Source organism: Oncorhynchus mykiss, chromosome 13 (assembly GCF_013265735.2).
Source record: "Oncorhynchus mykiss isolate Arlee chromosome 13, USDA_OmykA_1.1, whole genome shotgun sequence".
NCBI lineage: Eukaryota > Metazoa > Chordata > Actinopteri > Salmoniformes > Salmonidae > Oncorhynchus > Oncorhynchus mykiss.
Genome location: NC_048577.1, coordinates 6,948,627 through 7,020,715, shown reverse-complemented (window position 1 = coordinate 7,020,715; position 72,089 = coordinate 6,948,627). Strand labels below are relative to the sequence as shown.

Genomic DNA, 72,089 nt, shown 5'->3' with positions numbered 1-72,089 from the left:
TAAAGAAGAACATAATTCCCGCCATGCACCTTTCTTTGCGTTCTTAATGACTTTCCTAGCCAACAATCTCTTTCTCCGAAAGACTATCATACTGTCAAATGTAAAATTATTCTTCAAAGTTGTAGAATAGAAGGTGTTGAATAGAAGGTGTAGAACAGAAGGTGTAGAATACCTATTCAACTCCTATTCAACTCCTATTCAACTCCTTCTATTCATCCCCTTCTATTCAACACCTTCTATTCAACTCCTTCTATTCAACACCTTCTATTCAACACGTTCTATTCAACTCCTTCTGTTCAACACCTTCTATTCAACACCTTCTATTCAACTCCTTCTATTCAACTCCTTCTATTCAACTCATTCTATTCAACTCCTTCTATTCAACTCCTTCTATTCAACTCCTTCTGTTCAACACCTTCTATTCAACACCTTCTATTCAACTCCTTCTGTTCAACTCCTTCTATTCAACACCTTCTATTCAACACGTTCTATTCAACTCCTTCTGTTCAACACCTTCTATTCAACACCTTCTATTCAACTCCTTCTATTCAACTCCTTCTGTTCAACTCCTTCTATTCAACTCCTTCTATTCAACTCCTTCTGTTCAACTCCTTCTGTTCAACTCCTTCTGTTCAACTCCTTCTATTCAACACCTTCTATTCAACTCATTCTGTTCAACTCCTTCTGTTCAACACCTTCTGTTCAACTCCTTCTGTTCAACTCCTTCTATTCAACTCATTCTATTCAACTCCTTCTATTCAACTCATTCTATTCAACTCCTTCTATTCAACACCTTCTGTTCAACTCCTTCTGTTCAACTCCTTCTATTCAACTCCTTCTATTCAACTCATTCTATTCAACTCATTCTATTCAACTCCTTCTATTCAACTCCTTCTATTCAACTCCTTCTGTTCAACACCTTCTATTCAACACCTTCTATTCAACTCCTTCTGTTCAACTCCTTCTATTCAACTCCTTCTATTCAACACCTTCTGTTCAACTCCTTCTGTTCAACTCCTTCTATTCAACTCATTCTATTCAACTCCTTCTATTCAACTCCTTCTATTCAACTCCTTCTATTCAACTCATTCTATTCAACTCCTTCTATTCAACTCCTTCTATTCAACTCCTTCTGTTCAACACCTTCTATTCAACACCTTCTGTTCAACTCCTTCTATTCAACTCCTTCTATTCAACTCCTTCTGTTCAACTCCTTCTGTTCAACTCCTTCTATTCAACTCCTTCTATTCAACACCTTCTATTCAACTCATTCTATTCAACTCCTTCTGTTCAACACCTTCTGTTCAACTCCTTCTGTTCAACTCCTTCTATTCAACACCTTCTATTCAACTCCTTCTATTCAACTCATTCTATTCAACTCCTTCTATTCAACACCTTCTATTCAACTCCTTCTATTCAACTCATTCTATTCAACACCTTCTATTCAACTCCTTCTATTCAACTCCATCACCGGCAGACAGGGACACTTCCCATTTCCCCCATGATTTAAATCAGTCTTCCAATTGTGCGACTGGATGTGAAGGGTTTAACTTCTAAACAGTGATCCTTGGTGGGGTCACCTAGTGAATTGGGCTGTCCCTTGTCCTTTCTGTTCCAAAAGTCTTGGCTAGGAAGAGTCCCCTGCTCCCCCAGAGACACTTGTGTTCCAACAGCTGCAGCTGAAAGGAGGTTGTGGGATTCCAAGTTTATTTATGTTCTCTGTTATGGACTTTACTTTTCTTGTCCTTGACTGTGTCTTCCTGTAATCTCTGTTGTTTTTACATTTGAAAGTCTAAAAATAAAGCTGTCCAAAAGAAGCAGGTTGTTTGGTCTGTTTGGACTGGTCTGTTTAATGGCCATATCAGTTATAAGTCTGTTCCATATATGGTCACATCCTCTGGTGCACAGCTCAAATGGCAGCAGATCTACCAATAAACCAATGACAAATTACCTGAGGTATATTGCTGTGGAAGCTGGATGTATTTCTGACACACTCGTTTCTGAACCCGGCCATATTGGGCTTGTAAATGATCTGTTGCTTTAAGTACACTTCTTGTAACTCTGTCATCAACTGTACGGGATCAAATTTGAGTTTCTCGAACAGCTCAGCGATGTGGTCCGCTACCATCTTTATGACGGGTCGTGTAGCAATCCTAAACGACTTCAGGCGGCATTTATTTCTGACAGCCAGTTTGGATGGTTGGAGAAGGTCACTAACAGGGGGGTAATCATTTGGACTACTTGTTAGTCCAGATATAAAGCTTGCTGACAAACACAACAGCTCCCCTGATACAAGATTTGAATCGCTGTACAGTTTAAAAAAGATAGAATAATATTACCTTTAACCCTCCATTGACGTCACACTGCATGCTGAAAGGTGAAGACCTCATACCTTTACTGTGAACCACAGAGAGATCTGATACAGGCCAGCACATTATTTTGACCTTATTAGTCTACCATGAGGTCCTCACATTGCTGACACCATAATAGATTTACAGAGAGACATGTGACCTGGAAAATAAGTTCTGAATTCACCTAGCCAATGTTGGTTGTTTTGTGGATCCATACCACAGCATGTGACATTTCAAATCCAGTTCTAGATTTTTATTGGCTTTGACATTTACATGGATTGAATAATGTAAAAAAAAGGCTAACGTGAGCCAAGGTGCTGGGGTGTCTCAGGCAAATTACTTTTTACACAACAAAATATATTGGATCAGGAGTTACTATCGGATCCTCCCAAGGCCCCTTAAAATACGTCAAATATGTACAATATCAGTTTTATAATGACAGTTTTGAACGATTAAACAGCATGATAATTACGCAGGTGCACCTTGTGCTGGGGGACAATAAAAGGCCACACTAAAATGTGCTGTTTCGTCACACAACACAATGCCACAGATGTATCAGATGTATCAAGTTTTGATGGTGTGCAATTGGCATGCTGACTGCAGGAATGTCCACCAGAGCTGTTTCCAGATAATCGAATGTTCCTTTCTCTACCATAAGCCGCCTCCAACATTGTTTTAGAGAATCTGGCAGAATGTCCAACCTGCCAGACCACATGTATGGCGTTGTATGTGTGAGCGGTTAGCTGCTGTCAATGTTGTGAACAGAGTGCCCTATGGTTGAGGTGGGGTTATGGTATGGGCAGGCATAAGCTACGGACAACACATACAATTTAAATGTATTGATGGCAATTTTAATGCACAGAGATACCGTGACGAGATCCTGAGGCCCGTTGTCGTGCCTTTAATACACCGCCATCACCTCACAAGACATGTCACTCTTTGAGCATGTTTGGGATGCTCCGGATCAACCTGTACGACAGTATGTTCCAGTTCCCACCAATATACAACAACTTCGCACAGCCATTGAAGACCACATTCCACAGGCCACAATTAACAGCCTGATCAACTCTATGTGAAGGAGATGTGTCGCGTTGTGAGGCAAATGGAGGTCACACCAGATATCGACTGGTTTCCTGATCCACGCCCCCTACCTTTTTTATAAAGGGATCTGTTACCCACCAACCGACCGACCAGTCCATAGATTAAGGCCTAAGGAATTTATTTCAATTGACTGATATTCCTTATATGAACTGTAACTCAGTAAAATCTTTGAAATTGTTGCATGTTGCGTTTACATTTTTGTTCAGCATACAAACAAATTACAAAGAACAGTGGCTGGCGTTTAAATCTACAACAAAAACATACGCCGAGAGAGATTTTCTGGTTGTAAACTGGTTTTCTAGTTGTATGTATATCAACTAACCAGATTACAACCAGGTAAAGGTGATAAAACAAGGAGCAGTATACAATGTCCAAGTCGTGGTCTGGTAAACAATCAGAAACATTGTGGAGACGGGATAAAGTCAGCAGGATGAGGATTCATTAGCAGATCTCTGGTCATAAAAGGTACATAGGGATTATTTTTCCATGATGTTGCACAACTTTCAGATATTCTATTGCCAAGGGCCAACCTTACATTTGAGTTTTTTCCTTTGCAAAATGTTTGAAGATGTTTTTCATTGGTTGCTCTAATGCAGGGTTTCCCAACCCTCTCCTCAGGGACCACCTGACGTGTCAGATATTTGTTGTAACCTCAAACTGGTACAGCTGATTCCAATAGCCAACTGTCTCCAGTTCTTGTCCTTGACTAATAGAATCAGATGTGCCAGTTCAGGGCTATAACACATCTGTGAAACATCAGGTTGTCCCCGAGGAGGCAGTTGGGAGGTATTAATGAACATGACCCACCTCAAGGGCCTTGATATTTATTACAGATCTCCAAACAACACCCTTGGATGTAAAACAAGGAGACGCCTTTTCACCGACTTTGTTTGCTTTGTTTCTAAAGGATTTGGCAAAAGAAATGAACGAGTTAAATATTGGAGTGAGATATGCTGATGAAATGCCAAGTATTCTTTTATATGCTTTATGATATTATTTTGATGGCAGAAACTGAACAAGACCTGCAGAACATGTTATTATGTGCAGTCACTTGGTGTAGAAGATGGGGACTCACGATCAACCAGACAAAAACACAGATAATGACTTTTAGAAAACCAGCTACTAAGAAAAGTGCTTTTCAGTTTTGCTTTGGTGAAGACATTCTTGAGTTTACTAGCATTTATAAATATATATATATATATATATATATATATATATATATATATATATATATATATATATATATATATATATATATATTATTGGTGGAAAAAGGACAAGGAAAAAATGAAAACACTCAAATATCTTGGTTGTGCCACGTATTCCAAACTGTATCAGACATGCGTGTGGCCTGTTCTGGACTATTCAGCAGGAATGTGTGGTGCTATAAGAAGACATGCGTGTGGCCTGTTCTGGACTATTCAGCAGGAATGTGTGGTGCTATAAGAAGACATGCATGTGGCCTGTTCTGGACTATTCAGCAGGAATGTGTGGTGCTATAAGAAGACATGCGTGTTGTCTGTTCTGGACTATTCAGCAGGAATGTGTGGTGCTATAAGAAGACATGCGTGTGGCCTGTTCTGGACTATACAGCAGGAATGTGTGGTGCTATAAGAAGACATGCGTGTTGTCTGTTCTGGACTATTCAGCAGGAATGTGTGGTGCTATAAGAAGACATGCGTGTGGCCTGTTCTGGACTATTCAGCAGGAATGTGTGGTGCTATAAGAAGACATGCGTGTGGCCTGTTCTGGACTATTCAGCAGGAATGTGTGGTGCTATAAGAAGACATGCGTGTTGTCTGTTCTGGACTATTCAGCAGGAATGTGTGGTGCTATAAGAAGACATGCGTGTGGCCTGTTCTGGACTATACAGCAGGAATGTGTGGTGCTATAAGAAGACATGCGTGTGGCCTGTTCTGGACTATACAGCAGGAATGTGTGGTGCTATAAGAAGACATGCGTGTGGCCTGTTCTGGACTATTCAGCAGGAATGTGTGGTGCTATAAGAAGACATGCGTGTGGCCTGTTCTGGACTATTCAGCAGGAATGTGTGGTGCTATAAGAAGACGTGCGTGTGGCCTGTTCTGGACTATTCAGCAGGAATGTGTGGTGCTATAAGAAGACATGCGTGTTGTCTGTTCTGGACTATTCAGCAGGAATGTGTGGTGCTATAAGAAGACATGCGTGTGGCCTGTTCTGGACTATACAGCAGGAATGTGTGGTGCTATAAGAAGACATGCGTGTGGCCTGTTCTGGACTATACAGCAGGAATGTGTGGTGCTATAAGAAGACATGCGTGTGGCCTGTTCTGGACTATTCAGCAGGAATGTGTGGTGCTATAAGAAGACATGCGTGTGGCCTGTTCTGGACTATTCAGCAGGAATGTGTGGTGCTATAAGAAGACGTGCGTGTGGCCTGTTCTGGACTATTCAGCAGGAATGTGTGATGCTATAAGAAGTATATATTTTTTTAACGAACATGTTCATAACAGAGCAGTACGTTACTTTTAGGTGTCCACAAGTTTGCGCCTAAACTTGCAATAACTGGGGACTTGGGAACCCTGTGAGGTGAGATGGAAGGCGTGTATGACAATAACTGGGGACTTGGGAACCCTGTGAGGTGAGATGGAAGGCGTGTATGACAATAACTGGGGACATGGGAACCCTGTGAGGTGAGATGGAAGGCGTGTATGGGTGAGACTTTAGAATAGACTGTTGGAGATGCCAACTGCCAGAATAGCTAGTAAAGTTTTTCAATGGGATCTATCCATAGGGGGAGCCCGGGCAACTGAAATGTCTGATCTATTTCAACAGTCTGACTGTGGACATCTGTATGAAAACCAAATGAAGGGAGACATAGATATGATTAAAAAACAACAGTTGATGCATTATGAAAAAAAAAAGGAGATGAATCATAAAACCCAAATTGAGAACCTTTTGTTTGATCAATCCCCTAAGGCATGGGTTGTCAATTGGCGATTTGACACAAGAACACAATTTCATTCATTCATTCATTCATTCATTCATTCATTCATTCATTCATGTTCATTAATTCATCCCCTTCTCATCAATAGGGGGCAACAAAGGGCCTTTTTTATGCCTACCACTGCAAGTGTTATTGGAGGTGCCTGAAAGAGATGCTAGAGGGGAATTGGAGGAGCCTAAAGCATGGAGGAATGGGAGGAGCCTAAAGCATGGAGGAATGGGAGGAGCCTAAAGCATGGAGGAATGGGAGGAGCCTAAAGCATGGAGGAATGGGAGGAGCCTAAAGCATGGAGGAATGGGAGGAGCCTAAAGCATGGAGGAATGGGAGGAGCCTAAAGCATGGAGGAATGGGAGGAGCCTAAAGCATTGGGGAATGGGAGGAGCCTAAATCATTGCCAAAACAAACAGTTAATAATACCACAGTTAACCTCTCCATCCTGACCGTCTGTGAGACAGCATGTAGTGAGGGCTTTCCCTGACAGTTGTTTGACTGGCTTAAATAGACAATGTGTGCGAGAGTTTTAGGAGACTGCGGATCACTGCAGTACTCCACAAGGGCTTCCCCTGGGCTGGCTGGCAGTAGGTATGGACCACCATGGTGTGTGTTATATTTAGGAAACAGGCAGGGGATCACCACAGTAGAAACAAGGGCTTCCCCTGGGCTGGCTGGCAGTATGTATGGACCACCATGGTGTGTGTTATATTTAGGAAACACGCAGGGGATCACCACAGTAGAAACAAGGAGCTGGTACTGTGTCCAGATGTGTCATTCAAACAAAAACATAAGCTAGCTAGCTAGCTATAAAGAGTTACCCTGCCAGACAATCTGCAAACCTGTAAATCTGTGGGAACAAGTGAGGAGCTCCAGAGTTCCTCTGTGGAGATGGGAGAACCTTCCAGAAAGACAACCATCTCTGCAGCACTCCACCAATCAGGCCTTTATGGTAGAGTGGCCAGATGGAAGCCACTCCTTAGTAAAAGGAACATGACAGTCCACTTGGAGTTTGCCAAAAGGCACCTAAAGACTCTTATACCATGAGAAACAAGATTCTCTGGTCTGATGAAACCAAAAATTGAACTATTTGGCCTGAATGCAAATGTCACGTCTGGAGGAAACCTGGCACCATCCCTACGGTGAAGCATGGTGGTGGCAGTATCATGCTGTGGGGATGTTTTTCAGCGGCAGGGACTGTGAGACTAGTCAGGATCAAGGAAAAGATGAACGGAGCAAAGTGCAGAGAGATCCTTGATGAAAACCTGCTCCAGAGCACTCAGGACCTCAGACTGGGGTGAAGGTTCACCTTCCAACAGGACAACAACCCACACAGCCAAGACAACACAGGAGTGGCATTGGGACAAGTCCTTGAGTTGCCCAGCCAGAGCAAACATCTCTGGAGAGACCTGAAAATAGCTGTGCGGCGACGCTCCCCATCCAACCTGACAGAGCTTTAGAGGATCTGCAGAGAAGAATAGGAGAAACTCCCCAAATTCAGGTGTGCCAAGCTTGTAGCGTCATAACCAAGAAGACTGGAGGCTGTAATCGCCTTCAAAGGTGCTTCAACAAAGTACTGAGTAAAGGGTCTGAATACTTATGTAAATGTGATATTTCAGTTTCAGTATAAAAGCTGTTTCAGTATAAATCCAAAAACCTGTTTTTGCTTTGTCATTACTGGGGTATTGTGTGTAGATTGATGAGGAAAAACAACAATTTCATACATTTTTGAAAAAGGCTGTAACAAAATGTGTAAAAAGTCAAGTGGTCTGAATACTTTCTGAATGTACTCTATTGGTGTGGAGGCTGCATGTATTTCTGACACAACCTTTCTGAACATGGACATATTGGGCTTGAAAAATGATCTGCTTTAGTTTGCTTACTGAATCTCTGCCATGGACTGTATGGGATCAAATTGGAGTTTCAAGAACAGCTCAGCAATGTGGTTTGATACCATCTCTGTGACGCAGTGTCATGAAGAAATCCCAAATGACTTCAGGCAGCCAGTTCTGGAACACGGTCATGGTTGGAGACGGTCACTAGGCAGGGGATAATAACTGTGGACTTGTTTGTCTAAAGATCTTTAAAGCTTTCTGTAAAACACAACAGCTCCCCATTTGATCCAAGTGTTTCTCCTTGTAAATGTATTAGGTTCATATTACATGCATCCCTCCATTGACTTCACACTGCATGCTGAAAGGTGAAGACCTCATACTTTTACTGTGGACCACAGAGAGATCCGATACAGACCAGCACATTATTTTGACCATATAAGTCAGCCCTGAGGTCCTCACATTGCTGACACCGTAATAGATTTATAGTGAGATATGTGACCTGGAAAATAAGATCTGAATTAACCGAGCCAAGATTGTTGGTTTTGTGGATCCATGCCACAGCATGTGACATTTCACTCCCAGATTTAGATTTTTAATGGGTATGACATTTTAATGGATTGAATCATGTTTTAAAAAATGCTGACGTGAGCCAAGACTCTGGGGCGTCTCAGGCAAAACTACTTTGCAGGTCATTTTACAGAGCAAAATGTATTGGATCAGCAGTTACTATCCGATCCCCCCAAGGCCCTGCTAAAATAAAAATGTACATTAACAGTTTTATAATGACAGTTTACTCAACTGCTTAATGACATCTGTCAGTTAATAACAGTATATCAGGAGGCTTCAACTCCTGTTCTGGACAGCCCATCCACATGGTGTGCAGGCTTTTATTCCACCCCAGCACTAACACAGTGGGTTCAGCTAAATCAAATTATCATAACCTTCAATTTAGCCCTGAATTACAAGAAATCAGGTTGGGATTCCTATGAGTTTGGAGCCATCAGCAAATGAAGAAGAATAGAATTAACTACTCTAAAATGGAGATAGCCTCAATGGCACTGCCCATGCTGTCACAGACACTATAATGGCACAGATACAAATATGAGACCTCTATCTATCTGTTGTTAACACACAGTATCTGCCCTCTCATTGGCTAAATTGTTCCCACCTCATCTCGCCTCCTCCCACCTGCTTTCCATCTTTGAGGACATGTATTTCCATTGTTAGAGTGGTCACTCGAATTTCTTGTCAATGTAGTATACAATCTTTGGATAAATCAACTTGTTGTGAAGAGTCATGCCACTCCGACAGGACTCCCAATTGCTCCTAATTACCCTAGGCCACGCCCCTTCCCTCCACACCTGTTCCCACTCCCTAATCACCTGTTGCTGCCCTTTTCCACCCCTTTCATTTCCCATAGAAGCAGCATGCTTCCACCTGAGTACTAGTTCGTGCTGGTTGATGCCTGATTCTGTCTGTTCTTTGTGTGAGACATGAGAAAGTAATTCTGCCTTGAACTTGCCCTATGTTAATCTTTATATTCATGCCCTCAGTTTATGCTAAATGCTATTGCTCCTATGTAATGTTTATGACTGTAGCTGTACTATGCCACTCCTTGATTGTCACAGGAGCAAAGTGGAGCTCCAAAACGCTAAGACATTAAGGTTCCCAACACAAGCCTTCTGAATGAATGAGAGAAGTACACCCAAATACCATAAAATAGCTTTTATAAGTAATGGTTAAGTTCTGATCTTTGATAGGGAAATATTTCATGTACAAAACCACAAATAGCTTGATTCCAATGAGATGCTAGACTCAAATAGAGAGGCCAAGTCTTACTGATATATAGAAGTGGTTCACTGCACTCAATTAGGATAAATGTCCCACTTGATTTCACTGCACATCTATTAAAGTACCAACACCAGTTTGTACACACGTGATAAGTTTCCTTGATAAGTCACACTGCAAAAGGGTATAATATTGGCCTAACCCACGAGATGACAAGCCAATGTCACATGGGAGGTGGTTTGTCTAATGTTTAAAAATACAACTTTATGTTTCCACAACCTAACCTTCCGTTCGGCCTTTACAGGCCCCAACTCCAACTCCTAAACCTTAATCAGCCTCAATCAAACCCTCCCCTCATGTGCTCTGTGTTCCTGTTCCGCTGTGTAATAAATACAGAACCTGGATTCTTAATCTCAATCTCCTCATTGCATTCTGACCAATGAAAACATCTTATTTGGGGGGATATGCCTGTATTGTATTGTTAGGTATTACTGCACTGATAGGAACATAAGCATTTCGCTCCACCTGTAATAACATATGTAAAATATGCGCTGCGTGACCAATAACATTTGATTTACAACTAATCATGACCTCAATTCAGCCCTCAATTTACTTGAAATCAGGTCCAGTATGTTAGTGCTGGAGTGGAAGAAATAGAATTCAGTTCAATCAGGAAGTAAACTGAAATTAAACATTTTCACAATGCGTTCCTTTTAAAAAAAATATTTCAGTTAACTTCCTGAATTGACTTGAAATGACCCCTGATCTGCATAGTGAGAAGACCTATGGCTGTAAAGTCAGTTGAGGTCTTTGTGGCCAAATGCACAGTTGTTTAGTTGGGTATGACAGCTGTACATATTCCTCTGACACTGATCTAAGGTCAGTTTTATCCCGGAGGGTAACTTCTGCCAAGAGCAAGTTTGGAGCATAGAGAAACATGTCCCTCAAATACAAAAACGCAGGCCATAGATCATGCAAGATCTTTACACATTAAAATAACTTAATGTCATAAACATTTAGTCTGCATGGTGTGAATGTTCTCTCCACCCACAAACACGGCAAGTAAATATATTGTCTCATAACAGTGGCATCGGTGCCAGAATTAGGCTGCGTTGGCAGATATACCAAACAATAAACCCTGGCTGCAGTGAAGACTAGAGCACAGTCCAAGAAATGAAAAGGCCTTTCCCCTCACGGCTCAGCCACGTAATGCCAGGATATACATGGTGGGCTTCCCCTCATGGCTCAGCCACGTAATGCCAGGATATACATGGTGGGCTTCCCCTCATGGCTCAGCCACATAATGCCAGGATATACATGGTGGGCTTCCCCTCATGGCTCAGCCACATAATGCCAGGGTATAGATGGTGGGCTTCCCCTCATGGCTCAGCCACATAATGCCAGGGTATACATGGTGGGCTTCCCCTCATGGCTCAGCCACATAATGCCAGGGTATAGATGGTGGGCTTCCCCTCACGGCTCAGCCACATAATGCCAGGGTATACATGGTGGGCTTCCCCTCATGGCTCAGCCACATAATGCCAGGGTATAGATGGTGGGCTTCCCCTCACGGCTCAGCCACATAATGCCAGGGTATAGATGGTGGGCTTCCCCTCACGGCTCAGCCACATAATGCCAGGGTATAGATGGTGGGCTTCCCCTCATGGCTCAGCCACATAATGCCAGGGTATACATGGTGGGCTTCCCCTCATGGCTCAGCCACATAATGCCAGGGTATACATGGTGGGCTTCCCCTCATGGCTCAGCCACATAATGCCAGGGTATAGATGGTGGGCTTCCCCTCATGGCTCAGCCACATAATGCCAGGGTATAGATGGTGGGCTTCCCCTCATGGCTCAGCCACATAATGCCAGGGTATAGATGGTGGGCTTCCCCTCATGTCTCAGCCACATAATGCCAGGGTATAGATGGTGGGCTTCCCCTCATGGCTCAGCCACATAATGCCAGGGTATACATGGTGGGCTTCCCCTCATGGCTCAGCCACATAATGCCAGGGTATAGATGGTGGGCTTCCACTCATGGCTCAGCCACATAATGCCAGGGTATACATGGTGGGCTTCCCCTCATGGCTCAGCCACATAATGCCAGGGTATAGATGGTGGGCTTCCCCTCATGGCTCAGCCACATAATGCCAGGGTATAGATGGTGGGCTTCCCCTCATGGCTCAGCCACATAATGCCAGGGTATAGATGGTGGGCTTCCCCTCATGGCTCAGCCACATAATGCCAGGGTATAGATGGTGGGCTTCCCCTCATGGCTCAGCCACATAATGCCAGGGTATACATGGTGGGCTTCCCCTCATGGCTCAGCCACATAATGCCAGGGTATAGATGGTGGGCTTCCCCTCATGGCTCAGCCACATAATGCCAGGGTATAGATGGTGGGCTTCCCCTCATGGCTCAGCCACATAATGCCAGGGTATAGATGGTGGGCTTCCCCTCATGGCTCAGCCACATAATGCCAGGGTATAGATGGTGGGCTTCCCCTCATGGCTCAGCCACATAATGCCAGGGTATAGATGGTGGGCTTCCCCTCATGGCTCAGCTACATAATGCCAGGGTATAGATGGTGGGCTTCCCCTCATGGCTCAGCTACATAATGCCAGGGTATAGATGGTGGGCTTCCCCTCATGGCTCAGCTACATAATGCCAGGGTATAGATGGTGGGCTTCCCCTCATGGCTCAGCCACATAATGCCAGGGTATAGATGGTGGGCTTCCCCTCATGGCTCAGCTACATAATGCCAGGGTATAGATGGTGGGCTTCCCCTCATGGCTCAGCTACATAATGCCAGGGTATAGATGGTGGGCTTCCCCTCATGGCTCAGCTACATAATGCCAGGGTATAGATGGTGGGCTTCCCCTCACGGCTCAGCCACATAATGCCAGGGTAAAGATGGTGGGCTTCCCCTCATGGCTCAGCCACATAATGCCAGGGTATAGATGGTGGGCTTCCCCTCATGGCTCAGCCACATAATGCCAGGGTATAGATGGTGGGCTTCCCCTCATGGCTCAGCCACATAATGCCAGGGTATAGATGGTGGGCTTCCCCTCATGGCTCAGCCACATAATGCCAGGGTATAGATGGTGGGCTTCCCCTCATGGCTCAGCCACATAATGCCAGGGTATAGATGGTGGGCTTCCCCTCATGGCTCAGCCACATAATGCCAGGGTATAGATGGTGGGCTTCCCCTCATGGCTCAGCCACATAATGCCAGGGTATACATGGTGGGCTTCCCCTCATGGCTCAGCTACATAATGCCAGGGTATAGATGGTGGGCTTCCCCTCATGGCTCAGCCACATAATGCCAGGGTATAGATGGTGGGCTTCCCCTCATGGCTCAGCCACATAATGCCAGGGTATAGATGGTGGGCTTCCCCTCATGGCTCAGCCACATAATGCCAGGGTATAGATGGTGGGCTTCCCCCCATGGCTCAGCCACATAATGCCAGGGTATAGATGGTGGGCTTCCCCTCATGGCTCAGCCACATAATGCCAGGGTATACATGGTGGGCTTCCCCTCATGGCTCAGCTACATAATGCCAGGGTATAGATGGTGGGCTTCCCCTCATGGCTCAGCCACATAATGCCAGGGTATAGATGGTGGGCTTCCCCTCATGGCTCAGCCACATAATGCCAGGGTATAGATGGTGGGCTTCCCCTCATGGCTCAGCCACATAATGCCAGGGTATACATGGTGGGCTTCCCCTCATGGCTCAGCCACATAATGCCAGGGTATAGATGGTGGGCTTCCCCTCATGGCTCAGCCACATAATGCCAGGGTATAGATGGTGGGCTTTCTGCAGTAAGGATACATGTATTTCATTCTCTATGAGGTCACAACAGTCTTTCCTCTTCTATCTCACCACAATATCGACCTGTTTCAATGCGCAGGGGAAATGTCCCTGATCTTCCCTGTTTCAATGCGCAGGGGAAATGTCCCTGATCTTCCCTGTTTCAATGCGCAGGGGAAATGTCCCTGATCTTACCTGTTTCAATACACAGGGGAAATGTCCCTGATCTTACCTGTTTCAATGCGCAGAGAAATGTCCCTGATCTTCCCTGTTTCAATACGCAGGGGAAATGTCCCTGATCTTACCTGTTTCAATACGCAGGGGAAATGTCCCTGATCTTACCTGTTTCAATACACAGGGGAAATGTTCCTGATCTTACCTGTTTCAATACGCAGGGGAAATGTCCCTGATCTTACCTGTGTACGTTGCGTATTTGGCTTTTAGGTAGGTTGTACATAATATGCACTAAATGCTCGTTGAACATCTCATTTCAAAATCATGGGTATTAATATGGAGTTGGTCCCCCTTTTGCTGCTATAACAGCCTCCACTCTTCTGGGAAGGTTTTCCACTAGATGTTGGAACATTGCTGCAGGGACTTGCTTCCAATCAGCCACACAAGTGAGGTCTGGCACTAATTTGAGCGATTAGGCCTAGCTCGCAGTCGGCGTTCCAATTCATCACAAAGGTATTCGATGGGGTTGAGGTCAGGGCTCTGTGAAGGCCAGTCAAGTTCTTCCACACCGATCTCCACACCACACAGACCTCGCTTTATGCATGGGGGCATTGTCATGCTGAAATAGGAAAGGACCATCCCCAAAGTGTTCCCACAAAGTTGTAAGCACAGAATAGTCTAGAATGTCATTGTATGCTGTAGTGTTAAGATTTCCCTTCACTGGAACTAAGGGGCCTAGTTCGAACCATGAAAAACAGCTCCAGAACCTCCACCAAACGTTATAATTGGCACTATGCATTCGGGTAGGTAACGTTCTCTTGGCATCCGCCAAACTCAGATTAGTCCGTCGGACTGCCAGATGGTGATATCAGAGTTCAACCCCCCCTGCTCTTCATTGAGTACCTGTGTGATATCAGAGTTCAACCTCCCCCTGCTCTTCATTAAGTACCTGTGTGTTATCAGAGTTCAACCTCCCCCTGCTCTTCATTAAGTACCTGTGTGTTATCAGAGTTCAACCTCCCCCTGCTCTTCCTTAAGTACCTGTGTGTTATCAGAGTTCAACCTCTCCCCTGCTCTTCCTTAAGTACCTGTGTGTTATCAGAGTTCAACCTCCCCCTGCTCTTCCTGAAGTACCTGTGTGTTATCAGAGTTCAACCTCCCCCTGCTCTTCCTGAAGTACCTGTGTGTTATCAGAGTTCAACCTCCCCCTGCTCTTCCTTAAGTACCTGTGTGTTATCAGAGTTCAACCTCCCCCTGCTCTTCCTTAAGTACCTGTGTGTTATCAGAGTTCAACCCACCTGAATATGTCATATCTGTATCTACTCACTAACTACCCTCTCTAAAATGTGTGTTAGAGTAGGCAGTCTTCTATAAAACACATTCTTTCTAAGATGGCCTCTTGTATTCCTTTCTTTACACTGTATAAATTAGTGCTCCGCTCTGCACATTACAGACCACAGGTCCCTTAACTCATCATTCCAATAAGGCTTGTTGTTCAGCTTGTAAACCTTCCTGACTTGGGGGTGTATTCTCTATTCAGATAATTTCCCCCCCCCCCCCATTTCAAAATATATGACATCACAAAATGTTTCACACCAATCGTATAAATCAAATTGTGTCTCTCCAAATCCAAGCAGAGTTTTGATGAGTTCTCTCAGTGTGCCATTTCAGAGCATAGAGAATATTGTGGCACATTTATTTCCATACATTTAGCCCTTTGTAGGGTATGCATATTTTGCCCTGAGTGAAGCTCAGTTATCGCTCAGAAAATGTATGTCCAACAGAAAAGGTCATAAATAAAAGGTCATCATTGAAGCCAGCTCAGCTGCCTAAGCGGTTAACTTCAGAGTGTAATAAACGTTTGAGGCAGTTATATCGCTGTCAGCAATATGAGTGGAAAAGATTGTTGAAATACTGTACTGGTGTTATGTAAGTCATAAGAATCCTACTGGACCGTTTTAGCCAACTGAAATGTGAGACAAATAAAAGTGCCTCTAGAATCTTTAATAGATCATGGGTCATTCCATGAAATGAGTCCCTTTTGGGTAGTGAAACATGGGTCATTCCACGAAATGAGTCCCTTTTGGGTAGTGAAACATGGGTCATTCCACGAAATGAGTCCCTTTTGGGTAGTGAAACATGGGTCATTCCACGAAATGAGTCCCTTTTGGGTAGTGAAACATGGGTCATTCCACGAAATGAGTCCCTTTTGGGTAGTGAAACATGGGTCATTCCACGAAATGAGTCCCTTTTGGGTCGTGAAACTTGGTTAATGAAAACATTTTATTTTGCCTAAGTTTAACGTTCCTTCATAGACATCATGTGTTCAACTTAATAAAACACATGTTTAACCATCTCAACAGGTTAAATAAAAGAAATACATGGCTATTAAGTGCCAAATAAAGTAACAGGGTGGACCGTAACAGGGTGGACCGTAACAGGGTGGACCGTAACAGGGTGGACCGTAACAGGGTGGACAGTAACAGGGTGGACCGTAACAGGGTGGACAGTAACAGGGTGGACCGTAACAGGGTGGACCGTAACAGGGTGGACCGTAACAGGGTGGACCGTAACAGGGTGGACCGTAACAGGGTTTGAAATCAGTTGTGTGCAACAGGGAAGGGCAATTGAATGCAAGCTTCACAATTAAAAAAAAAATATGGTTATAACATTTATAGCCTGTTTATCTATGGCAGGAAGATTGACATGTAATTCTTGACCCCTTTAGATTTCCACCACCTGCTTTTACACCAAGATTTGACTATAAGATGTTTGTTTGCTTTGAAAAAAATATTTAAAAAGGAATAGATTCATCATATTAAAACAAGAGTTTTAACAGAGATGCAGGGAGTCAGGGAGCAGGTACAGTGGTGAGCTTCACCACTACATGACCAAAAGTATGTGGACTGCCTTCAAACATCTAATTCCAAAAATCGTTAGCCCGAACCATAAAAAAGAGCCCCAGACAATTATTCCTCCTCCACCAAACTTGACAGTTGGCACTATACATTTGGGCAGGTAGCGTTCCGCCAAACTCAGATTAGTCTGTCGGACCTCCAGATGATGAAGCGTGATCTTTAGAACGCGCTTCCACTGCTCCAGAGTCCAAAGGCGGCAATCTTTACACAACTCCAGCCAACGATTGGCGTGGTGATCTAAGGCTTGTGAGCGGCTGCTCGGCCATGGAAACCCATTTCATGAAGCTCCCGACGAACAGTTCTTGTGCTGACTTTCCTACCAGACCGTGGCAGCTCTAGCAGGGCAGACATTTGACAAACTGACTTGTTGGAAAGTTGGATTTCTAAGAGGGTGCCACGTTGAAAGTTGCGCAGTAAGTAAGGCCATTCTACTGCCTATGGACATTGCTCAATTTAATACACCTGTAAGCAAATTGTTTTATATATATATATATTTTACCCTGTTTTCTCCCCAATTTCGTGGTATCCAATTGTTTTTTAGTAGCTACTGTCTTGTCTCATCGCTACAACTCTCGTACGGACTCGGGAGAGACGAAGGTTGAAAGTCATGCGTCCTCCGATACACAACCCAACCAAGCCGCACTGCTTCTTAACGCAGCGCGCATCCAACCTGGAAGCCAGCCACACCAATGTGTCGGAGGAAACACCGTGCACCTGGCAACCTTGGTTAGCGCGCCTTCTTAATGTGTTTGAGCCAATGAGTTGTGTTGTGACAAGGTAGGGGTGGTATACAGAAGATAGACCAATCCATATTATGGCAAGAACATGACAGCCCATAAATACTCGGGAGAGTATTTGTGGCCCGCCACAGGAGTCGCTGGTGCGTGATGAGACAAGGACATCCCTACCGGTCAACGCCTCCCTAACCCGGGCAACGCTAGGCCAATTGTGCGTCGCCCCACGGACCTCCCGGTCGCGGCCGGTTACGACAGAGCCTGGGCGCGAACCCAGAGTCTCTGATGGCACAGCTGGCGCTGCAGTACAGCACCCTTAACCACTGCGCCACCCGGGAGGCCCTCCGAATCCACTAATTTGAAGGGATGTCCAAATTCTTTTGTTTCTACATTCAGAAAGTTTTCAGACCCCTTCCCTTTTTCCACATGTTACGTTAAGCCTTATTCTAAAATATATATATATATATTTTTTAAATGGCCCTCATCAATCTACACTCAATACCATGCTTCACGGTGGGAACCACACATGCGGAGATCATCCGTTCACCTACTCTGCATCTCACAAAGTCACGGCGGTTGGAACCAAAAATCTCAAATTTGGACTAACCAGACCAAAGGACAGATTTCCTCCGGTCTAATGTCCATTGCTTGTGTTTCTTGGCCCAAGCAAGTCTCTTCAACTTATTGGTGTCCTTTAATAGTGGTTTCTTTGCAGGAATTCGACCATGAAGGCTTGATTCACACAGTCTCCTCTGAACAGTTGATGTTGAGATGTGTCTGTTACTTGAACTCTGTGAAGCATTTATTTGGGCTGCAATCTGAGGCTGGAAACTCTAATGAACTTATTCTCTGAAGCAGAGGTCACTCTGGGTCTTCCTTTCCTGTGGCGGTCCTCATGAGAGCTAGTTTCATCACAGCTCTTGATGGTTTTTGTGAATGCACTTGAAGAAACTTGAAAAGTTCTTGAAATTTTCTGTGTTGACTGATCTTCATGTCTTAAAGTATTTATGGGCTGTCATGTTCTTGCCATAATATGGATTGGTCTTTTACCAAATAGGGCTATCTTCTGTATACCACCCCTACCTTGTCACAACACAACTCATTGGCTCAAACACATTAAGAAGGAAATAAATTCCACAAATTAACTTTTAACAAGGCACACTTGTTAATTGAAATGCATTCCAGGTGACTGACTACCTCATGAAGCTGGTTGAGAGAATGCCAAGAGTGTGCAAATCTGTCATCAAGGCTAAGGGTGGCTACTTTGAAGAATCTCAAATCTAAAATATATTTTGATTTGTTTAACATTTTTTTTGGTTACTAGATCATTCCATTTGTGTTATTTCATAGTTTTGATGTCTTCACTATTATTATACAATGTACACAATAGTAAAAATAAAGAAAAACCCTGTAATGAGTAGGTGTGTCCAAACTTTTGACTGGTACTGTATGTACTGTATATATATATATATATATATATGAAGTGGTTGATAAGGATTAATGCCACTAAAGTTGAACTAAATAAGGCTTAGCTTTTCATGAAAACTGTATTAGTTGTAGTGAGGCAACATGGACTCACTCCATTACAGTATTTGGAATAAGTTTGAGAAATAAAACATTTCTAATTGTCATAATTATTAGTAATTTAGTGAAATTTTATTCAGAAACAAATATGACATTAAAAAGTCATGTAATGGGAGTGTGGTGCTCCTGGAAGTGGGAGGTGCTAGTGAGACACAGACACACAGAGGTCTCTCATCCAATTCATGTCCTTTCCCAGAGTGGTCCATAATTAACTTTTGCCTGGTTGGCACTTCCAACCAGATATAAGGAGGCTGAGGCCCCAGCATCCATAAGTCAGATACCTTCTTCCTCTGTGGTAAGACCTCTACACCTCCTTAGATTTGTATATTTGTCTCATCTTTACTCAGCAACTGAGGCAGTAGTTAACTGCACTGTTTGAAGTGACTTCTGCATGTCTCTTGTAAGATTTGACAATATGCAATCAAGTGGCATTTATAATATATATATATATATATATTGTATTATGTGTTTTACTTTAAATGTATTTTATTTCAAAATCAGTAATGTTAATTTACTGTCAAAAGTTGTGCTCCTGCACTTATTTGTAAATTGAGGTGGTGTTCTAGAATGTAACTGGGTTTCAGGGGAATTTATTTGAATTCCTGACAGAATGTGTAGTAAATTGAGTTGGTGTTCTAGAATCTAACTGAGTTTCAGGGGAATTTATTTGAATTCCTGACAGAATGTGTAGTTAAGTGAGTTGGTGTTCTAGAATGTAACTGGGTTTTATGGGAATTTATTTGAATTCCTGACAGAATGTCTGGATGTGTAGTAAATGAAAGTTACCAGTTGCACCTGTAGTTGGATTTGACATGTAATGATTGAGTTAAATGTTTTCTATTCCTTCAGGGGATAAATGATAAGGCTTTAGACTTGTATGTTTTCACAACACTCTCATGTTTCACAGGGTCCTCCAAGAAGTACACATTCATCTGTAGGAGGGAGAAAAGAAGGTGAGACATGGTTTGAGTCTCCACATAAAAAGTGATGAGATTATTCCGTTAGAGATACCACTCACCTAACTCTGTTGACTGGGGAGGAAGCACCACAGAGTCAACAATGTTTCTTGTTTCATCTCTTTCCTAGTTATCCGTCACCATGAGTACGGACGCTGAGATGCAAATCTACGGCAAGGCTGCCATATACCTTCGTAAGTCTGAGAAGGAGCGGATGGAGGCACAAGCCGCACCCTTTGATTCAAAGAACGCCTGCTATGTGGCAGACAAGGTGGAGCTGTACCTTAAAGGTCTGGTCACTGCTAGGGCCGACGGGAAATGTACTGTAACAGTCACAAAACCTGACGGCACTAAGGAGGTAAGCCTGATCTGAAAAGTATTCAAATTCAAGTTTGTGTACTCTAATTCTTGTAAAATCTACTAAATGCAACAACAAAGAAATATGTTTTTTGCACAATATAACCTTCAAGTACATCATTTTTATCGCTGCTATTTAAAAATGCCATGGATTGTTTGTTATTGACTAGTAAAAAAAGTTGTGTCAGTGGGTGATAAGAAAGTAGTTGGATCAATGTGGGTATGCATTTAGTTACTGATTAAACTTGTATTTAATGAGCAAAAAGCATTCAGTCATGTCCAGTTTGATCTGTGTTGTAATCTAGATTTCTGACTGTTTCAGGAAGGAAAAGAGTTCAAAGATGCAGACATCTATGAGATGAACCCCCCTAAGTACGACAAGATTGAGGACATGGCCATGATGACCTACCTGAATGAAGCCTCTGTGTTGTATAACCTCAAAGAGCGTTATGCAGCATGGATGATCTATGTAAGAAACCTGCACATACAAACACACACATACATGAACATAACAAACACACACATACATGAACATAATAAATACACACATACAGTACTACACATAAGTGAACGGTAGAAACCAAAACATATCAATACAGTACACCCACATCCTCACATAAATCCAGGTAAAAGTCAATCTGACTTTGTTAATCTCCTAATTTAATTATGCTTTCATCCAGACCTACTCTGGGCTCTTCTGTGCCACGGTGAACCCCTACAAGTGGCTCCCAGTGTACGACGAAGAGGTTGTCAACGCCTACAGAGGGAAGAAGAGGATGGAGGCTCCACCCCATATCTTCTCTGTCTCTGACAACGCCTTTCAGTTCATGATGATTGGTAAGAGCTCTCATGGATGGATGGTTGGATCAATCACAATGATTTATAAAGTGATTTTTACATAAGCAGATGTCAGAAAGTGCTTATATAAAAACCCAGCATAAAACCCCAAACAGCAAGCAAAGCAAATGTTGAAGCACTGTTGCTAGAAAAACTCCATAGAAAGGCAGGACCTAGAGAGGAACCTGTCTCTGTGGGGTGGCCAGTCCTCTTCTGGCTGTGCCGGTTAGAGATTATAAGAGTACATGGCCATTAAGGCCAGATTGTTCTTCAAGATGTTCAAACGTTTATAGATGACCAGCATGGTTAAATAATAATCACAGTGGTTGTAGAGGGTGCAACAGGTCAGTACCTCAAGAGTAAATGTCAGTTGGATTTTCATAGCCGAGCATTCAGAGGTCGAGATAGCAGGTGGGGTATAGAGAGAGAGAGGGCGTGAGAGACAGAGAGTGTGTGTGGGAGAGAGAGTCAAAAAAACAGCAGGTCAAGGACAAGGTAGCACATCCGGTGAACAGGTTAGCGTTCCATAGCCTAAGGCAGAACACTGAAAATGAAACTGTTGCAGCAGCACATCTAGGTGGACTGGGGACAACCAGGAGTCATCAGGCCAGATAGTCCCGAGGCATGGTCCTAGGGCTCAGGTCCTCAGAGAGAGAGAGAGAGAGAATACTTAAGTTCACACAGGATACCAGATAAGACAGACAGACCCAAGCCCTATTCTTCAGTAAAGTCTTAAAGGTTGAGACAGAGTCTGCGTCTCTCACATGGATAGACAGACCAATACATAAAAATGTACACAAGTGCCGATGGGTGGATTAAAATATACTTCAGAGCGGTATCTACTGTTTTCTAACAGTTTGCTGGGAACATCTGATTTCACTACCCTTGAATGGAAAATGTTCCAAAATGAAATTCATGATGATGCTATGAATTAAATGTTCCCATAATCTTTCTTGAGTATGATAAGCAATATGGTTATGTTTTCAGATAAGGAGAACCAGTCCGTCCTGATTACGTAAGTTGTTTACTAAAATGTCACTTGAGAAAGTGTTTCTATTGTAATAAGTTGTGTCACTTGGTGTGATGAAATACATGACATTATGAATGGATTAGAGCATCAGGTTATGTGTAATAACGAGTCGATGAGAAGGATTATTTGTTAAAGACTTATGTCAGAACACAGGTTAACAGTGTATTTTTCTATGCTATTTCTTAGTGAAAGCCAATCTGACACTCAAACATGTAACTAAAACCCCTCTTTCTCTGTCATATAAACCAGCGGAGAATCCGGTGCAGGAAAGACTGTCAACACCAAGCGTGTCATCCAGTACTTTGCCACCATTGCAGTGTCTGGTGGCAAGAAGGAAGCAGACCCCAACAAAATGCAGGTAAGTTGTTCTTATGTTTGACTTTTAATCACATTTCAGTTTGGTTTCCCGTGGAAAAAGAAATTCCAGTGGTGAATCATGTTTCTGAGCAACATGTGTTTGTCTCAATCAGGGGTCTCTTGAGGATCAGATCATTGCAGCTAACCCTCTACTAGAGGCTTACGGTAATGCCAAGACAGTGAGGAACGACAACTCGTCTCGCTTTGTAAGTATGAAGGGCACACGTTGGAAGTTACCGTATATTGGAAAAATATTCCCTATAGTGATGTTAACAACTGTCCAACAAACTGTAACATTTAAAGGGGTCTATCAAAGTAATATGTTTATTTATTTGTTGACCTATTTCTAACCCCCATGCTCTACTACAGGGTAAATTCATCAGGATTCACTTCCAAGCTGGTAAACTGGCTAAAGCTGACATTGAGACCTGTGAGTTGGTTTTGATTGTTTCTCAATGCTTTCCTAAATTCACACAGATAATTTTTTGGTAATCTCATCATATCATTTTCTCTCTCTTTGTGTTGTTCACTCTCTCTCTCGCTCTCAGACCTGCTGGAGAAGTCCAGAGTGTCCTTCCAGCTGCCTGATGAGAGAGGCTACCACATCTTCTTCCAGATGATGACAGGCCACAAACCAGACATAGTTGGTACGGAAAAGTAAAGATTCATGGGAAATCTTTCCCACCCCCATCTGTGGATTATATACAAAATATTCTTAATCCACAATATGAATACTATTACAATGATTACATCCAAGGAAACAAGGCATCTAGACATTTGGAAGTTCTTTGGGAAATATCTATAAAGTAATGCACTGTGATGCACTAGTCCACAAGTCTCAGTCCGCTCCTTTGATGCTATTAATTATATACTACATGTATCCTTGAGTCCATCTATTGAGTAAAGGAGGGAGAGATACTGTAAAGTAGGACAGAGATTTAACTGACAAGCTGTTCTCCTTTGTCCACAGAAATGGCACTCCTGACTACCAACCCCTACGACTTCCCCATGTGCAGCCAGGGACAGATCGCTGTGGCCAGCATCGACGACAAGGAAGAGCTGGATGCCACAGATGTGAGTCAAACAAAGGGTTAACCAAACTCTAGATAGGGAATGGGTAGGACCACCATACACACTGAATGCTCTGTGCAATTTCAACTTGGTGGCAGCTGGGAATTTTCCTGTATTTTTTGTTTGATTCTAAACGCCTTGTGTTAGTTAAGCATGTGCCTCAAGGAACTCTTCATGCCTTCACACTTCGCCTTGAGGCACATACATGTAAGACATCCACAAGAGAGCGCCACTAAGTGCCCAGTGGAACTGTGTAAAACTCATTTTGTGCTGACATCTACTAATGTGTTGGCCAAGAGTCAAATCTATCCATCCCATTTGTTCTGGAGTGAGCAGCACAGAACTGTAGCGTAACTGACCAAACTACTGTTCAGTTCATCTCTGTTGTACTTCCTCTTTAATGCCAGGATGCCATTACAATCCTGGGCTTCACTAATGATGAGAAGCTTGGCATCTACAAGCTGACAGGAGCTGTAGTGCACCATGGCAACATGAAATTCAAGCAGAAGCAGCGTGAGGAGCAGGCCGAGCCAGACGGCACAGAGGGTGAGTCCCACTCATAGATATACAATATGTAGAGCATTAGTCCCATTCCAAGTCCCCAACATAGAAATAGAACACCTAAGACAGACAGTGCCACATGAAAATCAGTGCAGTGGTCTAAGGCATCACAGTGCTTGAGGTGTCACTACAGCTCTGGATTCGATCCCAGCTGGCCGTGACCGGGAGATCCATGAGGCGGCGCACAATAGGCCGGGATTTCCTTGTCCCATCGCACTCTAGCGTCTCCTAGCGGCGTGCCGGGCGCCTGCAAACTGATTTGGAACGCCAGCTTGATGGTGTTTCTTTTGGCACATCCGGGTTAAGTGAGCAGTATGTCAAGAAGCAGTGCGGCTTGGCAGGGTCTTGTTTCGGAGGACACACGGCTCTCGACCTTCGACCTCTCCCGAGTCCTTAGGGGAGTTGCAAGCGCTGGGACAAGACTGTAACTACCAATTGGATATAATGAAATTGGGGGGAAAAGGGGGGAAAAATGGAAAGAAAATAATGATAAACTATATATATATATATATATATATATATATATCTCCAAACAAAAGTAAGTCAAGCAGGAGATCATTTTTGGAGACCAAATTCCCACCTCCAGAAATTATTTGAAATGATGGATGAGGGTGAATCAAAACCTAACCTACAAAGAAGTTAGCCAAACTGTTTTGTCAGTGTGACATCAGAAACAAGTGATATTGTGTCACTGAGTCTGTTATTGTTGGTTCTCGCTCCAGTGGCTGATAAAATTGGCTACCTGCTGGGCCTGAACTCAGCTGAGATGTTGAAAGCTCTGTGCTACCCCAGAGTGAAGGTCGGCAACGAGTATGTGACCAAGGGACAGACTGTGGCTCAGGTAAGACTGCAAAACACAGCATCTACCATTTTCTGAGCACAGGAATTATTTTGGGGACGAGTGCATTGCTTTTGTTTTTCCCAAGCTTGTTTCACCTCATCACTAGACATGGTCAATATCTAATGTATTAATTTGAGGTATTATCATTGCAGGTTAATAACTCAGTCAGTGCTCTGGCCAAGTCCATCTATGAGAGGATGTTCTTGTGGATGGTTATCCGTATCAATGAGATGTTGGACACCAAGAATCCAAGGCAGTTCTATATCGGTGTGCTTGACATTGCCGGGTTTGAGATCTTTGATGTGAGTATGAGACCAGAACAAGACAATTAGATGTGATTGAGATGGATTACAACCTTGTATGATAAAATTATCCCTTTTAAAACTCCATCAACAGTACAACAGCATGGAGCAGCTGTGCATCAACTTCACCAATGAGAAACTGCAACAGTTTTTCAACCACACCATGTTCGTCCTGGAGCAAGAGGAGTACAAGAAGGAGGGAATCGTCTGGGCCTTCATTGACTTCGGCATGGACTTGGCTGCCTGCATTGAGCTTATTGAGAAGGTAAGATGTCTGTGAGGATTATAATGGACCTCAACAGCAAAGCTCAAATGGAGCGCTATGTGAGATATTATCAGCATCTGACTGTTGAGATCTCAATATGTTTCCTATTATGTGCCTCTAAATGAATGTAATCCTATAATAGCATGTTTACTAAAGGAATGAATGTGATCCTAAATGGAAATATCACTAATTTGATATACATCTCCTTTCGTAAAGCCATTGGGCATCTTCTCCATCCTTGAAGAGGAGTGCATGTTCCCCAAGTCTTCAGACACTACCTTCAAGGACAAGCTGTACTCCCAGCATCTTGGCAAAACACAGGCGTTTGAGAAGCCTAAGCCTGCCAAAGGCAAGGCAGAGGCCCACTTCTCCCTGGTGCACTACGCCGGAACTGTGGACTACAACATCACTGGGTGGCTGGAGAAGAATAAGGACCCCCTGAACGACTCAGTTTGTCAACTGTACGGGAAGTCTGGAGTCAAAATTCTGGCTGCCCTGTATCCTGCTGCCCCACCTGAGGGTAAGACTGGCATCACGTCAAAATATTTAATGAAGCACTAGTTACAACTCTGACCTAAATGTTCTTTAAAGTCTTTGAATGTATCACAATTTCTCAGGGTTTATTACTGGGTTAATTTAATCATACAATAGGTGTTATTCTACACAATCTCATTGGCAGCATTTGCCTCTAGATAAGTGTGAAGTTAACAAGACCACTCTAGATTTCTTACATATTCTTATTATTATTCTATTTATTCCACCCGCTCTAGGAAATGTACTTTTCTAGTTATCTTTAACTTTCCCCCATTTTAACAGATAAAGCCAAGAAAGGAGGCAAGAAGAAGGGTGGTTCCATGCAGACTGTGTCCTCCCAGTTCAGGGTGAGCTTTTGAAATCTGCATATTCAGTCCTTTAAAAGGTGCATTGATTATCATAAATGATGTCTGAGAAAATGGTTTGTAACCCTCTTACAGGAGAACTTACATAAGCTGATGACCAACTTGAGGAGCACTCATCCTCACTTTGTGCGCTGCCTGATCCCCAACGAGTCAAAGACTCCAGGTACAAGAAATATTGAGTTAAATATGACATCTTATCAGTTCAGTATCAGTGACCTTAACAATCCCAATCTTTAACCAGTTTATGAGTATTAAAAGAGACTTGTTTTGTTTTACCAGGTCTGATGGAGAACTTCCTGGTTATCCACCAGCTCAGGTGTAATGGTGTACTGGAGGGTATCAGGATCTGCAGAAAGGGCTTCCCCAGCAGAATCATCTATGCTGACTTCAAGCAGAGGTACACGCACACAAACACAAGTGCACACACACGCACAATCACAGAAATATCTGCTCCAAGGGTTTTCCCAGCATCAGAATAGTCTTACCTTTTATGCAATATAACCAACTTATTACAACTTGACATTAAAACTGTATTCTCATTCAGGTACAAAGTACTGAATGCCAGTGTCATCCCTGAGGGCCAGTTCATGGACAACAAGAAGGCTTCCGAGAAGCTGCTTGGGTCCATTGACGTGAATCACGAGGATTACAAGTTTGGACACACCAAGGTCAGTCAAAAACCTCCAGCAAAAGCTGACAACAAAACACATCTTGAATAATAATTTAAACCCATACCATATAAAATCTCTCCAGGTGATCTATCCATCCTTTTGTTCTTTCTTCTTCATTTAACTAATGGAAAAGGTGGCAAAACATTGTCCAGTGTTTTTTCTTCAAATTCATGCATGACAAGTATAGAAGAGAAACTAAACTCATTATCATGTGCAGTGTGTTATAGTGGTATGACTGCAGTTATCTGTGTATATTATTAACCTACAGTGCCTTCAGAAAGTATTCACACCCCTTGACTTTTTCCCACATTTAGTTGTGTGAAATGTTGGGATTTAATTGTGATTTGTTGTCAATGAGCGACACAAAATATTATAATGTCAAAGTGGAAGAAAAATTCTAACATTTGTAAATAACAATTATGAAAAATAAAACATGATTACATTGGTATTCAACCCTCTGAGCAAACACATGTTAGACTTCCTTTTGGCAGCGATTACAGCTGTGAGCCTTTCTGGGTAAGTCTCTAAGAGCTTTCCACACCTAGATTGTGCAATATTTGAACATTACTCTTTAAACAATTATTCAAGCTCTGTCAAGCTGGTTGTTGATCATTGCTAGACAGCCATTTTCAAGTCTTGCCATAGATTTTCATGCCAATTTAAGTCAAAACTGTAGCTTGGCCACTCAGGAACATTCAATATCATTTTGGTCACAACTCCAGTGTAGATTTGGCCTTCTGCTTTGGGTTATTGTCCTGCTGAAAGGTGAATTTGTCTCCCAGTGCCTTTTGGCAAGCAGACTGAACCAGATTTTCCTCTAGGGTTTTTGCCTGTGCTTAGCTCTACTCCGTTTCTTTTTATCGTAAAAAAAACTCCCTAGTTTTTGTCAACAACAAGCATACCCACAACATGATGCAGCCACCACCATGCTTGAAAAAATTAAGAGTGGTACTCAGTGTTGTGTTGGATTTGCCCCAAACATAATGCTTTTGTATTCAGGACTTAAAGTACATTTCTTTGCCACGTTCTATTGCAGTTTTACTTAAGCGCCTTATTGCAAACAGGATGCATGTTTTGGAATATTTTTAATCTGTACAGGCTTTATTCTTTTCTCTCTGTCATTTACGTTAGTGTTGTGCAGTAACTACAATTTTGTTGATCCATCCTCAGTTTTCTCCTATCACAGCCATTAAACTCTGTTTTAAAGTCACTATTCGCCTCATGGTGAAATCCCTGAGCGGTTTCCTTTCTCTATGGCAACTGAGTTAGGAAGGATGCCTATATATTTGTAGTTACTCTGTGTATCGATACACCATCCAAAGTGTAATCAATAACTTTACCCATCTACCAATAGGTGCCTTTCTTTGCAAGGCACTGGAAACCCTCCCTGGTCTTTGTGGTTGAATCTGTGTTTGAAATTCACTGCTCGACTGAGGGACCTTACAGATAACTGAATGTGTGGGGTATAGAGATGAAGTAGTCATTAAAAAAATAATGTTAGACACTATTATTGCACACAGAGTGAGTCCATGCAACTTATTATGTGACTTGTTAAGCACATTTGTACTCCTGAACTTATTTAGGCTTGACATAACAAAGAGGTTAGATACTTATTGACCGAAGACATTTCAGCTTTTCATTTCAAATTCATTAATTTGTAAAAATGTGTCTAAAAACATAATTCCACTTTGACATTATGGGCTATTGTGTGTAGGTCAGTGACACAACATCTCAATGTAATTCATTTTCAATTCAGGCTGGAAAAAGTTGAGGGCTGTGAACACTTTCTGAAGGCTCTGTACAACAGTACAATAACTAACAACTTAGAAACAACCTGTCACATGGTTTGTTTCATTTAAACAACATTAACTTTGCAATGGTTACAATCTAGTGGTGTTGTTCCCCTCTTTTGATTCAAGCCTTTCTATCTGTGGTTCCATTGACCGTGTTAACCTGTGTCTCAGGTGTTCTTCAAAGCCGGTCTGCTGGGTGTCCTGGAGGAGATGAGAGATGAGAAGCTGGCCACTCTGGTCGGCATGGTCCAGGCTCTCAGTCGTGGATTCCTCATGAGGAGAGAGTTTAGCAAGATGATGGAGAGGAGGTGAGGAATAGTAGACATCTTGGCAAAGCTTTCTGTCAACCACCTGTATCTAATGCATTATGATTACATACTGTATATGCTGTGAGTTGTTCAGAATGAGAAAGTACATCTTATAATGGTCTACTAAAGCTTTTGGGTTAATACATTTAGTCCAGAAATGGATGCAGCAACTAAGGATTCTAGCTTAATAGCTGCAGTTTGGGATTTGGCTGTTCAATTGTCATTTAAAATGTGTGGCATTTAAATATTCATTCTTGAAGTATATAAAATGCCTCATGAGCTTAAAATGCATGACCTGTCAGTCCTTGCATCTAGAGAACTGCCTATGGATTTAGGAGGGGTTACATTTCCCAAGCCCCATTCCTCAGCTGTAAACAAACAGTGGCAGGTGGTTCTGTTTTGTTGTTCATCTAATCCCAGAATGTAGCTTTAAGCATGTCATTCACCATGCCACTCCATCCTTTCTGTCGACCAGAGAATCAATTTACTCCATCCAGTACAACATCCGCTCATTCATGAATGTCAAAACCTGGCCATGGATGAAGCTGTACTTCAAGATCAAGCCCCTGCTGCAGAGCGCTGAGACTGAGAAGGAGCTGGCCAACATGAAGGAGAACTATGAGAAGATGACGACAGACCTGGCCAAGGCTCTGGCCACAAAGAAGCAAATGGAGGAGAAGTTGGTGGCCCTGACGCAGGAGAAGAACGACCTGGCGCTCCAAATAGCATCTGTGAGTGAAAAACTACCCTCGTATGGGCACATTTACACACACATGAATACACACACATATAAACACTCTGTGAAGTATGTGGCTAACTCACATTTCTATTGCCCATGTTATATGCTGTATATGTTTCATGAATTTCTATTGATTTTCTTTTACATCTTTCACTAAAGTGAGGCCTCTGATTCTTCCTCCTGTTCTGAAACCAGGAAGGAGAGAGTCTGAACGATGCTGAGGAAAGGTGCGAGGGGCTCATCAAGAGCAAAATCCAGCTGGAGGCCAAAATCAAAGAGACGACCGAGAGGCTGGAGGATGAGGAGGAGATCAATGCTGAGTTGACTGCCAAGAAGAGGAAGCTGGAGGATGAGTGTTCTGAGCTGAAGAAGGACATTGATGACCTGGAGCTCACCCTGGCCAAAGTGGAGAAGGAGAAGCACGCCACTGAAAACAAGGTATTGTGTTTTACCATAGACAGTCTAACCAAACAATAACCCAATCAATAATCAACTCAAAACTTAGCTTAACAGAAATGGAATTCAAGTTGTATTGTGGGTGCAGGAAAAAGGAAGACACAATAGTAGAATTTCAGTTGTGGGTTACTTCCCATCTAGTGTTGAATCTACAGTGCAGTAATTGTTGACACATTTCTAAACTAAATTAAATGAACGCAATATTTAACAAACTAAATCTCCCCTTTATGGTAAAGTATAATTATGTTGTCGCCATTTACAGGTTAAAAACCTGACAGAGGAGATGGCGTCTATGGATGAGAGTGTTGCAAAGCTGACCAAGGAGAAGAAAGCCCTCCAAGAGGCCCACCAGCAGACACTGGATGACCTGCAGGCAGAGGAGGACAAAGTCAACACTCTGACCAAGGCCAAGACCAAGCTGGAACAGCAAGTGGACGACGTGAGTGGAGTTTGACATTTGGGCCGTGATAGTATGTAAGATGGTATTATCTTCAGTTGTTTAGATTTTTATAATATATGTGTTTTATCTTATAGCTTGAGGGTTCTCTGGAGCAAGAGAAGAAGCTCCGTATGGACCTTGAGAGATCCAAGAGAAAGCTGGAGGGAGATCTGAAACTGGCCCAGGAGTCCATAATGGACCTGGAGAACGATAAGCAGCAGGCTGATGAGAAAATCAAGAAGTAAACACAAACAAATGAGAACAGTATTAGCTGCTGTAATGGTTGTTCTTGGCTAATACTTGTTATTATGAATTAGCAAAGTGAATGGTATGATACTCTGCCTTTACACTATCAAACCAAAACGAACTCTGCAATCAACGTGTTTGTGTTTCTTAGGAAGGAGTTTGAGACCACCCAGCTCCTCAGCAAGATTGAGGATGAGCAGTCTCTGGGAGCTCAGCTGCAGAAGAAGATCAAGGAACTCCAGGTATAGTACAGGATATAAGATCCAGTATAGAAAAGCAAACACCTGAATCATTTCATGTGAAACATTATTCTGGTAGCAAACATTTTTCCCGGAGTAGGTTGGAAGGTGATGCTGTTTTCTGGTGCTTCCAAACGTTGTGAAGATGGTGCTTATTAACATTGTGGTTTTTGATCCTGCATAGAACGCTGTCTACTGAATAAATTAGTGTAACTGTCCTTGTCGTAACACATTTATGAAAAATATACATATTATTATTATTTTGTGAGGTTCAATTCTTTCAACTGTATTGTAGTGTTCATCCCCCTGCTCCTGTCCCCTGTTCTAGGCCCGTATTGAGGAGCTGGAGGAGGAAATTGAGGCTGAGCGTGCTGCCAGGGCTAAGGTTGAGAAGCAGAGGGCTGATCTCTCCAGGGAACTTGAGGAGATCAGCGAGAGGCTGGAGGAGGCCGGAGGCGCCACTGCTGCTCAGATTGAGATGAACAAGAAGCGTGAGGCTGAGTTCCAGAAGCTGCGTCGTGATCTTGAAGAGTCCACCCTGCAGCATGAGGCCACAGCCGCCGCTCTGCGCAAGAAGCAGGCCGACAGTGTGGCTGAGCTCGGGGAGCAGATCGACAACCTGCAGCGTGTCAAGCAGAAGCTGGAGAAGGAGAAGAGCGAGTACAAGATGGAGATTGATGACCTCTCTAGCAACATGGAGGCCGTCGCCAAGGCTAAGGTGAGTAGTGATGTTTTGATCAAGCAGTGTTGAGGAGGGTCAACTACATCATCATTCAAGTGAACTGAAGTTGACAGGAGTCACATATATAAAGTAATGATGGAACATGTTTCACTAACAGGGCAATCTGGAAAAGATGTGCCGTACTCTTGAGGACCAGCTGAGTGAGCTCAAGACTAAGAATGATGAGAATGTTCGCCAGGTCAACGACATCAGCGGACAGAGGGCCAGACTCCTGACAGAAAATGGTACCATCAACAATGAACAACAAGCCAATGCTTTCCTTCAGTAGAACAGAATAAAATGTGTTGGGGATTTATGTCCATAGTCCACATTAGTGCCGGTCGGTGATGCTTAAGATGAAGGAGGACAATCATTTTTTTAGGATCTTGGCCTTATTTCTATTACAGCATATTGGATGACTCTTTCATATTCGATTCGTCCAGCTCAATGTAACTTCGATAGATTTAGAGTAATACATGATGCTCAAATGTTCCATATACCCATCGTGAGGTTGCTTCAACCTAGCCTATGAATGACAGTTTACAACGTATGTGCACAGGTAGAGAGAAGAATTTGAGTAATCGAGATGAGAGACCGTGATACATTCAATACTGCCTTGCACACTCTTGCCTGCAGCCAGCTGATTTAGGTTGCAATCATTAGTCCAACAGTTGCAAACAAGAGTTTCTATTGGACAAATTCAGGTATGTTTATCCTAATTTTGTTCCGTTTGCTTCCGTTTAAGAAACGTTTTTCAACAGAAATCGGCGGAATGAATACCACGATCACACAAAAAACACAGTTCACTTTCATAGAAGCCACATACAAACAGCATGATCATTTTGCTCGTTGTATAATTCCTTCTCGCCTCACCTTTTACCCTCTGGACTTCAGTGCAAAACACACCAGCTGTCTGTGAACAGGCAAAAAAAACCCGTTCCAAGCCAAACCTTTATAGCATAACCACTAACCGCTACACACAGCCTAAATCGATGTCACCATATTAGCTAACGTCGTAGCTAGTCAACGTAGCTACTGGAACTAACACTTTAGTAAACCCGCTACAATAATGCAGTACAGTCAGCAAGCAGTTTAGCAGTTACACAATGGATCCCGCTGGCAATGAATTAATAAAACCAAAAGCTTACCTTGGCTTGGAAGAGTTCTATTGTTGGATAGCCACAGACAGCTAACTAACATAGCATCCCTCTCTGTTTGAGCCGGGTGTTTGAGTAGACTAAACTAGCTAGCTGCATTTGCAGAAATACATCTCTCTCTCTCTCTTGCTTCTCCTTCATTTTTAAAGAAATTAATCTGTTAAACTATGTTCTTTCTCTCTCTTTGAGTCAACTACTCACCACATTTTATGCACTGCAGTGCTAGCTAACTGTAGCATATGCTTTCTGTACTAGATTCATTCTCTGGTCCTTTGATTGAGTGGACAACATGTCAGTTCATGCTGCAAGAGCTATGATAGGTTGCAGTACGTTGTCATTATTACTGTGTAAGTCTCTGGAAGGGGGTGAGAACCATGAGCCTCCTTGGTTTTGTATTGAAGTCAATGTAATTTCACTGAGGAGGATGGTCCTCCCCTTCCTCTTCTGAGGAGCCTCTACTGGTCCACATAGTTTCTATTGTACTATTCACCACCGAACAACATTGCCCCCAAGATACATTAAAATACATTTTCAATCTTAGAAAACAAAGATGTCATTAACAAGATGTCCCTCCATCCCTACAGGTGAGTTTGGCCGCCAGCTGGAGGAGAAGGAAGCCCTGGTGTCTCAGCTGACCAGAGGAAAACAGGCCTTCACCCAGCAGGTGGAGGAGCTGAAGAGGGCGATTGAGGAGGAGGTCAAGGTAAGGGACCCAAGATGGAAAGTTTAGAGCCATATATTTACATAGACGGTGACTACGCCACCCTCAGACTCCTAGTGTCTCTCCACCCTCAGAGACTCCTACTGTCTCTAAACCCTCATAGACTCCTACTGTCTCTCCATCCTCAGAGACCCGTACTGTCATTTGTTTGGCTTTCTCTCTCATCTCTCTTTGCATTTTGTCTTTCTTTCTCACAGGCTAAAAATGCACTGGCCCACGGTGTTCAGTCTGCCCGCCATGACTGTGACCTCCTGAGGGAGCAGTTTGAGGAGGAGCAGGAGGCCAAGGCAGAGCTGCAACGCGGCATGTCCAAGGCCAACAGTGAGGTGGCTCAGTGGAGGACTAAGTATGAAACTGATGCTATCCAGCGTACAGAGGAGCTGGAGGAGGCCAAGTGAGTCGCACGCAACAGAAAAAAATCAAATATGGGGTATTGATGGTGATGGTGGTATATGATGGGGTCAGTATATGATTTAACATTTCTTTCAAACTGTAAAACCGACCTCTATTGTCTAATAGGAAGAAGCTGGCCCAGCGTCTGCAGGATGCTGAGGAGACCATTGAGGCGACCAACTCCAAGTGCGCCTCCCTGGAGAAGACCAAGCAGAGGCTGCAGGGAGAGGTGGAGGACCTCATGATTGATGTTGAGAGAGCCAACGCATTGGCCGCCAACCTCGACAAGAAGCAGAGGAACTTTGACAAGGTGAAAATGAATAAACCTCACCATAGGCTGATATTTACTGACTGCTATATGATCAATTGTAGTAAAATTGTAGCATATTTCTGATTCAAAACTCTTCATCTAATGACTTCTGATGAAAATCCCATGTATTTCGCTAGGTTCTGGCAGAGTGGAAGCAGAAGTATGAGGAGGGCCAGGCTGAGCTGGAAGGAGCTCAGAAGGAGGCTCGCTCTATGAGCACTGAACTCTTCAAGATGAAGAACTCCTACGAGGAGGCTCTGGATCATCTGGAGACTCTGAAGAGAGAGAACAAGAACCTGCAACGTGAGCATTTGACAGCAATTCTATTTGGCTTATGTTTTATTAGCAATGGGATTTGCTGTTAATAAACTGATTTGCTGTTAATAAACTGTTGTTCATGATTCAATGTCAAAATTGGCGATATCCACTTAAAATCTCCCAAGTCTAAACTTCTCGCGTGTGTGTGCAGAGGAGATCTCTGACCTGACTGAGCAGATCGGAGAGACTGGCAAGAGCATCCATGAGCTGGAGAAGGCCAAGAAGACTGTGGAGACAGAGAAGTCTGAGATCCAGACCGCTCTGGAGGAGGCTGAGGTACAAACTACAGCTGTTTGATGGGAAAGCAGTGTTAACTAACCAATGCCAGCTAGAGTGAAATGCCCTCTGTATTGGTGTTATTGTAGTCATATATATTTAATTCCTACATCCAAATGTATTGAACACAATTGGTCTGACTGCCTCTGTTTGTCCAGGGAACACTGGAGCACGAGGAATCCAAGATTCTGCGTGTGCAGCTGGAGCTGAACCAGATCAAGGGTGAGGTGGACAGGAAGATCGCAGAGAAGGATGAGGAGATGGAGCAGATCAAGAGGAACAGCCAGAGGGTGGTTGACTCCATGCAGAGCACCCTGGACTCTGAGATCAGGAGCAGGAATGATGCCCTGAGGGTGAAGAAGAAGATGGAGGGAGACCTGAACGAGATGGAGATCCAGCTGAGCCACTCCAACAGGATGGCCTCTGAGGCCCAGAAACAGCTGAGGAACGTCCAGGGACAGCTCAAGGTAAAGGGACTGGGACATCAGGTTCAAACACCTGAACATGTAGAGGGATTTGTTTGTGAATCTGTAGAAAATAACAGAACAGAGGAATTAAATAGACTGAACTATATACTGTAGAAAGGTAGGGATATTGAGTAAATTCTTCCCAGTGAACATTTCTATCACTGATCGATCCTATCACCTCTACTTCCACAAGTCCTAATGAACGTATGTCATTGTGAACCCCAGGATGCCCAATTGCACCTTGATGATGCCGTCCGTGTCGCAGAAGACATGAAGGAGCAGGCAGCCATGGTGGAGCGCAGAAACGGTCTGATGGTGGCTGAAATCGAGGAGCTGAGAGTTGCTCTGGAGCAGACAGAGAGAGGCCGCAAAGTGGCTGAGACTGAGCTGGTTGACGCCAGCGAACGTGTTGGACTGCTGCACTCCCAGGTATCTGTCAAAAACCATTTCTAATGAAACTCAACCAAGCATACCGTTTACACACACCTGGAATTCAACAGTTCTTGCTCTTAGACTTTCAGAATTTCAGGCTTGAGCTTGTAGGTTATCTTGAGAGTCAAACAAATTGTCTTGTTTCCTCCTTCAGAACACCAGCCTTCTGAACACCAAGAAGAAGCTGGAGACTGACCTGGTGCAGGTGCAGGGAGAGGTGGACGACATTGTCCAGGAGGCCAGGAATGCAGAGGAGAAGGCCAAAAAGGCAATCACTGATGTGAGTCTTTGAATTACATCAACTTGACTTGTCCCTAAGGCCAATGGTAGCTGGGCTGGTTAAGAACAACAAAGATATCAGAGACGTCATGATTGGTGCCAATTGGTGCATGAATTAAACAAACTACTTTTCCAGGCGGCCATGATGGCTGAGGAGCTGAAGAAGGAGCAGGACACCAGCTCTCACCTGGAGAGGATGAAGAAGAACCTGGAGGTCACAGTCAAGGACCTGCAGCACCGCCTGGATGAGGCTGAGAATCTGGCCATGAAGGGAGGCAAGAAGCAGCTCCAGAAACTGGAGTCCAGGGTGAGTTACCAGCAGGGTGGATTAGGGTGGATTGAAAGACTGATTGCTGGAAAAGTATTTGATCATGTAAAATACAAAGGAGCATTGTGTCATGACTTTTCTCAATCAGGGGTTCCCAAACTTCTTTGCATTGGGGACCCATTTTGTGATCAGGGACGCCTTCATAATATCAGAACACAATTCCTACATAAGAGTGTGATAAAACATAGCTTCCAAGCAGTTTTACTATGACTTCTGCAGTGCATGGTTGGACTAATCAAGTCTCGGACCCTAATAAATAACATTATACAGCTTAAATTGGTCTCTCTTTATGTAGCGTTGTGTTGTCTCAGTTATCGTTGGTGTGTGTTTTGTCCTATATTTATATGTTATTTATTTTGACATTTTTAATCCCAGCCCCTGTCCCCGCAGAGGTCTTTTGTCTTTTGGTAGGCCGTCATTGTAAATAAGTATGTGTTCTTAACTGACCTTCCTGGTTAAATAAAGGTTAAATAAATACAAATAATTACAGTGCAATTATGTTCAAATAAAAAACGTTGGGAATGTGTTACACTTATGCAGTGGAGTTGAGAAGAATTGGAACCAAGACCTTCAAATAAATTGAAGACATAAAAATGTATTTATCTAGTTGTTTCATTTAGGCTTGTACATTTCTTCTAAACTGCTATTCAATTAATAGAATCAATAATAATTATAATAATAATACAATTTCTGATACATAAACACACATTCATCCAATTCATCTCATAGTGATATTTGATTTACATCTAGTTACAGTTGTTTAATTTCTCTCTCTCTCTAGATCGCTATCAGCTTCATGTCTCATTCACTCTGCTGCAAAAGGGCCGTTACTAGGGAAGCATAGCGTTGCTATGGGGCTACCAGCTAGCACTCTAACGGCTAAATGAGCTTGTAGGCTAGAGGACTTTCATAAGTTCATAAAAACATAAAATCTCAACAAACATATGTACATACCCCGGAAACATTACACTGGAATATGGTGCTTCTCCATTTGCTTACCTTCAAAATAAATACATCAAAAGTGTATTAATTTAGCTGCTTTTGTCTTGCTGTTGACTCACTGGACAAACTTCTGTCAACAGCGCGAGCCCATAATTGAAGTCACGTCACAACCAGGGTTGTCAGGCTCAGCCAAAATTTCTAGACCAATGACGACCCAAAACCCGCCCACAAGGCCTGAAAACAAGCCACAAATAATAATTCAACAACAAGAGAGGAGTTGGCACATTTAAATAATAATTATTGTGAGCTAATGTGACTGATAAAGGAAATATGTTGCAAGAGAAAATATAATTAAACTCGCCCGGCAATTTTCAATCAATGGGTGTTAACTTGTTTGACTGCGTAAGTGCATAACTATAGATCATTCCAACAGTAGAGTTTAAGGGATGAAAATTGAGAGAACTTTTTTTTAACCTGTAGCCTAATCTGACTGACTGTTACCTTCAGTCTAATGCATTCTCTCAACAACTAGTTACTATAGAACTGTGACCCTGATCACAATTTTCAACATCAAATTTCAGTAACTAAACATGGTCATTAATAATTGAATAGGAACACAACGCTATTTATTAAATCATTTTGCCAGCACCATGTAGGCTACACAAGTGGCACAAATTGATTTGCAATTACTCCAGTGATGTCGTCATTTCAACATATTTATTGTATCAAGTGGTAGGCTACATAGGCATTGAAATTAATCATCTAATTAATGGCCACATTTAATGTTAGTTTCATTGTGGACTTTTCCCCTTTACAGATGCACATATTTCCATAACTTCAGTCTAAAATGTCCACTCGCGCAGCACTCCAGACCCAAGAACTGTACATGTAAAATATTTTGCTTGTTGTAAACAGCGTCGACATTAGAATGTTGTTCAAACGACCTCCGACCAAATGTATCGAATGCGCTCTAGAGCGCCTAAAGTCGTTCTCCTGTGCTTTGTCGCCTTATTTCTGGATGCACATCAGTTCTAGCACGTTAATATGTTTTATGGAAAAAGGGTTGGAAATGGGTGTCTCCATAATGACAATTTAAATTGCCTACCTACAACTGGTAAGAAGTTGTTAAGACGTGCAGGCACACCCATCTGGCCCTCCACCACGCAATTCAATTCAAAGGGCTTTATTGATATGGGAAACATGTTTAGTTAAACAATTATATATGTAACCTTTATTTAACTAGGCATGTCAGTAAAGAACATATTCTTATTTACAATGAGAGCCGACACCGGCTAAACCCGGACGACGCTGGGCCAATTGTGCGCTGCACTATGAGACTCCTTATCGTGGCAGGTTGAGATTCAGCCTGGAATCGAACCAGGCTATATATAGATTGCTGCGCCAATCGGGAGCTCTTGGTTTACATCTATATAGTTTAAAGAAAAATGCTATGGCCGCCGCAATGTAATTTAGAAGTAACCTAAAAACCCGCAACATCGTTTTCAAAGTAGACCAATTTTGTTGGAAAACCGCAACATGGCAAACCCTGCTCACAACATTTAAACAGTGGCCTCTAGTGGTCATACTGGTACTGCATCATACACCGCTAAATGCATGACAAAATGTATAAAACGTCATATGTATTATAAATAAAATGAGAATTGAGTTGAAACAATTGGTCATTGTTGTAACACCGTGCATACCAATATCCCTGTGAGCCTCCCAGGCCCATGTTGTACATCTAGGGGTTAAGAACATAAACAGTGGATGAATAATATTACATTGTATTGGACCTTCTAATCTTGTTCCACAGATTCTCGGTAGTTTCATCTGTTGTTTCTAGCAAACATAAGCAAATGTAAAATAAACAAATGTAAAATTGAAATTGCACATTGGGAACCACTTGTAAAATTACATAGGAACAGACAATTGTGCCTCCTTGACTGGGTAGAAGACTACCTGTTTTACAAGATTTGTTACGTCTGATTTCACCACCTCAAACAAATGCCTACATGTATTTGTTCCACAAAGGTGCGTGAGCTCGAGACTGAGGTGGAGGCTGAGCAGAGAAGAGGTGCAGACGCAGTCAAGGGAGTCCGCAAGTATGAGCGCAGAGTCAAGGAGCTCACTTACCAGGTAAGAGAAAGTACATTCTTCACACAGAGAGGTTTGTGTATTTAACTATGGGACATTGATTCTTTGATCTTCTCCCACAGACTGAGGAGGATAAGAAGAATGTTAGCAGACTTCAGGACCTGGTAGATAAGCTGCAGATGAAAGTGAAGGCCTACAAGAGGCATTCTGAGGAAGCGGTGAGTCACAAACTTAGTCAAATTCTCTGAAAGCATACATTCAAGAAGAAAAAATCCCTAGTAAACATTACGAAACTTAATGTCCATAAAATGTAGTTTGAAGTAAGTGTTGCTACAGCACATCAGTCAACAATAACAATTGATAGTGCAAGTAATTGCTGATGAAATTGTACACATTTGTGAGTGCCTCCTATTCGTTACCAACTTAAAGGAGATGGGGTTGAATATGAATTTGCTGCGCTGGGGGCTGGTCTAGTGATCGTGCTGGAGGCAGCGGTTTGATCCCCCGTTCTTCCACTCACTTCCTCTGCTGTATCATCTATCTTCCTGTTTACATTGTTATCCTAAATCTGTCAATATTTTTAATTTTTAAATACCTTTAAAAACAGATTATTAATTTACTACCTGAAGCTTCAAACTTTAAATGCTGATGTTCTGCTCTCCCTCCCTTTTCCTCACCCAGGAGGAAGCAGCAAACCAGCACATGTCTAAGTTCAGGAAGGTTCAGCATGAGCTGGAGGAGGCTGAGGAGCGTGCTGACATCGCTGAGACTCAGGTCAACAAGCTCAGAGCCAAGACCCGTGACTCTGGAAAGGTACAGAACTGTTTCTAAACCTGTACCTGACTCATGTTCAGATATGACCACATCAACACTACCTATGATTCAGTCTTCTCAGAGGTCAATACAGACCTTTTACACTCAACTGTATTGAAGATCTCTAAGAAGAACATTTCAGGAAGGGCTAAACAAGAAAGATGAATTCAGTTGGAAATTCAAAATTGAAAATCCAAGCTGAGCACTGAGCATTAAATGCTTGATATATTATATTCCATCCAATTCTATCCATATATTTATCATGTTCATTATTATTACTGATCCATTATATTCTATCCATATATTTATCATGTTCATTGTTATTACTGATCCATTATATTCTATCCATATATTTATCATGTTCATTATTGTTACTGATCCATTATATTCTATCCATATATTTATCATGTTAATTGTTATTACTGATCCATTATATTCTATCCATATATTTATCATGTTCATTATTGTTACTGATCCATTATATTCTATCCATATATTTATCATGTTCATTATTGTTACTGATCCATTATATTATTTATTTCTTCTTACAGGGAAAAGAAGTTGCTGAATAAACAAGACCAAAGTATTGGAGATCAAAGTCTTAGCATTTTCCTGTGATGCATAAAATATGATTTTCATGGTGAAATGTTGAGCATTGATTAAAAACATGTGAATCTACATACACTTCCTTTGTGACTGTGGATTTATTACTCAGCAAACAGCTTTTTAATACCATAAAATATTGTACTTTAATTAAAGGAGCAATCTGGGATTCCAACAACAACAAAGTGGTACCCCAACAAAGCAGACACATCAGATGAGGGATTAGGCTGGAGAAATGTAACCACTCAAATTAATAGACTGAGCTATGGATGTAAGGTCTGACCAGCTAAAAATCTAATTATAGTTTTAACCCTTTACAGTCAGGGGAATTGGCCTATATGGACAGGCCCAAATTGAAATGTTCCTGTAAGAAAACGTTTAGAGAGTGTAATACAATACAACATTATTAATCCACTATGTTAGTTCTTAACAGTTAGAAGCACACCGTCCCTGGGAGGCTTACAGTGATATTTTAGTCACTCTCTCCAATTTGTTCCATCGCACTTGATTTTATTTCGAGTAAGATAGCAGCCTACATGTTGCCTAGCTTCCCAGACTCCATGCTCCGGCCAAACACTACGCCGCGTCCGCGGACGCTAGTTTTCTCTTCGCAATGAAGTGTGTAGCAAACGACAGATCAGCGGAAGAATTTAGTGCGAGTCGTCAGGCTAGCTTACACAAGAAAATACTTGTAATATTGGTCGTCAAGATGGTGTACTTTTTACTCCATATATTTTTCCTGACACCCAAAAGTACTCGTTGCATTTTGAATGCTTAGCAGGACAAGAAAATGGTCCCATTCACGTACTTATCACTGTGTTAGTGCTGGGATGAAATAAGAGTCTGCACACCATGTGGATGGGCTGTCCAGCACAGGAGTTGCAGGCCCCTGATATACTGTTATTGACTGTCATTAAGCATTTGAGGTGGCTGTCATTATAAAACTGTTTGTACACATTTGATGTATTTTAGCAGGGCTTTGGGAGGGTTGGATAGCATATCTTGATCCAATACATTTTAAGGCTGCTGTAAACGATCAGTCTGTGCTCACAAAGTAGTTTTATCACCAGAGACAGGAGTTTGCTTGAGACACCCCAGTGCTTTGGCTCACGTCAGAATTATTTTCATGATTCAATCCATTAAAATGTCACAGCCAGTAAAAATCTAAATCTGGATGTGAAATGTCAAATGCTTGTGGCATGGATCCACAAAACAACCAATCTTGGCTCGGTTAATTCAGATTTTATTTCCCAGATCACATATCTCGCTGTAAATCTATTACGGTGGCAGCAATGTCAGGACCTCATGGTCGACTGATGGCCTGTATCAGATCTCTCTGTGCTCCACCTTTCAACATGCAGCGTGACGTCAATGGAGGGTTAAATGTAAAATAATCTAATACATTTACAAGGTTGAACACTTGGATAAAATGGGGAGTTGTGTTTTTCAGGAAGATTTACAGATCTTTGGACAAACAAGTAGTCAACATGATTACTGTCAGTAACCTTCTCCAACCATGAGCCGAAACTGGGTGTCAGAAATACATGCAGCCTGAGGTCGTTTAGGATCGATTCATGACCCTCCGTCATAGAGATGGTAACAAACCACATCTTCTGAGCTGTTCTTGAAACTCCAAGTTGATCCCATACAGTCCATGACAGAGTTACAGGAAGCAAACTAAATCAATAATAATAATTTACAAGCCCAATATAGACATCTTCAGAAACAGGTGTGTCAGAAATACGTCCAGCTTCCACAGCAATATATCTCAGGTAATTTGGCATTGCTTTATTGCTTCATCAGCAGATCTGCTTCCATTTGAGCCGTACACCAGAGGATATGACCATATATGATATATATTGTAGGAAAACACAGTCAGGTCCATAACAGAGAACATAAATAAAACTGGGAATCCCACAACCTCCTTTCAGCTGCAGCTGTTGGAACACAAGTGTCTCTGGGGGAGCAGGGGACTCTTCCTAGCCAAGACTTTTGGAACACAAGTGTCTCTGGGGGAGCAGGGGACTCTTCCTAGCCAAGACTTTTGGAACACAAGTGTCTCTGGGGGAGCAGGGGACTCTTCCTAGCCAAGCCTGTTGGAACACAAGTGTCTCTGGGGGAGCAGGGGACTCTTCCTAGCCAAGCCTGTTGGGACACAAGTGTCTCTGGGGGAGCAGGGGACTCTTCCTAGCCAAGCCTGTTGGAACACAAGCGTCTCTGGGGGAGCAGGGGACTCTTCCTACCCAAGCGTTTTGAAGGGTCAGGACAAGTGGCAGACCGATCCACCAATGATCAATGTTTAGAAACTATTAATTGGAAGACGGATTTAAATCATGGGAACAATTGAGTGTTCCTGTCTGCCTGTGAATGAGTTGAATAGAAGGTGTTGAATAGAAGTTTGTTCAGTTTAACTGCTGCTCTGGTAATAGCTTTGACCTCTATGGCAGCTGTTATATCTGGGATGACTGAAGACCTGATGATAGGAGCCTCTGCTTAATAGTCCTGCAATTTATACCACGAACAGGGCCATGTACCAACAAGTCCTAATATGTCAAACAGTCATAATAACGGTACACTTTAACATTGCAATCATCTCAATAATGTTGTACTCAACTTGTTGGATTGGAATCAGGGTTGTGTTCATTAGGTACAGTGTAGCAAAACTATAAGAAGCCATTGAAGGCATTGTTCAATGCTCAATGTTAAATTCAAGTCTTTCTACCATCACGTCTAAGCCAATATGACAACAATTCAAATGAGCCTTGAGCATTCAACTTGGATGAAATTACACAACACACGCCTCTCGTCATGTTCTGTTTCCGAGAACCGCCTGATTTTTAATTGAATTCATTGAATCATTTCTCAAAAATGCATTAAGATACACTACCCAGCTGACAGCTCCAGTCCCCCCCAGATAAAGGAAACCTGGAGGGGTACTCCCTGTCCCCTGTCATCCAACTCCCTGTCATCCAACTTAGTCATTGTGTTCACTAATCGATTGTCTTTGGTCTGCAGAATTTTGAGTAGAACCGTGTTACTCTGAGTAACATTCAACAAAACTGCCTGCATGTTATCAAATTGCGCGCTCCTGTTTGTAGATAACTCAACAGATTTATCTAGTTTGGAGTGGACTACCTCGTATTTAGTTTTGGATAAATCCAGTTCTTCCTGGAGACAACGATTTTGTTGAAGAGTTTGTGCTCGTTCATCGTCATAAGTATTTGCAATTACTTTTAATTGTTCAGATTTCAAACACAGTTCCTCGACTAGCAGAATGTTTTAATTTCCTGCTTTTGTCAATAGTTACTCAGTTCTCTCCACCTGCCCCCTCATGTTAGCCATGTCTGGCACGTGCTTCAGCTGTGCACTGTGGTATTGGACAGATGCCACATGTTTATGGCGATACATCAGTGCAAAAGTGGAGAGAACCATCACAAAGCCTGTTGATTTTGATGATGGTTTGATGGTTGATTTTGGAGCGTTCGCAATTTCGGCTGTTTTTTCGCTAATGGCATAATTAGGGTTGGTATTGCTGCTGAGGTCAGCGATCAATCCTTTTATGGGTGGAGGTTCACTAATTAGCGGAGGAGTGGTGACCACCTCTGATAGCTTGCACATTATTAGAAAAATGTTCCTATTTTTTTTAAAGTTTGGGTTTGGAATTCATTGGAAGCTGCAAAGACAAGTTTAATCTATTTATAGATGTTGACGAACCATCAGTATCGTACCAGTAATGTGGAAGTTGGACATGAATGAATTTGCAAAAGCAAATTGAATTAATGAATCAATGCCAATGATTAATCCTACCTGGGAAGGCTATCTGGGTATTACACTTTAATAACCTGAGGTGTTGCTTCATCCAGGTTAATATGAGAAGTTTAAAAGTGTCTCATTTGATTGGAAGAACATGTATGTTCAACAATTTAACTTAAATTTAAATTGAATGAGACGATAATCCATACAATCTCCATTGATTGGATATCATAACAGTAGATCAAATGTTGGGAACATTCAACACCGTGGTCTACTCACGAGGAAGACAGAGGATACACATCGCTGGTCAAGCTTATATCTCCTGAATTTCAATCGGCTGGCTCTTTGTCCTCGCTCGAGAAATTAATAATGACCGAGCCTACCCGCGTCTGAAACGCGCTAGGCAGAAATAGCCCTACGTTTGGCCAAACGCTCTATTTCTCAGATTTCTATCATTAGCTTTATCAGCCCTCATATAGATTTTGAATTTTTTTTTTTTACCTTTATTTAACTAGGCAAGTCAGTTAAGAACAAATTCTTATTTTCAATTACGGCCTAGGAACAGTGGGTTAACTGCCTGTTCAGGGGCAGAACGACAGATTTGTACCTGGTCAGCTCGGGGATTTGAACTTGCAACTTTCCGGTTGCTAGTCCACCGCTCTAACCACTATGCGCCCCTAGCTTCGTGGGTGACTGTTGTTGATGTGTGCAGAGGGTCCCAGGTTCGCGCCCGGGTATGGGCGAGGGGACGGTCTAAAATTATACTGTTACAGTTACATTTCTCCAGGGTTGGGGAGTAACGGATTACTAAACAACTGTAACTGTAATCCGTTACGTTACCAGCGAAAAATATTGTAATCAGATTAGATTATTTTGAATAACTTACTTTTAAATTCTGAAAAAAAATCTTCGACACCTCAGTTTTGTCAATGACATTCAAATCAACATTTAAAAAAGCTGCACGTTTAAATATGTTCAACGTGAGCGAGTCTGACCATGACTCAGAGAACACTATGATGACGCAACAAATGTGTTTGACGGATCGGGGAAAAGAGCTTATATAAACGCTTGTAGTTAAGGATGACAGCAGTGATGTAGTCTACACCGATACGGATATCACTTATTATTGATATCTATATAGCATATTGATGTGAATCACACTGCTGCACTCTCATTTAGGTATTTGCACCTTACGGATTGTGGGTGTTCTGGATGGCTGTTCACCAATCTAAATGTGTATTTCAACCCAATAATGGTTGAATTCAAGAAGTTTAAGTTGCCTATCAATAATTGTTTTTGAAACCAGTGGACAGCCAGTGAAAAATGCGCTCTTGCAACAGCTGCATAGTGAGGATCCCAGCCTATAGAATAAAAGAGGCTTTTATTGCTCAATCTAATTCCTGCTGATAAAAATATATGTATCAATAGGACTAATGGACACTTACTCAAACTCAGACACTTTTGATAGACTTCAAGGGGCAATCTGTAGTTCTAACATATACTGGAAATACATGTATATACTGTATATATACATTTATTATCGAAGAATATAACTTATAAATGCCTCATGAACTTAGTTCAACTGTCACACTCAGTGAGAATCCAAAACATAAGCTTGTTGTATTCCAATGTTTGTAAACATTGTTAATGTAAACAAACACTGTGAGAGCCTCATAACATGGATAAAACAATACGTTTGATGTCATGGATGGTCAGTACTTGCATTCATAGCTATGTCTATTAATCTGAGAGTGCTTATATTTTACCAAAACAGAGGCAGGGTGGCCGTTTTGATATTGTTTCATCTGTCGATTTTCCCTTTGAAAAGCTGTCCGTGGGGCGACGCACAATTGGCCTAGCGTCGCCCGGGTTAGGGAGGGCTTGGTCGGTAGGGGTGTCCTTGTCTCATCGCGCACCAGCGACTCCTGTGGCGGGCTGGGCGCAGTGTACGCTAGCCAAGGTGGCCAGGTGCACGGTGTTTCCTCCGGCGCATTGGTGCGGCTGGCTTCCGGGTTGGATGTGCGCTGTGTTAAAGAAGCAGCGGCTTGGTTGGTTGTGTATCGGAGGACGCATGACTTTCAACCCTTCGTCTCTCCCGAGTCCGTACGAGAGTTGTAGCGATGACACAAGATAGTAGCTACTACAACAATTGGATACTACGAAATTGGGGAGAAAAAGGGGTAAAAAATGCACAAAAAAAAAAAAGCTGCATATTATCAAGATATCAAATTGTTACCAACAAAAAGGTCAAGAGCAAATGTAGCAAATGGCATTCATTTGTCACATGTAAATAGCACTTTTCAGTTGAGCGCAGCATTTCCTTTTCAGCTCGAATCAATGAGCCAAATCAGTCCTACATGACAACAAAATCATAAACAACAGAGTAGGGCTGGCTAATAAGTCCTTCGTTTTGGGGTTAAGCTCTGGTAAAACAATTAGGCTAATCTATACTCCCATATTTCCAAGTCCTATTCTTGAAGATCAAGGGGTATAAACATTATTGGAATGCCTGGAATTCTGATAGACTTTGGTTTTTAATGTAAAGATATAATTTAATCGTATTATTATATGAAGTGGAAAGCAATGGGTCAGAAGAAGCCTACATAACCACCACAAAGTAAAATGTAACATCCATATATGGCCAGCTATGTAAACATTAACATTGATTTATCCTGCAATAGATGTTGTTCAAATGTTAACATACATTATTGTCTTCTTCTAATGGCTCTTCAGGGGAAAGTCATCTAAAAGTAATGAAATGTAATTACATTACTGAGTTTGGGTTATCCAAAAGTTACGTTACTGATTACATTTCTTGGGACAGGTAACTAGTAACTGTAATGGATTATATTTAGAAAATAACCTACCCAAACCTGCATTTCTCCAGCCTCATCCCTCAGGTGTTTACCAAAAAAAAGTGACTGCTTTGTTGGGGTACCACTTTGTTGTTGTTGGAATCCCAGATTGCTCCTTTATTTAAAGTACAATATTTGTATGGTATTAAAAAGCTGTTTGCTGAGTAATAAATCCACGGTCACAAAGGAAGTGTATGTAGATCCACATGTTTTTAATCAATGCTCAACATTTCACCATGAAAATCATATTTTATGCAACACAGGAAAATGGTAAGACTTTGATCTTCAATACTTTGGTCTTGTTTATTCAGCAACTTCTTTTCCCTGTAAGAAGAAATAAATAATATAATGGATCAGTAATAATAATGAACATGATAAATATATGGATAGAATATAATGGATCAGTAATAATAATGAACATGATAAATATATGGATAGAATATAATGGATCAGTAATAATAATGAACATGATAAATATATGGATAGAATATAATGGATCAGTAATAATAATGAACATGATAAATATATGGATAGAATATAATGGATCAGTAATAATAATGAACATGATAAATATATGGATAGAATATAATGGATCAGTAATAACAATGAACATGATAAATATATGGATAGAATAGAATGGATCAAGTCTTTAGTGCTCAGTACTCAGCTTGGATTTTTGATGTTGAAGTACTAACTGAATAACTCTCATTAGATTGTTTAGCCCTTCCTGAAATGTTCTTCTTAGAGATCTTCAATACAGTTGAGTGTAAAAGGTCTGTATTGACCTCTAAGAAGACTGAATCATAGGTGTTGTTGATGTGGTCATATTTAAACATGAGTCAGGTACAGGTTTAGCAGCAGTTCTGTACCTTTCCAGAGTCACGGGTCTTGGCTCTGAGCTTGTTGACCTGAGTCTCAGCGATGTCAGCACGCTCCTCAGCCTCCTCCAGCTCATGCTGAACCTTCCTGAACTTAGACATGTGCTGGTTTGCTGCTTCCTCCTGGGTGAGGAAAGGAGAGGGAGAGCAGAACATCAGCATTCATTATATACCTTTTTCTAAAGATGAATATATTTTCGAATGCTGTTTTTTTCAGAGTATTTGACTAAGTTTGTGACTCACCGCTTCCTCAGAATGCCTCTTGTAGGCCTTCACTTTCATCTGCAGCTTATCTACCAGGTCCTGAAGTCTGCCAACGTTCTTCTTATCCTCCTCAGTCTGTGGGAGAAGATCAAATGATCAATGCCCCATAATTATATACACAAACCTGTCTGTGTGAAGAATGTACTTTCTCTTACCTGGTAAGTGAGCTCCTTGACTCTGCGCTCATACTTGCGGACTCCCTTGACTGCGTCTACACCTCTTCTCTGCTCGGCCTCCACCTCAGTCTCGAGCTCACGCACCTTTGTGGAAGAAATAAATGTAATAAATGGCTGGTTAAATCAGATGTAAAACATCTTGTAAAACAGGTAGAGTCTTCTACCTAGTCAAGGAGGCACAATTGTTGTCTGTTCCTATGTACTATTTACAATTTTTATTGAAGAGGTCTATAATTATAACAGCTTTTCATTTTCCCGGTCAGTGGTTCCCAAAGTGGAATTTACATTTCAATTGTTATGAATATTGATAGTCAGAAGCGAGACAGAAGCAAATTAAATTCATAAATTAATTTGGAAGGTAAGTGGGAAAGCACCATATTAAAGTAATGTTTCCAGAGTATGTACATATGTTTGTTACGATTTCATGTTGTTTTTTCACGTTTTTATGAACTTGTGAAAGTCCGCTAGCCTACAAGCTAATTTAGCCTTCTAGCTGGTAGCCCCACATAACAACGCTAACTTCCCTAGCAACAGCCCTTTTGCAGCAGAGTGAATGAGAAGCTAGCGATCTGGAGAGAGAGAAATTAAACAATGTAACTAGATGAAGCCTAACAAATGATTACAATGAGATGAATTGGATTCATGTACAGTATATTATATCGTGTGTTGATATTTATTTCGAATTTTTATTATTATTATTATTATTATTATGAGTTCAGAAGAAGTCTGCCAGGACTTTTGTACAAGCTTGAACGAAGCAACTAGATTAATACATTTGTATATCTATATTTTAAGGTCTTGGCTACAACTCCACTAAATAAGTGTAACATATTCCCCAACATGTTGATTTTGAATGTAAATACATCCTGATTTAAGCTTTTAAAACTGCTACATTTTCTCTCCGACCCATGGCAAAATGTGTAGAATTTCAAGAAATTAGCTCTAAAATGACAAAATATTATTTCTGTCCAAAGGAAAAATGTGTAGAATAGCTGAACATTTGTTTTAAAACTGCAAAATTATGTTTCTGATGCCAGAAGGTGACTTAAAAATGTCCTTTCCCAGGGGCTGAGACATGATTAGTCCAGCCATGCACTGGAGAAGTCGTAGCAAATCCAAAAGATGAAGACTTGTAGACAATCCCATTGCGACCTTAGCTAGCTAAGCTCATGCACAGAAACATTGGATCTAACGGTTGTGCTGAACTGCACATGTTCATGCAGTCAAAAGCACTCCTTCGGTAGAAAGTTGTTTTTGATGAAAATTAAAACGTGTTGGTTTGTTACTTTCACTAGGTTGTAGTAATGACAGTTTCAGCTACTTAAAGATGTACTCCAGTATCTTAATACATTTACTAGAGTCTAGGTCTTGCCTTGAGATTTTAACAAAGAAGGATGAATTTTTCACTTCTCCCATAGACATCTCAAACCCTGGTCTGGTCTGAATCGCAAGCATTCCCGGAAGTCTTGCAATGTTGCACCTCTGGGTTTAGAAACTCTGTGGTAAAACTACCTGGATGCTATTTTTACTACACTCTAAAGTAGGAATTGTGTTCTGATATTATGAGGGGGTCACTAATGAATTTTCTATCACAAAAGGGGTCCCGTGTCAAAAAGTTTGGGAACCCTTGATGAAGGTGGTTTAGGGTGGCAGGTTTACTAGCAGTTAAATGTTGCTGTTTCAAATACCTGAGTCGTCAATGTACAAATTGGGTTGATGTGGCACTTAACCCTAATTATCACCTATCTGTTGCATATGACTTTATAGGATCAAATGCAGCAGTCAGTCTTTTAATCCACCCTGCTGATAACTCACCCTGGACTCCAGTTTCTGGAGCTGCTTCTTGCCTCCCTTCATGGCCAGATTCTCAGCCTCATCCAGGCGGTGCTGCAGGTCCTTGACTGTGATCTCCAGGTTCTTCTTCATCCTCTCCAGGTGAGAGCTGGTGTCCTGCTCCTTCTTCAGCTCCTCAGCCATCATGGCCGCCTGGAAAAGTAGTTTGTTTAATTTATGCACCAATTGGCACAAATCATAACATCCCTCTGACATCTTTATTGTGGTTAACCAGCACAGCTACCATTTCTCTTGAGGACAAATCAAGATGATGTAATTCAAGGACTCACGTCAGTGATAGCCTTCTTGGCCTTCTCTTCTGCATTCCTGGCCTCCTGGACGATGTCGTCCACCTCTCCCTGCACCTGCACCAGGTCAGTCTCCAGCTTCTTCTTGGTGTTCAGAAGGCTGGTGTTCTGAAGGAGGAAACAAGACGATTTGTTTGACTCTCAAGAGAACTTACAAGGCTGAAATTCTGAAAATCTTCAAGCAAAGACTGTTGAATTCCAGGTGTGTGTAAACGGTATGCTTGGTTGAGTTTCATTAGAAATGGCTTTTGACCCATACCTGGGAGTGCAGCAGTCCAACACGCTCGCTGGCGTCAACCAGCTCAGTCTCAGCCACTTTGCGGCCTCTCTCTGTCTGCTCCAGAGCAACTCTCAGCTCCTCGATTTCAGCCACCATCAGACCGTTTCTGCGCTCCACCATGGCTACCTGCTCCTTCATGTCCTCTGCAGCGCGGACGGCATCATCAAGGTGCAATTGCGCATCCTGGGGTTCACAATGACATACGTTCATTAGGACTTGTGGAATTAGGGGTGGTAGGATGGGTGATAGAAACATTCATTGGTAAGAATTTACTCAATATTTCCCTCCTTTGTACAGTATATAGTTCAATCTATTCAATTCCACTGTTCTTTTATTTTCTACAGATTCACAAACAAATCCCACTCCATGTTCAGATTTTTGAGCCTGATGTCCCTTTACCTTGAACTGTCCCTGGATGTTCCTCAGCTGTTTCTGGGCCTCAGAGGCCTGCCTGTTGGAGTGGCTCAGCTGGATCTCCATCTCATTCAGGTCTCCCTCCATCTTCTTCTTCACCCTCAGGGCATCATTCCTGCTCCTGATCTCAGAGTCCAGGGTGCTCTGCATGGAGTCAACCACCCTCTGACTGTTCCTCTTGATCTGCTCCATCTCCTCGTCCTTCTCAGCGATCTTCCTGTCCACCTCACCCTTGATCTGGTTCAGCTCCAGCTGCACACGCAGAATCTTAGATTCCTCGTGCTCCAGTGTGCCCTGGACAAATAGCAGTCAGGCGAAATGTGTTCAATACATTTGGATGTAGGAATTATATATATATATATGACTACGCTAAACACCATTACAGGGAGCATTATCCTGTAGCTGGCGTTGGCTAGCTTAACACTGCTTTCCCCATCTAACAGCTGTAGTTTGTACCTCTGCCTCCTCCAGAGCGGTCTGGATCTCAGACTTCTCTGTCTCCACGGTCTTCTTGGCCTTCTCTAGCTCATGGATGCTCTTGCCAGTCTCTCCAATCTGCTCAGTCAGTTCAGAGATCTCCTCTGCACACACACACACACACACACACACACACACACACACACACACACACACACACACACACACACACACACCCACACACACACACACACACACACACACACACACACACACACACACACACACACACACAGGAGCAGTTTAGACTTGGGAGACTTCATGTGGATATTGCCAATGTACTGAAGTTGACATTGAATCATAATAACAGTTAATTAATTAACAGCAATTCATATGGTCTTGCAAATCTAATTGCCCTCCACATCCTTTGGTCGTTCAAAGGAATAGTGATCACAAGTAAAATAAATATATATTTTGATCTGTACATTTGATGCTTAAAGTTCTCTCCATTTTCAAAACATTAGTCAAACATGAGCCAAATAGAATCGCTGTCAAATGCTCACGTTGCAAGTTCTTGTTCTCTCTCTTCAGAGTCTCCAGATGATCCAGAGCCTCCTCGTAGGAGTTCTTCATCTTGAAGAGTTCAGTGCTCATAGAGCGAGCCTCCTTCTGAGCTCCTTCCAGCTCAGCCTGGCCCTCCTCATACTTCTGCTTCCACTCTGCCAGAACCTAGGAGTATCCATGGGAGTTTAATTAGATGAAGAGTTTTGAATCAGAAATATGCTACAGTTAATCATATAGCAGAGAGAAAATATCAACCTAAGGTGAGGTTTCTTTGTTTTCACCTTGTCAAAGTTCCTCTGCTTCTTGTCGAGGTTGGCGGCCAATGCGTTGGCTCTCTCAACATCAATCATGAGGTCCTCCACCTCTCCCTGCAGCCTCTGCTTGGTCTTCTCCAGGGAGGCGCACTTGGAGTTGGTCGCCTCAATGGTCTCCTCTGCCTCCTGCAGACGCTGGGCCAGCTTCTTCCTATTGGACAACAGAGGGAGGTTTTAGGGGCTGAAACAAATGTTACAATACATGTTGATGTAACATTTTCTCAGAGCCCAATCCACCATCACCATCAATACAATCCACCCTCACCATCAATACAATCCACCCTCACCATCAATACAATCCACCCTCACCATCAATACAATCCACCATCACCATCAATACAATCCACCCTCACCATCAATACAATCCACCCTCACCATCAATACAATCCACCCTCACCATCAATATAATCCACCCTCACCATCAATACAATCCACCCTCACCATCAATACAATCCACCATCACCATCAATACAATCCACCCTCACCATCAATACAATCCACCCTCACCATCAATACAATCCACCCTCACCATCAATACAATCCACCCTCATCATCCACACCCTATATTTGAGTTTTTTCTGTTGCGTGCGACTCACTTGGCCTCCTCCAGCTCCTCTGTGCGCTGGATAGCATCAGTTTCATACTTAGTCCTCCACTGAGCCACCTCACTGTTGGCCTTGGACATGCCGCGTTGCAGCTCTGCCTTGGCCTCCTGCTCCTCCTCAAACTGCTCCCTCAGGAGGTCACAGTCATGGCGGGCAGACTGGACACCGTGGGCAAGTGCATTTTTAGCCTGTGAGAGAGAAAGACAAAGAAAGATTGGAGTCAAACAAATTATGGTAGAAGTCTCTGATGGTGGTGTAGTCACCATGTATATCAAGATATGTCTTTAAACCAGGGTTCTCGAGCTGGAAGGCCGCGATTTTATTTGGCCCCTCACGTTTTCTGAATAAAAAATATAATTTTTTGACAGGGGGACCGTAAAAGACTGTAAAAACACCAACAAATCAGCTCCAAGTGATTTTATTTTTGGAAATCCAATCCAGAGTATTCCCTTGAACAACAGACAGATCTATGTGATCAGAGGCGTCATGCCCATAGGGGGCACAGGGGGGCACGTGCCCCCTCAGATTTGTCCTGTTGTTGTTTCTCTTTAATACTACTAGTTACCTCGTAATTTTCTGAAATTGGCTTTAGTCAGCCCAGATACTGTAGGTTCCCAAAATCCCAACCTCATAACTAGCTACCAAGAAGCCATTTCAGGCTATCAATCGAGGTAGAGTGGCTAGCTTGTCTAACTATCTTAGCTGGTATGCCTGCTAGAAAGGCTGGTAGACGTAAGAAAAGCAAGCAATAACTAAATGTACTGAATGAGTCTCAAATTCCTTTCAATCTTTTACCCAGATTTTAGCAGAGATGAAGAGAAGCATATTTAGTTTCTTTAAAAACACCAGACAAGACACAGACAGCTGAAGAGGTATGCTGAGATGTGTTTTTTTTATTTATTTTTTATTTTTTTTTTACAATGAATTATATATATATTAGTATAAAGATTATGACTATAGAAAAGCAGCTGTTTCAGGTGTTTGAAAAATGCAAAATCTCCAACTTCAGGATGGGGGCCTACCCCCCCTCAGGACACCACCCCCAGCCACCATCACATACTTTGTGACCCATCAGATTTATTTTTTTTTGGGGGGGGGTGTATTCTGTCCCTGTACGTGATTGCATACAAATGTAAGCAAGGTTTGAAAATATTATGTTTTAGTCAAATATTATATCTGTCTGTGCTTCTTGCATTCAATTGGCAGTCTACAAATGATTTGTAATTATGTCCTGACCATCCCCACAATAAAAAAAATCAGCACGCAGCTGAATCTAGTTGATGATCCCTGCACTAAACTCTGGGGTCGGTGGAGTCCATCTTGGGTCCCTTACCTTGACCTCCTCCTCAATCGCCCTCTTCAGCTCCTCCACCTGCTGGGTGAAGGCCTGTTTTCCTCTGGTCAGCTGAGACACCAGGGCTTCCTTCTCTTCCAGCTGGCGGCCAAACTCACCTGCAGGGACAGAGGGACATCTTGTTAATAGGGTCTCTGTTCTCTTGGATTGAAAATGTATTTTAATGTATCATGTGGAATGTTGTTCCGTGGTGAATTGTACAGTAGAAACTATGTGGACCATTGGAGGCTCCTCAGAAGAGGAAGGGGAGGACCATCATCCTCAGTGAAATAAAAAAAATAAAAATAAAAAACAGTGAAACATTAAAAAAGTTAGATAAAACCAAATATATTCACACCACCAAATCATTGATTAAAACACAATGTTATGCAATGAAGGTCTACAGTAGCCTCAACAGCAATCTGTAGCGTAGCACCATGGCGTAGCGTAGCACCATGGCGTAGCGTAGCACCATGGCGTAGCGTAGCACCATGGCGTAGCGTAGCACCATGGTGTAGCCATGTTTCCATTCAACAGCTAGTTTCCATCCTCCTCGGGTGACGTTGACTTCAATACAAAACCAAGGAGGCTCATGGTTCTCACCCCCTTCCATAGACTTACACAGTGATAATGACTACGAACTGCAACCTATCATAGCTCTTGCAGCATGAACTAACGTGTTGTCCACTCAATCAAAGGACTAGAGAATTAAGATATTTTTTTCATCTGATCACAGATAGCTGATGTGTTTTGAACTGAAGTCCAGAAGGGAAAAGGAGGAGACGAGAAGAGCACGTAGATGCGAGAAGGAATTATACAACGAGCAAAATGATCATGCTGTTTGTATGTGGCTTCTATGAAAGTGAACTGTGTCTGCGTGGGATCAGGGTAGTATTCATTCCGCACATTCTGTTGAAAACCTTTCTTAAACGGAACCAAATAGAACAAAATTAGGATATCATTCCTGAATTTGTCCAATAGAAACTCTCGTTTGCAACTGTTGGACTAATTATTACAACCTAGATCAGCTAGATGCAGGCAAGAGTGTGCAAGGCAGTATTGAATGTATCACGGTCTCTCATCTCGATTACTCAAATTCTTCTCTCGACCTGTGCACATACATTGTAAACTGTCATTCATTGGCTAGGTTGTAGCAACCTCATGATGGGTATATGGAACATTTGAGCATCATATAGTACTCTAAACCTATCGATGTTACATTGAGCTGGATGAATCGAATATGAAAGAGTCATCCAATATGCTGTAATAGAAATAAGGCCAAGATCCTACAAAAAAAATGATCGTCCTCCTTCATCTTAAACATCACTGAGCGACACTAATGTGGACTATGGACATAAATCCCCAACACATTTTATTGTGTTTTAGTGAAGTAAAACATTAGTTTGTTGTTCAATGCTGATGGTACCATTTTCTGTCAGGAGTCTGGCCCTCTGTCCGCTGATGTCATTGACCTGGCGAACATTCTCATCATTCTTAGTCTTGAGCTCACTCAGCTGGTCCTCAAGAGTACGGCACATCTTCTCCAGATTGCCCTGTTAGTGAAACATGTTCCATCATTACTTTATATATGTGACTGCTGTCAACTTCAGTTCACTTGAATGGTAATGTAGTTGACCCTCCTCAACACTGCTTGATCAAAACATCACTACTCACTTTAGCCTTGGCGACGGCCTCCATGTTGCTGGAGAGGTCATCAATCTCCATCTTGTACTCGCTCTTCTCCTTCTCCAGCTTCTGCTTGACGCGCTGCAGGTTGTCGATCTGCTCCCCGAGCTCAGCCACACTGTCGGCCTGCTTCTTGCGCAGAGCGGCGGCTGTGGCCTCATGCTGCAGGGTGGACTCTTCAAGATCACGACGCAGCTTCTGGAACTCAGCCTCACGCTTCTTGTTCATCTCAATCTGAGCAGCAGTGGCGCCTCCGGCCTCCTCCAGCCTCTCGCTGATCTCCTCAAGTTCCCTGGAGAGATCGGCCCTCTGCTTCTCAACCTTAGCCCTGGCAGCACGCTCAGCCTCAATTTCCTCCTCCAGCTCCTCAATACGGGCCTAGAACAGGGGGCAGGAGCAGGGGGATGAACACTACAATACAGTTGAAACAATTGAACCTCACAAAATAATAATAGTATGTATATTTTGCATTAATGTGTTAATACAAAGACAGTTAATATATTCAGTAGAGTGTCCAATGCAGGATCCAAACTACAATTTTGAAACATCATCTTTACAACAGCAAGAAGCACCACATTCCAACTTATTCAGCCATCAGAATCTATCGGGAAAAATGTGTGCTACCAGAATAATGTTTTTCAAGTCTGTGCTTTTCTGTTCTGGAGCTTTGTACCTGGGTAAGTCTGGAGCTTAGACCCCTAGATCCTCTACTGTACCTGGAGTTCCTTGATCTTCTTCTGCAGCTGAGCTCCCAGAGACTGCTCATCCTCAATCTTGCTGAGGAGCTGAGTGGTCTCAAAGTCCTTCCTGAGAAACACAAATATGCCGATTGCAGAGTTAGTTTTGGTTCGAAAGTGTAAAGGGAGAGCATTATACCATTCATATTGCTTTTAAAGGGATACTTCAGTATTTTGGCAATGATGGCCTGTATCTACTTCCCCACAGTCAGATGAACTTGTGGATACCAGTTGTTTGTCTCTGCATCCAGTATGAAGGATGTTAGATGTAGTTTTGTGAGCCAATGCTTACTAGCATGCTAGCAGTTACCATAGAATTCCAGTCATTGCGCTAACAGTTAGCAACTTTAAACTGCATGCAGAGATAAAAATGATATTCACAAGTTCATCTGGCTCTGGGGAAGTAGATAAAGAGCTTCCAAAATCCTGAAGTGTCTCTTTAAGAATCACATGAATATGCTGATTCACAACTACAATAATTAGCCAAAAACAACCATTACAGCAGCTAATACTGTCATTTGTTTGTTTTTACTTCTTGATTTTCTCATCAGCTTGCTGCTTGTCATTCTCCAGGTCCATTATGGACTCCTGGGCCAGTTTCAGATCTCCCTCCAGCTTTCTCTTGGATCTCTCAAGGTCCATACGGAGCTTCTTCTCTTGCTCCAGAGAACCCTCAAGCTAGAAGATAAAAAAACACATATATTGTTAAAATCTAAACAACTGAAGATAATACAATCTTACATACTATCATGGCCAAAATGTCAAACTCCACTCACGTCGTCCACTTGCTGTTCCAGCTTGGTCTTGGCCTTGGTCAGAGTGTTGACTTTGTCCTCCTCTGCCTGCAGGTCATCCAGTGTCTGCTGGTGGGCCTCTTGGAGGGCTTTCTTCTCCTTGGTCAGCTTGGCAACACTCTCATCCATAGACGCCATCTCCTCTGTCAGGTTTTTAACCTGTAAATGGCCACAACATAATTATACTTCACCATAAAGGGGAGATAGAGTTTGTTATATGTTGCATTCAGTTCGTTTAGATTAGAACTGCATCAACAATTACTGTACTATAGATTCAACACTAGATGTCAGTGTTCACCACACCAGTGTACTGAATGGAAGTCATAAATGAGGGGGGGGGCAGAACATACAATGAATGTTGGGAGTACCCCACAACTGAAATTCTACTATTGTGTGTTCATTTTTCCTGCACCCACAATACAACTTGAATTCCATTTCTGTTAAGCTATGCTTTGAGTTGATTAATGTTTGGAAGACCTTGTTTTCAGTGGCGTGCTTCTCCTTCTCCACTTTGGCCAGGGTGAGCTCCAGGTCATCAATATCCTTCTTCAACTCAGAGCACTCATCCTCCAGCTTCCTCTTCTTGGCAGTCAACTCAGCATTGATCTCCTCCTCATCCTCCAGCCTCTCGGTCGTCTCTTTGAGTTTGGCCTCCTGCTGGATCTTGCTCTTGATGAGCCCCTCACACCTTTCCTCAGCATCGTTCAGACTCTCTCCTTCCTGGTTTCAGAACAGGGGATAAAAAATAAGCGGCATAATTTTGTGTATCAAAATACTGACTTCATTTAGTCAAATATGTCAGACCAAATCATGAAATATATAAATAACATTAACAGCAATAACAGTGTGCCTGTGTGTGTATGTAAATGTGTGTTTAAATGTGCCTTCATGTAGGTCGTTGCTCACTCACAGATGTTACTTGGAGCGCCAGGTCGTTCTTCTCCTGTGTCAGGGACACCAACTTCTCCTCCATTTGCTTCTTTGTGGACAGAGCCTTGGCCAGGTCTATTTTCATCTTCTCATAGTTCTCCTTCATGTTGGCCAGCTCCTTCTCAGTCTCAGCGCTCTGCAGCAGGGGCTTGATCTTGAAGTACAACTTCATCCATGGCCAGGTTTTGACATTCATGAATGAGCGGATGTTGTACTGGATGGCGAAGACAGACTCTCTGTTCAACAGAAAGGATACAGTGGCATGGTGAGTGACGTCCCACCAGGCACAGACTTCAGTTCAACATTTTGTTTTGATTTACATTTGGTTGAGTTGTCAACTAACATGAATTCAACATGACGTTGAAGTCGGAGTAAAAGAACAACAAATCCTCTGCCCCCTTTTGTATACAGCTGAGGAATCGGTGTAGGGAAATGTAACCCATCTTAAACTCACAGACAGCTCTCTCGATGCAAGGACTGACAGGTCACGCATGTTAAGCTCAACAAGACTTTGATATTTTTCAAAAGTAAATGGGCTAATATCACAAATGTATTAAATGACAGTGGAACAGCCAAATCCCAAACTGCAGCTATAAAGCGAGAATCCTTAGTTGCTACATCCATTTCTGGACTAAATTCATTAACCCAAAAGCTTTAGTAGACCATTATAAGATGTACTTTCTCATTCTGAACAACTCACAGCATATACAGTATGTAATCATAATGCATTAGATACAGGTGGTTGACAGAAAGCTTTGCCAAGATGTCTACTATTCCTCACCTCCTCTCCATCATCTTGGTGAACTCTCTCCTCATGAGGAATCCACGGCTGAGAGCCTGGACCATGCCGACCAGAGTGGCCAGCTTCTCATCTCTCATCTCCTCCAGGACACCCAGCAGACCGGCTTTGAAGAACACCTGAGACACAGGTTAACACGGTCAATGGAACCACAGATAGAAAGGGTTGAATCAAAAGAGGGGAACAACACCACTAGATTGATTTAAACAACATTAACTCTGCAATAGTTGCAAACAAACCATGTGACAGGTTGTTTCTAAGTTGTTAGTTATTGTACTGTTGTACAGAGCCTTCAGAAAGTATTCACAGACCTCAACTTTTCCCAGCCTGAATTTAAAATGAATTACATTGTGATGTTGTGTCACTGGCCTTCACACAATAGCCCATAATGTCAAAGTGGAATTATGTTTTTAGATACATTTTTACAAATTAATTCATTTGAAATGAAAAGCTGAAATGTCTTCGGTCAATAAGTATCCAACCTCTTTGTTATGGCAAGCCTAAATAAGTTCAGGAGTAAAAATGTGCTTAACAAGTCACATAATAAGTTGCATGGACCTACTCCATGTGCAATAATAGTGTTTAACATGACATTTTAATGACTTGCTCATCTCTACCCCACACATACAATTATCTGTAAGGTCCCTCAGTCGAGCAGTAAATTTCAAACACAGATTCAACCACAAAGACCAGGGAGGTTTTTCCCTTGACTTTTCCCTTGACTCTCAAAGAAAGGTACCTATTGGTAGATGGGTAAAAAAAGATATTGAATATCCCTATGAGCAAGGTGAAGTTATTGATCACACTTTGGATGGTGTATCAATACACCCAGTCAATACTAAGATATAGGCATCCTTCCTAACTCAGTTACCAGAGCGGAAGTAAACCTCTCAGGGATTTCACCATGAGGCGAATGGTGACATTAAAACAGAGTTTAACGGCTGTGACAGGAGAAAACTGAGGATGGATTAACATGTAGTTACTCCACAACACTAATGTAAATGACCGAGTGAAAAAATGGAAGCCTGTACAGATTAATAATATTCCAAAACATGCATCCTGTTTGCAATAAGGTGCTTAAGTAAAACTGCAAAAGAATGTGGCAAAGAAATTTACTTTAAGTCCTGAATACAACAAATCCAACACAACACAACACTGAGTACCACTCTTATTTTTTTCAAGCATGGTGTTGGCTGCATCATGTTGTGGGTATGATTGTTGTTGACAAAAACTAGGGAGTTTTTTTTACAATAAAAAGAAACGGAGTAGAGCTAAGCGCAGGCAAAAACCCTAGAGGAAAATCTGGTTCAGTCTGCTTTACAACAGACACTGGGAGACAAATGCACCTTTCAGCAGGACAATAACCCCAAGCAGAAGGCCAAATATACACTGGAGTTGTTACCAAGATGACACTGAATGTTCCTGAGTTGCCACGTTCAGTTTTTGACTTAAATCGGCATGAAAATCTATGGCAAGATTTGAAAATGGCTACATTGAATGTTTCTGAGTTGCCAAGTTACAGTTCTGACTTAAATCGGCATGAAAATCTATGGCAAGATTTGAAAATGGCTACATTGAATGTTTCTGAGTTGCCAAGTTACAGTTTTGACTTAAATCGGCATGAAAATATATGGCAAAAATTGAAAATGGCTGAAAACAGACACATCATCTTGCAATGATTAACAACTAGCTTGAGAGAGCTTGAATAATTTTTTAAAGAATAATGTTCAAATATTGTACAATCCAGGTGTGGAAAGCTCTTCGAGACTTACCCAGAAAGGCTCACAGCTGTAATCGCTGCCAAAAGGAAGTCTAACATGTGTTGGCTCAGAGGGTTGAATAACCAAGATGTATTAGTGTTTTATTTTTTATAATTGTTTTTTTTTACAAATGTTAGAATTTTTCTTCCACTTTGACATTCAAATATTTTGCTTAGCTCATTGACAATAAATCACAATTAAATATTTTTAAATCACAAATTTTCACATTTTTTGTTTTGTTTTTTTTAATCAAGGAGTGTGAATACTTTCTGAAGGCACTGCTGATGAATAATGTACACAGATACAGACAACTGCAGCCATACCACTCTAACACCATGCGCATGATAATTACTTTTGTTTCTCTTCTATACTTGTCATGTAATGACTTTGGCGAAAAAAACGCTACAATGTTTTTCCACTTTTTCCATTAGTTAAATGAAGAAGAAATAATAACATAGTGGGTATACCAACTGAAGTGATTTTAAATGATCATAGTAGTTGTGTTTTGTTGTCATCTTTTCCTGGGAGTATTTGACTGACCTTGGTGTGTCCAAACTTGTAATCCTCGTGATTCACATCAATGGAACCAAGCAGCTTCTCAGAAGCCTTCTTGTTGTCCATGAACTGGCCCTCAGGGATGACACTGGCATTCAGTACTTTGTACCTGAATGGGGAGACATTTTTAACATGTCAAGTTGTAATATGTTGGTTATATTTCGTAAAAGGTAAGACTATTCTGATGCTGGGAAAACCCTTGGAGCAGATATTTTATGGGGTGTGTGTATGTGTGTGTGTGTGTGTGTATGTGTGTGTGTGTGTGCTTGTGCGTATGTGCCTCTGCTTGAAATCAGCATAGATGATTCTGCTGGGGAAGCCCTTTCTGCAGATCCTGATACCCTCCAGTACACCATTACACCTGAGCTGGTGAATAACCAGGAAGTTCTCCATCAGACCTGGCAAAACAAACCAAGTTTATTTTAATACTCATAAACAGGTTATAGATTGGGATTGTTACAGTTACTGATACTGTACTGATGAGATAACATATTTAATTCAATATTTCTTGTACCTGGAGTCTTTGACTCGTTGGGGATCAGGCAGCGCACAAAGTGAGGATGAGTGCTCCTCAAGTTGGTCATCAGCTTATGTAAGTTCTCCTGTAAGAGGGTTACAAACCATTTTCTCAGACATCATTTATGATAATCAATGCACCTTTTGAAGGACTGAATTTACACATTTCAAAAGCTCACCCTGAACTGGGAGGACACAGTCTGCATGGAACCACCCTTCTTCTTGCCTCCTTTCTTGGCTTTATCTGTTAAAATGGGGGAAAGTTAAAGATAACTAGAAAAGTACATTTCCTAGAGCGGGTGGAATAAATAGAATAATAAAAAGAGTATGTAAGAAATCTAGAGTGGTCTTGTCTTCAGCAAGCACACTAATTATATACCAGAGAATCTCTGGTTAACTTCACACTTATCTAGAGGCAAATGCTGTCAATCAGATTGTGTAGAATAACACCTATTGTATGAGTAAATTAACCCAGTAATAAACCCTGAGAAATTGTGATATATTCAAGGACTTTAAAGAAAATTGTAACTGGTGCTTAATTAAATATTTTGACGTGATGCCAGTCTTACCCTCAGGTGGGGCAGCAGGATACAGGGCAGCCAGAAGTTTGACTCCTGACTTCCCGTACAGTTGACAAACTGAGTCGTTCAGGGGGTCCTTGTTCTTCTCCAGCCACCCAGTGATGTTGTAGTCCACAGTGCCGGCGTAGTGCACCAGGGAGAAGTGGGCCTCTGCCTTGCCTTTGGCAGGCTTGGGCTTCTCAAATGCCTGTGCTTTGCCAAGATGCTGGGCGTACAGCTTGTCCTTGAAGGTAGTGTCTGAAGACTTGGGGAACATGCACTCCTCTTCAAGGATGGAGAAGATGCCCAATGGCTTTACGAAAGGAGATGTATATCAAATTAGTGATATTTACACTTTGGATCACATTAATTCCTTTAGTAAACATGCTGTTATAGGATTATATTCATTTAGAGGCACATAATAGGAAACATATTGAGATCTCAACAGTCAGATACTGATAATATCTCAAACAGCGCTCCATATGAGCTTTGCTGTTGAGGTCCATTATAATCCTCAGACATCTTACCTTCTCAATAAGCTCAATGCAGGCAGCCAAGTCCATGCCGAAGTCAATGAAGGCCCAGACGATTCCCTCCTTCTTGTACTCCTCTTGCTCCAGGACGAACATGGTGTGGTTGAAAAACTGTTGCAGTTTCTCATTGGTGAAGTTGATGCACAGCTGCTCCATGCTGTTGTACTGTTGATGGAGTTTTTTAAAAGGGATAATTTCATCATACAAGTTTGTAATCCATCTCAATCAGAACGAATTGTCTTGTTCTGGTCTCATACTCACGTCAAAGATCTCAAACCCGGCAATGTCAAGCACACCGATATAGAACTGCCTTGGATTCTTGGTGTCCAACATCTCATTGATACGGATGACCATCCACAAGAACATCCTCTCATAGATGGACTTGGCCAGAGCACTGACTGAGTTATTAACCTGCATTGATAATACCTCAAATTAATACATGAGATGTTGACCATGTCTAGTGATGAGGTGAAACAAGCTTGGGAAAAACAAAAGCAATGCACTCATCCCCAAAATAATGTGCTCAGTGCTCAGAAAATGGTAGATTCTGTGTTTGGCCACCTTACCTGAGGCACAGTCTGTCCCTTGGTCACATACTCATTGCCGACCTTCACTCTGGGGTAGCACAGAGCCTTCAACATCTCAGCTGAGTTCAGACCCAGAAGGTAGCCAATTTTATCAGCCACTGGAGAGAGAACCAACAACAACAGATTCAGGCACACAAGAACGTTTTTTTTCTGATGTTAAACTGGCAAATTAGTTTGGATAACTTCTTTGTGGGTTAGGTTTTGATCCATCTAACTTCAAGTCATTTGAGGAGGTTGTACCTGTTCTCCAAAAATTATCTCCTGCCTGACTTTCATGTGGCACTGTCTGTCTTAGGTGTTCTATGTCTATGTTGGGGACTGGGACAAATGCTTTACATATTGTATATCTATGAGTGGGACTCACCCTCTGTGCCGTCTGGCTCGGCCTGCTCCTCACGCTGCTTCTGCTTGAATTTCAAGTTTCCATGGTGCACTACAGCTCCTGTCAGCTTGTAGATGCCAATCTTCTCTTCATTAGTGAATCCCAGGATTGTAATGGCATCCTGGCATTAAAGATGAAGTACAACGGTGATGAACTAACTTCGGTCAGTTACACTACAGTTCTGTGCTGCTCACTGCAGAACAAATGGGATGGATAGATTTGACTGGCTTCTCTGTTCCACATGATTACGCTTGGCAAACACATTAGTAGATGGCAGCACAAAATGAGTTTTCACAGTTCCACAGGACACTTAGTGGCGCTCTCTTGTGAATGTCTTACATGTATGTGCCTCAAGGCGAAGTGTGAAGGCATGAAGAGTTCCTTGAGGCACATGTCTAACTAACACAAGGCATTTAGAATCAAACTAAAAATACATGAAACTTCCCAGCTGCCACCAAGTTGGAATTACACAGAGCATTCAGTGTGTATGGTGGTCCTACCCATTCCCTATCTAGAGTTTGGTTAACCCTTTGTTTGACTCACATCTGTGGCATCCAGCTCTTCCTTGTCGTCGATGCTGGCCACAGCGATCTGACCCTGGCTACACATGGGGAAGTCGTAGGGGTTGGTGGTGATGAGCGACATTTCTGTGGACAACGGAGAAATGCTTGTCAGGTAAATCTCATAGAATTCTGCTGTCCTACTTTACAGTATCTCTCCCTCCTTTACTCAATAGATGGACTCAATGATACATGTAGTATTACTAGTGCATCACAGTGTATTACTTGATAGATATTTCCCAGAGACCTGACCCAAGTCTAGATGTCTTGTTACCTTGGATGTAATCATTGTAATAGTATTATTAGTGTGGACTATGAATATTTTTAACAAGTTCCACAGATGTGGGAATAATTTCCCTGAATATCTACTTTGTCGTACCAACTATCTCAGGTTTGTGGCCTGTCATCATCTGGAAGAAGATGTGGTAGCCTCTCTCATCGGGCAACTGGAAGGACACTCTGGACTTCTCCAGCAGGTCTGAGAGAGAGAGAGAGAGAGAGAGAGAGAGAGAGAGAGAGAGAGAGAGAGAGAGAGAGAGAGAGAGAGAGAGAGAGAGAGAGAGAGAGAGAGAGAGAGAGAGAGAGAGAGAGAGAGAGAGAGAGAGAGAGAGAGAGAGAGAGAGAGAGAGAGAGAGAGAGAGAGAGAGAGAGAGAGAGAGAGAGAGAGAGAGAGAGAGAGAGAGAGAGAGAGAGAGAGAGAGAGAGAGAGAGAGAGAGAGAGATTATATTTGTCTATGTGATCTCCAAAAAAATATATGTGTTGGATTTAGGAAAGCATTGAGAAATAATCAAAACCAACTCACAGGTCTCAATGTCAGCTTTAGCCAGTTTACCACCTTGGAAGTGAATCCTGATGAATTTACCCTGTAGTAGAGCATGGGGGTTAAAAATAGGTCAACAAATAAATCAACAATTTACTTTGATAGACCTCTTTAAACATTACAGTTTGTTGGTCATCTATTGAAATGACAATAGGAAACTACTGAAATATATCTGTCCGATATAAGGTAACTTCCAATGTGTGCCCTTCATACTACTTACAAAGCGAGACGAGTTGTCATTCCTCACTGTCTTGGCATTACCGTAAGCCTCCAGCAGAGGGTTAGCTGCAATGATCTGATCCTCAAGAGACCCCTGATTGAGACAAATACAAGTTGCTCAGAAACTGGTAAAGCACGTTTTTCTCGATTGATCACTTTTCTTGAAACATGATTCAACCAAACTGAAATTAAAAGGCAAACATAAGAACAACCTACCTGCATTTTGCTGGGGTCTACTTCCTTCTTCTTCTCTCCACCAGACACTGCAATGGTGGCAAAGTACTGGATGACACGCTTGGTGTTGACAGTCTTTCCTGCACCGGATTCTCCGCTGGTTTATATGACAGAGAAAGAGGGGTTTTAGTTACATGTTTGAGTGTCAGATTGGCTTTCACTAAGAAATAGCATAGAAAAATACACTGTTAACCTGTGTTCTGACATAAGTCTTTAACAAATAATCCTTCTCATCGACTCGTTATTACACATTACCTGATGCTCTAATCCATTCATAATGGCATGTATTTCATCACACCAAGTGACCCAACTTATTACAATAGAAACACTTTCTCAAGTGACATTTTAGTAAACAACTTACGTAATCAGGACGGACTGGTTCTCCTTATCTGAAAACAAAACCATATTGCTTATCATACTCAAGAAAGATTATGGGGACATTTAATTCAAAGCATCATGATGAATTTCAATTTGGAACATTTTCCATTCAAGGGTAATGAAATCAGATATTCCCAGCAAACTGTTCGAACCTAGACTAGAAAATAGGAGATACCTCTCTGAAGTATATTTCAATTTCCATTGATGCATGCATCCATCCATGAGCACTTAATGGACATTCATCCAACTATCCAACCAACCATCCATCCATCCCTCTGTCCATCCAACCATCCACTCATCCATCCAACTATCCAACCAACCAACCAACCATCCATCCATCCATTCATGAGCACTTAATGGACATTCATCCAACTATCCAACCAACCAACCAACCATCCATCCATCCCTCCGTCCATCCAACCACCCATTCCTCCATCCATCCAACCATCCATTCATCCATCCAATTATCCAACCAACCAACCAACCAACCAACCAACCAACCAACCAACCATCCATCCATTTGTCCATCCATCCAATCATCCATTCATCCAACCGACCATCCTTTCATCCGTCTATCCATCCATACATCCATCCATCCAACCATCCATCCAATCATCCATTCATCCATCCAATCATCCTTCCATCCGTCCATCCATCCAACCATCCTTCCATCCGTCTATCCATTTATCCATCCATCCATGGGAGCTTGTACCAATCAGCATGAACTGAAAGGCGTTGTCAGAGACGGAGAAGATATGGGGTGGAGCCTCCATCCTCTTCTTCCCTCTGTAGGCGTTGACAACCTCTTCGTCGTACACAGGGAGCCACTTGTAGGGGTTCACCGTGGCGCAGAAGAGCCCCGAGTAGGTCTAGATGAAAGCATAATTAATTTAGGAGATTTAGGAGATTAACAAAGTCAGATTGACATTTACCTGGATTTATGTGAGGATGTGGGTGTACTTTGGTAAACTGATGTGGATTTACTGTATTGATATGTTTTGGTTTCTACCGTTCATTTATGTGTAGGACTGTATGTGTGTATTTATTATGTTCATGTGTGTGTGTTTATTATCTTCATGTGTGTGTGTATTTATTATCTTCATGTGTGTGTGTTTATTATCTTCATGTATGTGTGTGTTTATTATCTTCATGTATGTGTGTGTTTGTATGTGCAGGTTTCTTACATAGATCATCCATGCTGCATAACGCTCTTTGAGGTTATACAACACAGAGGCTTCATTCAGGTAGGTCATCATAGCCATGTCCTCAATCTTGTCGTACTTAGGGGGGTTCATCTCATAGATGTCTGCATCTTTGAACACTTTTCCTTCCTGAAACAGTCAGAAATCTAGATTACACACAGATCAAACTGGACATGACTGAATGCTTTTTGCTCATTAAATACATGTTGAATCTTTAAAAAAATGCATATCCACATTAATCCAACTACTTAGTTATCACCCACTGACACATACATGGTGATTCTTCACTAGTCAATTACAAACAATCTATGCCAATGTTAAGTAGCTGCGTTAAATATGATGTGTTTGAAGGTTATATTCTGGCTACAAAAAACAAGAAATGCTTCATAATATTTATTTTGTTAAATATTTTATATTGAAATGTTTTTGATCATTTCGATGAGTTTTCAAGAAATTGAGTAATTGCACAAACTTGAATACTTTTCAGATCAGGATTACCTCCTTAGTGCCGTCAGGTTTCGTGACTGTCACAGTACACTTCCCTTCAGCCCTGGCAGTGACCAGACCCTTAAGGTACAGCTCCGCCTTGTCTGCCACATAGCAGGCATTCTTTGAATCAAAGGGTGCGGCTTGTGCCTCCATCCTCTCCTTCTCAGATTTACGGAGGTATATGGCAGCCTTGCCGTAGATTTTCATCTCCGCGTCTGTACTCATGGTGACGGATAACTAGGAAAGAGATGAAACAAGAAACATGATTGATTCTGTGGTGCTTCCTCCCCAGTCAACAGAGTTAGGTGAGCGGTATCTCTAACAGAATATTCTCATCACTTTTTATGTGAAGAGTCAAACCGTGTCTCACCTTATTTTTCCCCTCCTACAGATGAATGTGTACTTCTTAGAGGACCCTGTGAAACAGAAGGTGTTGAACTTTTATACCTTTATTTAACTAGGCAAGGCAGTTAAGAACAAATACTTATTTTGCAATGACAACCTAACCCCGCCAATCCCTCCCCTAACCCGGGCAACGCTGTGCCAACTGTGCGCTGCCCTATGGGACTCCTAATTACAGCCGGTTGTGATACAGCCCGGAATCGAACCAAGGCCTGCAGTGACACCTCTAGCACTGAGTTGCGGTGACTTAGACCAGGTCGCAGTTGCAAATGAGAACGTGTTCTCAACAAGTCTACCTGGTTAAATGAAGGTGAAATAAAAGACCGCTGCGTCACTCAGGAGCTGAGGTGCCACTGGTAACTTTCATTTTCCTAGTGACAACACACTTTACCACTATTTTTTGATTTGATTAAAATGAATACCGCTGAAAACCCAGTTACATTCTAGACACTTAAATTTACCAACAAATGAAAATTTGAGATTTAAAGTAAAACATTTAAAGTAAGAAAAATGTTTTACATTTAATTGCATTTTGTCAAATCTTACAAGAGACATGCAGAAGTCAATTCAAACAGTGCAGTTAGCTACCGCCTCAGTTGCTGAGTACAACGAGGAGACAAATATACAAATCTAAGGAGGTGGAGAGAGTCTTACCACAGAGGAAGAAGGTATCTGACTTATGGATGCTGGGGCCTCAGCCTCCTTATATCTGGTTGGAAGTGCCAACCAAGCAAAAGTTAATTATGGACCACTCTGGGAAAGGACATGAATTGTAGGAGAGACCTCTGTGTGTCTGTGTCTCACTAGCACCTCCCATTTCCAGGAGCACCACACTCCCATGACATTACTTTTTAATGTCATATTTGTCTCTGAATTGAATTTCACGGAATTTACTTAAGCAAGATTTCATTACTAATTGTTATAACAATATCAAAAATGTTATTTATCGAAGAGATTCCAATGTTACTTCTACTGAACCTCATATACTGTAATGGACTGAGTCCATGTTACTTCTACTGAACCTCATATACTGTAATGGACTGAGTCCATGTTGCTTCTACTGAACCTCATATACTATAATGGACTGAGTCAATGTTGCTTCTACTGAACCTCATATACTGTAATGGACTGAGTCCATGTTGCTTCTACTGAACCTCATATACTGTAATGGACTGAGTCCATGTTGCTTCTACTGAACCTCATATACTGTAATGGACTGAGTCCATGTTACTTCTACTGAACCTCATATACTGTAATGGACTGAGTCAATGTTGCTTCTACTGAACCTCATATACTGTAATGGACTGAGTCCATGTTACTTCTACTGAACCTCATATACTGTAATGGACTGGGTCAATGTTGCTTCTACTGAACCTCATATACTATAATGGACTGAGTCCATGTTACTTCTACTGAACCTCATATACTGTAATGGACTGAGTCCATGTTGCTTCTACTGAACCTCATATACTGTAATGGACTGAGTCCATGTTGCTTCTACTGAACCTCATATACTGTAATGGACTGAGTCCATGTTGCTTCTACTGAACCTCATATACTGTAATGGACTGAGTCCATGTTACTTCTACTGAACCTCATATACTATAATGTACTGAGTCCATGTTGCTTCTACTGAACCTCATATACTGTAATGGACTGAGTCCATGTTACTTCTACTGAACCTCATATACTATAATGGACTGAGTCCATGTTGCTTCTACTGAACCTCATATACTATAATGGACTGAGTCCATGTTGCTTCTACTGAACCTCATATACCGTAATGGAGTGAGTCCATGTTGCTTCTACTGAACCTCATATACTGTAATGGACTGAGTCCATGTTGCTTCTACTGAACCTCATATACTGTAATGGACTGAGTCCATGTTGCTTCTACTGAACCTCATATACTGTAATGGACTGAGTCCATGTTGCTTCTACTGAACCTCATATACTGTAATGGACTGAGTCCATGTTGCTTCTACTGAACCTCATATACTGTAATGGACTGAGTCCATGTTGCTTCTACTGAACCTCATATACTGTAATGGACTGAGTCCATGTTACTTCTACTGAACCTCATATACTATAATGTACTGAGTCCATGTTGCTTCTACTGAACCTCATATACTGTAATGGACTGAGTCCATGTTACTTCTACTGAACCTCATATACTATAATGGACTGAGTCCATGTTGCTTCTACTGAACCTCATATACTATAATGGACTGAGTCCATGTTGCTTCTACTGAACCTCATATACCGTAATGGAGTGAGTCCATGTTGCTTCTACTGAACCTCATATACTGTAATGGACTGAGTCCATGTTGCTTCTACTGAACCTCATATACTGTAATGGACTGAGTCCATGTTGCTTCTACTGAACCTCATATACTGTAATGGACTGAGTCCATGTTGCTTCTACTGAACCTCATATACTGTAATGGACTGAGTC

The 72,089-nt window shown here is 42.1% G+C and overlaps 2 protein-coding genes across 2 annotated transcripts; one reads left to right on the top strand and one right to left on the bottom strand.

Annotated features, from left to right (window-relative positions):
• Positions 1 to 20,361: 20,361 nt before the first annotated feature.
• On the top strand, positions 20,362 to 41,577 carry LOC110513509 (myosin heavy chain, fast skeletal muscle-like). The gene is made up of 39 exons (XM_036940064.1): positions 20,362 to 20,589; positions 20,911 to 21,057; positions 21,269 to 21,425; positions 22,413 to 22,440; positions 22,705 to 22,813; positions 22,926 to 23,018; positions 23,182 to 23,242; positions 23,361 to 23,459; positions 23,783 to 23,886; positions 24,291 to 24,429; positions 25,167 to 25,285; positions 25,438 to 25,587; positions 25,682 to 25,852; positions 26,069 to 26,372; positions 26,669 to 26,733; positions 26,827 to 26,914; positions 27,031 to 27,148; positions 27,296 to 27,419; positions 29,387 to 29,523; positions 29,999 to 30,254; positions 30,458 to 30,700; positions 30,981 to 31,157; positions 31,253 to 31,398; positions 31,555 to 31,645; positions 31,971 to 32,360; positions 32,482 to 32,608; positions 34,105 to 34,223; positions 34,439 to 34,635; positions 34,761 to 34,944; positions 35,082 to 35,247; positions 35,414 to 35,538; positions 35,697 to 36,005; positions 36,231 to 36,434; positions 36,592 to 36,717; positions 36,853 to 37,023; positions 40,018 to 40,122; positions 40,203 to 40,298; positions 40,762 to 40,893; positions 41,445 to 41,577. The coding sequence occupies exons 1-39, from the start codon at positions 20,374 to 20,376 to the stop codon at positions 41,463 to 41,465; spliced, it is 5,814 nt and encodes a 1,937-aa protein (XP_036795959.1). The 5' UTR covers positions 20,362 to 20,373; the 3' UTR covers positions 41,466 to 41,577.
• A 6,718-nt stretch (positions 41,578 to 48,295) lies between these two features.
• Positions 48,296 to 70,385, bottom strand: LOC110513670 (myosin heavy chain, fast skeletal muscle-like). The gene is made up of 41 exons (XM_036940062.1): positions 70,289 to 70,385; positions 69,603 to 69,648; positions 69,242 to 69,469; positions 68,726 to 68,872; positions 68,254 to 68,410; positions 67,525 to 67,552; positions 67,146 to 67,260; positions 66,931 to 67,023; positions 66,693 to 66,753; positions 66,269 to 66,367; positions 65,873 to 65,976; positions 65,312 to 65,450; positions 64,927 to 65,045; positions 64,622 to 64,771; positions 64,355 to 64,525; positions 63,837 to 64,140; positions 63,447 to 63,511; positions 63,266 to 63,353; positions 63,032 to 63,149; positions 62,737 to 62,860; positions 60,419 to 60,555; positions 59,618 to 59,873; positions 59,185 to 59,427; positions 58,690 to 58,866; positions 58,446 to 58,591; positions 57,893 to 57,983; positions 57,165 to 57,554; positions 56,917 to 57,043; positions 55,491 to 55,609; positions 54,149 to 54,345; positions 53,520 to 53,703; positions 53,238 to 53,403; positions 52,714 to 52,838; positions 52,243 to 52,551; positions 51,823 to 52,026; positions 51,546 to 51,671; positions 51,238 to 51,408; positions 49,402 to 49,506; positions 49,226 to 49,321; positions 48,974 to 49,105; positions 48,296 to 48,428 (listed from the first exon to the last, which is right to left on the bottom strand). The coding sequence occupies exons 3-41, from the start codon at positions 69,455 to 69,457 to the stop codon at positions 48,408 to 48,410; spliced, it is 5,820 nt and encodes a 1,939-aa protein (XP_036795957.1). The 5' UTR covers positions 69,458 to 69,469; positions 69,603 to 69,648; positions 70,289 to 70,385; the 3' UTR covers positions 48,296 to 48,407.
• Between the last annotated feature and the right edge of the window lie 1,704 nt (positions 70,386 to 72,089).

Bases quoted from the DNA above. Each gene is read 5' to 3' on its own strand.
- LOC110513509 (XM_036940064.1), top strand. From the start codon at position 20,374: ATGAGTACGGACGCTGAGATGCAAATCTACGGCAAGGCTGCCATATAC. The intron at 31,646-31,970 runs GTATAGTACAGG...CCCCTGTTCTAG, and splicing joins AGAAGATCAAGGAACTCCAG to GCCCGTATTGAGGAGCTGGA. The intron at 32,609-34,104 runs GTACCATCAACA...CCATCCCTACAG, and splicing joins CAGACTCCTGACAGAAAATG to GTGAGTTTGGCCGCCAGCTG.
- LOC110513670 (XM_036940062.1), bottom strand. From the start codon at position 69,457: ATGAGTACAGACGCGGAGATGAAAATCTACGGCAAGGCTGCCATATAC. The intron at 58,867-59,184 runs GTCTTCCAAACA...GGCCATTTACAG, and splicing joins AGCACGCCACTGAAAACAAG to GTTAAAAACCTGACAGAGGA. The intron at 52,552-52,713 runs GTACAAACTACA...CTATTTGTCCAG, and splicing joins CCGCTCTGGAGGAGGCAGAG to GGCACACTGGAGCACGAGGA.